This window comes from Dendrobates tinctorius, unplaced genomic scaffold (genome assembly GCF_039654945.1).
Source record: "Dendrobates tinctorius isolate UK_male_01 unplaced genomic scaffold, ASM3965494v1 ptg000245l, whole genome shotgun sequence".
NCBI lineage: Eukaryota > Metazoa > Chordata > Amphibia > Anura > Dendrobatidae > Dendrobates > Dendrobates tinctorius.
In genome coordinates, this window is record NW_027361912.1 from 5,537,494 (window position 1) to 5,609,582 (window position 72,089).

Sequence of the window (72,089 nt, forward strand, 5' to 3'; positions counted from 1 at the left end):
TGTCCATTCCATACTTAGTCATTTTTTCAATAAGGATTGTATGAGATACTTTGTCAAATGCTTTGCTGAAGTCAAGATATACTATATCTACAGCATTTCCATAATCCACCCAATCAGTGATTCCGTCATAGAAGGAAATTAAGTTAGTCTGACATGACTTATTAGTTACAAACCCATGCTGACTCTGTTTAATCACTTCATTCTTATCCAGGTACTGACATACATGTTGTTTAATAATTTGTTCAAAGATCTTTCCTGGTATACAGTGGGGCAAAAAAGTATTTAGTCAGTCAGCAATAGTGCAAGTTCCACCACTTAAAAAGATGAGAGGCGTCTAATTTACATCATAGGTAGACCTCAACTATGGGAGACAAACTGAGAAAAAAAAATCCAGAAAATCACATTGTCTGTTTTTTTTTCATTTTATTTGCATATTATGGTGGAAAATAAGTATTTGGTCAGAAACAAAATTTCATCTCAATACTTTGTGATATATCCTTTGTTGGCAATGACAGAGGTCAAACGTTTTCTGTAAGTCTTCACAAGGTTGCCACACACTGTTGTTGGTATGTTGGCCCATTCCTCCATGCAGATCTCCTCTAGAGCAGTGATGTTTTTGGCTTTTCGCTTGGCAACACGGACTTTCAACTCCCTCCAAAGGTTTTCTATAGGGTTGAGATCTGGAGACTGGCTAGGCCACTTCAGGACCTTGAAATGCTTCTTACGAAGCCATTCCTTCGTTGCCCTGGCGGTGTGCTTTGGATCATTGACCCAGCCACGTTTCATCTTCAATGCCCTTGCTGATGGAAGGAGGTTTGCACTCAAAATCTCACGATACATGGCCCCATTCATTCTTTCATGTACCCGGATCAGTCGTCCTGGCCCCTTTGCAGAGAAACAGCCCCAAAGCATGATGTTTCCACCACCATGCTTTACAGTAGGTATGGTGTTTGATGGATGCAACTCAGTATTCTTTTTCCTCCAAACACGACAAGTTGTGTTTCTACCAAACAGTTCCAGTTTGGTTTCATCAGACCATAGGACATTCTCCCAAAACTCCTCTGGATCATCCAAATGCTCTCTAGCAAACTTCAGATGGGCCCGGACATGTACAGGCTTAAGCAGTGAGACACGTCTGGCACTGCAGGATCTGAGTCCATGGTGGCGTAGTGTGTTACTTATGGTAGGCCTTGTTACATTGGTCCCAGCTCTCTGCAGTTCATTCACTAGGTCCCCCCGCGTGGTTCTGGGATTTTTGCTCACCGTTCTTGTGATCATTCTGACCCCACGGGGTGGGATTTTGCGTGGAGCACCAGATCGAGGGAGATTATCAGTGGTCTTGTATGTCTTCCATTTTCTAATTATTGCTCCCACAGTTGATTTCTTCACTCCAAGCTGGTTGGCTATTGCAGATTCAGTCTTCCCAGCCTGGTGCAGGGCTACAATTTTGTTTCTGGTGTCCTTTGACAGCTCTTTGGTCTTCACCATAGTGGAGTTTGGAGTCAGACTGTTTGAGGGTGTGCACAGGTGTCTTTTTATACTGATAACAAGTTTAAACAGGTGCCATTACTACAGGTAATGAGTGGAGGAAAGAGGAGACTCTTAAAGAAGAAGTTACAGGTCTGTGAGAGCCAGAAATCTTGATTGCTTGTTTCTGACCAAATACTTATTTTCCACCATAATATGCAAATAAAATGAAAAAAAAACAGACAATGTGATTTTCTGGATTTTTTTTTTCTCAGTTTGTCTCCCATAGTTGAGGTCTACCTATGATGTAAATTACAGACGCCTCTCATCTTTTTAAGTGGTGGAACTTGCACTATTGCTGACTGACTAAATACTTTTTTGCCCCACTGTAGAAGTCAGACTCACCGGCCTATAGTTGCCTGGGTCCACCTTCTTCCCCTTTTTGAAGATAGGAACAACATTTGCTCTTCTCCAGTCTTCTGGGACTTCTCCTGTTCTCCAAGAACTTTCAAAGATTATGGAGAGGGGTTCAAAAATTTCTTCTGCTATCTCCTTCAGTACTCTGGTGTGTAATTCATCTGGACCTGGAGACTTGAATTCATTTAGGCTAGCTAAGTGTTTCCTCACTATCTTTCTGTTTATAGATATCCTGGATTCTTCTATTCCCTTAATAGGACAGTGAAGAACAGTTGATGTTACATTTCCTTTCTGAGAGACAACAGATGCACAATAGGTGCGCGCTCGTGTCCTAATAGCATTTCCTGAGGGCCTGCTGACAGCACGCCAGGAGATGGGGAGGGAGCAGGACGCCGGGAAGCAGAGAGAGCACGAGACCCCAGACAGGAGGGTCACTGCTGCCCAGGGACAGCGTGAAGGGCAGGAGGTGAGTGACCAGGACGGGGTGCAGCGGCTGTCCGGGGAGCAGAGCCAGCACGGGGACCGGGTGTAACAAACAGACAATAACTATCAAACATAAAGAAGACTGTGGAGGAGACATGAAGGTAGGCAAAGGAGGGGATATTATAACAAGAAGGAGCCCAGGATGAGGGATATTATAATAGGAAGGGTCTAGGATGACAGACATTATTACAGGATGAGAGCCACGATTAGGGAAATTTTTACAGGAAACAGCCAGAATGAGGGATATTATAACAACAAGGGGCCTGGGATGACAGACATTATTACACTATGGGGCCACGATGAGGGAGATTATTACAGGAAATAGAAAGGACTGGGGATATTATTACATGGGGACGAACACATGTCATTATAGGACATAGAATGATACAAGGGCCCATACATCTGACCAACATGTAGGTGGGGGCCAAGGTCCATAGTTTGCATTGGGGCACATCAGACTCTAATTGCGTCACTGAAAAGAGCTCCCATGAAAAAAAGATATTTGGGGCTGATTCATTGAGACTGGTGTTTTGTACATCAATCTTTATACAGGGTACGCTGGAGTAAGATGCCACTTTAATAAATTTGGTGCAACTTTCAGCCACCAGAATATATGTGTTGTATTTCGTGGACTTTTGTATATTTACATCATAATTTACACTGCTTTCTCAGTGTAAATTATTGATGCCCCTTTAAATTTGTGTCACATGATGAAACATTGTGCACCCATTTTGATGCATTTGGCACAAATCCTGATAAGACAATAAAAATGTGCAATTAATGAATCAGGAGTCCCTTGTCTCTTCATTATGGTTGGCATATACAGGTGCATGTTACGGATCTGCAACACAGGACTAGGTAGAAGGGGGAAAACTGACCCTGCTCCATGACTAGGCTGATACCCTACGATGGAGTGGGCGACCCATTCCTAGCGAATAGACCCACCGACGATCCTATCTCAAGCGAAGACCTATAGATAGGCGGAAGGGGGTCCCTGAAAGATCTAAGGACTGGGCACAAAAGCGGGTGACCTCATAGTAGATAGCACAGAGAAGGCTGCAGAAACCAACGGAATACAGAAACAAAGACTAGCAGAACCAGAGGTCCCAGCATTGCACAAATTACACACACAGAAGGCAAAGCAAAACACCAAGTCAGAACTCAAGCGGATTAACACTGTTGTCCAGCAAGGACTGGGAGGCAGGTGCTGGGTAATAAAGAGTGATACAATCACCTGACCCAAGACAAACCCAGCACCAGAGGAAAAAGACCAGCAGCCAGAACACTACAAGAAAATGGCGGAAAGTCACAAACAGAACAGATTCTAACAGTGCATCTGACAAAATTAGAATATCATAAAAAGATAATTTATTCCAGTTCTTCAATACAAAAAGTGAAACTCATATATAGAGTCATTACAGAGTGATCTATTTCAGGTGTTTATTTCTGTTAATGTTGATGATTATGGCTTACAGCCAATGAAAACCCAAAAGTCATTATCTCAGTAAATTAGAATACTTTATAACACCAGCTTGAAAAGTTATTTTAAAATCTGAAATGTTGGCCTAGTGAAATGTATGTTCAGTAAATGCACTCAATACTTGGTCGGGGTTCCTTTTGCATCAATTACTGCATCAATGCGGCGTGGCATGGAGGCGATCATCCTGTGGCACTGCTGAGGGGTTATGGAAGCCCAGGATGCTTTGATAGCAGCCTTCAGCTCGTCTGCATTGTGGGGTCTGGTGTCTCTCATCTTCCTCTTGACAATACACCATAGATTCTCTTTGGGGTTAAGGTCAGGTGAGTTTGCTGCCAATCAAGCACAGTGATACTATTGTTTGTAAACCAGGTATTGGTACTTTTGGCAGTGCGGACAGGTGCCAAGTCCTGCTGGAGAATGACATTTCCATCTCCAAAAAGCTGTCGGCAGAGGGAAGCATGAAGTGCTCTAAATGTCCTGGTAGACGGCTGTGCTGACTTTGGTCTTGATAAAACACAGTGGACCTACACCAGCAGATAACATGGCTCCCCAAACCATCACTGATTGTGGAAACTTCACACTAGACATCCAGCAGCTTGGATTGTGGCCTCTCCACTCTTCCTCCAGACTCTGGGACCTTGATTTCCAAATGAAATGCAAAATTTACTTTCATCTGAAAACGACACCTTGTACCACTGACAACAGTCCAGTTTTTTTTCTCCTTGGCCCAGGTAAGACGCTTCTGGTGTTGTCTATTGGTCATGAGTGGCTGACACAAGGAATGCGACACTTGTAGCCCATGTCCTGGATACATCTGTGTGTGGTGGCTCCAGCAGCAGTCCACTCCTTGTGAATCTCCCCCAAATTTTTGAATGGCCTTTCCTTAACAATCCTGTGGTTATCCCGGTTGCTTGTGCACCTTTTTCTACCACACTTTTTCCTTCCACTCAACTTTCCATTATCCTTGAATACAGCACTGTGTGAACAGCCGGCTTCTTTAGCAATGACCTTTTGTGGCTTACCCTCCCTGTTGAGTGTGTCAATGACTGTCTTCTGGACATCTGTCAGGTCAGCAGTCTTCCCCATGATTGTGGAGCTACTGAAACAGACTACGGGACCTTTTTAAACGTTCAGGAAGCCTTTGCAGGTGTTTTTTGTTAATTATTCTAATTTACCGTACTGAGATAATAACTTTTGGGTTGTCATTGGCTGTAAGCCATAATCATCAACATTATCACAAATAAACACATGAAATAGATCACTCTGTGTGTAATGACTCTATATAATATATGAGTTTCACTTTTTGTATTGAAGAACTGAAATAAATTAATTCTTTGATGATATTCTAATTTTGTGAGAAGCACCTGTATATTAACAAAATAAAACCCAGTACCATTTTAACCTATGAGACTAGGCACCAATAAAGTGCCGAATAGTCACATATGAAAAACTACTCCAAAGCATAGCTATAGGAAAACTACAGAGTATGATGGTTAAAATCAAATGCTAATTTTTATTAGTGGACAAAGTAGACAACATTTATAAAAATATACAAACAAGACAAATAAAACAATCAGAAAGTCATCTCCAACTACAGTATATGATGTTCACACACCAGGGAGACAAGGTAGAGTAATTGACCATGAAGAGTTTTTAAGTGTACTAGCCAGTGAAACGTCACACAATAAATATCTGATTAGGTAATTGTAACCAATGTTGAAAAAAACATATATAGTGCGACATCACAACAAGTCAGGATAAGTATACATAATATCAGGACATCTTACCCTGTAATTGGAGAGGACACAGTGTTCAAAAATCTGATGATTCCATCCCCAACGTGCGTTTCACGTAGATATTGTCCCTGCTTTCTCAAGGGTAGGAATAAAAAAGTGGTGCACAAAAGGACCTTTTGTAGCTATGGGACAGATCACATGTTACTGTCCATCGCCCAATGATGCTGCTCTTGTGGCGTGTACGCGTCATGCCAATTGGCATCACGGAAGAACCGCATAGTCATCAGCTCTCAACCGCGTGTGCACGGGGAGTGTGACTAGGTCAAAGCTTCCGTCAAGCGCGGCATACATAAAGATGCCAAGCATCACAGAGCGAACGTGCGCCGCAGCACCAGGTGGGGCTGAAAATACATTATATGTGCCCTAATGGGGAATAAGAGCAAAGTACCGGTATGAATGTGTTAGGCGTCAGGTTTCTGTCACAGCACAGCAGGAATCCCAAGCCTTGCATTCAGCGGTCTCCCATTCCTCTCCAGCCACAGAGGAGGTTGCTCAGCAGACTTGTCGATCCTGGCGCTCTTCTCAGACCAGCACTGTGAGTTTGGTTGCTGTTGCCACCTCTGGTCCAGCTATAGCAACGCATGCTGGTCAGCAGCGAGCTACTCCAGGGACTAAGTCCTCCTTTCGGTCTACTGAGCATGCCCGTGGGACGATCTCTCATTTTAGATCGGAGGTCACATGCTCAGGTCCTTCTCCAGCTCGGATTGGACCATCAGAAAGGTTCTGAAAGGACGCTGCTATAAAAGGGTCGCATGGCCACTCGGCCATGCGCTAAGATAGACTTTTGTTGAGACTTGTGTGAGTGATGATGGATGCATGGAACTGGTGACTGACTCATTAAATAACTCCTCCCTTTGATACGTATGTGTTAAGGTTAGTTTAGCTAGAGTCAGCACCTCGTGGTGGCAAAGCATGTGCGACAGTGCTCCAGTCAAAACACAAAGGTTAGCGCCATAGTCCCGCCATATCTCCCGTACCTCTGGGCGGTACAAGTCTATCCGCTGCACCCCGTGACAGCTAACAGGGCACAGCATTCTCCTAGCGTCACTCTCTAGCGCCGCTGCAGCGGCTCCGTGCAAAAGTGGGTCTAGAAGGACTATGACTCCGTGCCTTTGGGCATAGTTCTGTGACCACATCACTTGCGCTCATATCTTATTAGTGCGACCCTGTGAAGTAACAAGGTTCGCCTCGTACACTCCGGGTGAGGTAACCCGAGTGTGCTATTTTCCGCCTTTAACTAGCAGCAGGTTACCTCTCTGCACGGTGGACCCTGGGCTGCGAACGCACCTCTTACCATCATAATTATTTGGTGCGTTCCGCTAGCCCTTAACATTATCTTACCGCCAGGGTCTGGCTAAGTAATGGCGGACGAACAGCAACTGCTGCAGCACATCTGGCAGCTGGTGGCAGGTTGGCGGCTCTCAAGCGTTCAGCCTCAGCTGTGGATGTTACTGCGGTTGCTGTTCAGGCAGCCACGGAGGCTGTTTCCCATATGACCAGTGCCATCTCTGCTCCGACTTTGTCCCGCCTCCCGCTGCCCGAAAAGTTCTCGGGTGGTAGTGCTTCATGTAGGGGTTTCGTCAGCCAGTGCACTATACAGCTAGAGCTGCTGGCGGCACGATTCACCTCAGAGCGGGCTAAGGTGGGATTTATCATCTCCCTCCTGTCGGGCAGGGCTCTGGAGTGGGCCACTCCGCTGTGGGAGCGCGATGACCCTGTGCTACAGAGTGCCTCTCAGTTCCTGGTCACTCTGAAGCAAGTCTTTTTGGGGCCTCGGGTCACACATGACACTGTGCTCCAGCTCCTGGCTTTAACACAGGGTTCGTCCTTGGTCAGCCAATATGCCATTCACTTCCGGACTCTGGTCTCAGAGCTGGACTGGCCTGATAAGGTCCTCATTCCCATCTTCTGGAGAGGCCTGGCTGATCATGTCAAGGACGCCCTGGCCACTAGGGAGGTTCCCGCAACGCTGGAGGAGCTCATTACTGTCTCCACCTGCATCAATATTCGTTTTACCGAGCGAGGGTTGGAGCCGGCCCAGTCAAGCCAGAGGTTTAGATTGGCACCAACCTTCGCTAAACCTCCGGAACTCCCGGATCAGGTGTCTGAGCTCCCAGAACCCATGGAGGTGTTTCGCAAGGGTTCCAAGCCCCAGTCCACGCGAGCATCACTAGTCTGTTCCCTCTGTCGGCAGCCTGGTCACCATGCCAACAGGTGCCCACAGCAGTCGGGACGCTCGTGTCTAGTGGCCGTCAGAGGGGGTCTATTAGACACAGCGACTTTCTCATCCAAGTTGTCCTTTAAGGGGACACTTGAGTTCGGCTCTTCCACTCTGGAGCTGCAGGTTTGCGTGGATTCCGGAGCAGAGGGCAATTTTATGTCCTCCGCCTTCGCCCAACGGCACGCAATCCCCTTGGTCTTGCTACCTCAGCCAGTCAATATCAGAGTGGTGAATGGAGTGACACTACCCTCCCAGATTATCCACCAGACTGCTCCACTGAGTCTCTCCCTGTCTCCATCCCATCAGGAGACGATATCCCTCCTTGTTATGCCTGAGGGCATCAATCAGGTCCTCCTAGGGGTCCCCTGGTTGCGTGTTCACTCTCCTCATATAGAGTGGTCCTCGGGAAAAATTCTCAGTTGGAGTAAGTCCTGTCAGGGTAGATGTCAAAGGGACTGCGTACAGGTCACAATCACAGAGGTTCCTGCATATCTTTCCTCGCTCCCCAAGCACTATCACCAAGAAAGCAGCGGAGACTCTTCCACCGCACCGTCCCTATGACTGTCCTATTGACCTCTTGCCTGGTGCTGAGCCTCCTCGGGGTTTAGTCTATCCCCTATCTCTACCAGAGACAAAGGCCATGACTCAATACATCAGGGAGAATCTGGTAAGGGGATTCATTAGGAAGTCAGTGTAACCAGCGGGGGCGGGATTCTTCTTTGTCCAAAAGAGGAATGGAGAATTATGTCCCTGCATTGAGTACAGGAGTCTGAACGCCATCACCGTTAAGAATAAGTATCCTCTACCCCTGATATCAGAACTGTTTGATAGATTACGAGGAGCGAGGGTTTTTTACAAGCTGGATCTGCGGGGGGCCTATAACCTGATACGCATCCGTGAGGGGGACGAATGGAAGACGGCCTTTAACACCAGGGATGGCCATTACGAGTATCTAGTCATGCCCTTTGGGCTCTGTAATGCTCGTGCCGTTTTCCAGGACCTTGTGAATGATATCTTTCGAGATATGCTCTCTATCTCGGTGGTTGTCTATCTGGATGATATTCTCATCTTCTCTCCAGATATGCACTCCCACCGGAGAGAGGTTTGCAAGGTCTTCGACTGCTTACGGGCAAATTCCCTCTATGCCAAGTTGGAGAAGTGCCTGTTTGAGCAGGAGTCCTTGCCTTTCCTGGGCTATATCATCACTGCCCAGGGTTTGGCTATGGATCCTACCAAGCTGCAGGCCGTAATGGACTGGCAGGAACCCCACTGTCTCAAAGCGGTGCAGCGCTTTCTGGGGTTCATAAACTACTATCGCCAGTTCATTCCCCACTTCTCCACCTTGGTAGCTCCCTTGGTTGCACTCACCAAAAGGGAGCTAACCCCGAGTTATGGTCGGAACAGGTTTCCAAGGCCTTTTCCTCTATTTAGTCCCACTTTGCTAGCGCTCCCATTCTACATCATCCCGATGTAGATAAACCTTTCATCTTGGAGGTAGATGCCTCTTCCGTCGGTGCCGGAGCGGTCCTCTTCCAGAAGGACGCTCAGGGTCGGAAGCACCCCTGCTTCTTCTTCTCTAAAACTTTTTCACTGGTGGAGAGGAACTATTCCATCGGGGACAGGGAGTTACTAGCGATGAAATTGGCCTTCTCGGAGTGGAGACATCTCCTGGAGGGGGCTCGGTTCCCTTTCCAGGTGTTCACCGACCATAAAAACTTGGTGTATCTCCAAACCGCCCAGCGGTTAAATTCTCGCCAAGCCCGATGGTCTCTCTTCTCCCGGTTCCACTTCACGCTACATTTCCTTTCCGGTGAGAAGAATGTCCGGGTCCATGCACTCTCTCGCTACGTGGTGTCAGCGGAGGAGGAGCCTCGGTTAATTGTACCATCTGAGAGCCTGAGGACAGTGGCTCCCGTCGCCCTTGAGTCTGTACCCCCGGGCAAGACTTTTGTCCCTACCCGTTTGCGTCCGGAGGTCCTCTCTTGGGCTCACGCGTCCAGGGTGGGTGGACACTTTGGTACTAAGCGGACAGTTGAGCTTTTGGCGAGGACGTACTGGTGGCTGCATATGGCCCGTAACATGAGAGACTATATTCAGGCGTGCGTCCCCTGCGCCAAGAATAAGTCTTTCCGACAACGACCCACTGGGTTACTTTACCCCTTACCGTTGGCAGACAGGCCCTGGGAGATGGTTGGCATGGACTTTGTGGTGGGTCTACCCAAGTCCAGTGGCAGCACAGTTATTTGGGTCGTCACCGACCATTTTTCTAAAATGGTGGACTTGGTGCCTCTCTCTTGGCTACCTTCCGCACGGGGCCTGGCAGTGTTGTTCATTAAACATGTTTTCCGGTTACACTGCATGCCAGACAAGATTGTCAGTGACCAAGGTCCCCAGTTTTCATCTCGGTTCTGGAGAGAGCTCTGTGGCTTGCTCAGTATTGTGCTGAATCTCTCCTGGGCCTATTATCCTGAGACGAACGGGTTGGTAGAGAGGGCCAACCAGACCCTGGTCACATATCTCCGACATTTTGTCTCAGCCAAGCAGGATGACTGGGCATCCTTGTTGCCGTGGGCAGAGTTTGCTTTGAACAACGCTGTGGCCGATTCCACCGGCCAGACCCCATTCCTCCTTAACTACAACATCCTCGTGTCCCTGTCCCCATGCCCGTGTCATCCACCGACTCTAGGGTGGCAGACTGGGCGGTGGAGGCACGTGATATTTGGGACCGCACCCAGGATGCTATTCGGGCCTCTAAGGAAAGAATGAGGGTCTCAATGGACGCACACCAACGTGTTAGGCGTCGGGTTCCTGCAGCTGCACAGTGGGAATCCAGAGCCTTGCATCCAGCGGTCTCCCATTCTCCACCGACCACTCAGGAGCCTGCACAGCAATCTCGGCGTCCCAGATGCTCTGCTCAGACCAGCTGTGTAGGGCTGGTTGTTGCTGCCAACTCTGGGTCAGCAATAGCAGCGCAAGCTGCCCTGCAGCAAGCCACTCCAGAGGCTAAGCCATCTTGTCGCGCTACTGGGCATGCTCACGAGACGATCTCCCATTGGAGATCGGGAGTCACGTGCTCAGGTCCTTCTCCTGATCTGATTGGTCCATCTCAGAGATCTGGAGGGTCCCGGAAGCACACGGCTATAAAAGGCGCGCATGGCCGCTACTGTGTGAATGGTGATGGATGTATGGACTGCAAATGACTAATTAAGATTCCCCTCCCTTTGATATTACGAGTGCGTTTAGGGATCTAGTTATTGAGTTAGCGCCAGTCAGTGGCAAGTTACTGGCCACACGGCACATCCTCCACAGTGCTAGCGTCTGACAGTGCGCCCCCTCTTGGGCACTGTCGCTTTGCGGCTGAGTCAGTCGCCACGCTGCTGTGCAGCACTAGTTGGCGTCCACGGTAGCGATGCCGCACGCACGGTAGGTCTAGACGGACACTGCCCTGAGTCTTGGGCTTAGTCCACTTTGCTGAGTCCTGTGAGGTCAACAGGCTCGGCATTTGTGTTCATGCCCTAGGCGACTCTGTGAATCAGAGTACGCCCAGCGCACATCGGGTGACGTATAACCCTCCTGCGTTGTACCGTCACATAGCTCATCTGCCATTGTTTAGCAGCGGTTTTAACACCTACTGCACGGTGGACCCCGGGCGGCGAGCGCACTTTCTATTATTTAATATTTGACAAGATATAGAATAAACGGGCACCAACCACAATGTCAATTTAGGTGGGATCACCTAGTGCATATAAATGGATTGACATGAAGACACATGAAGAAAAGAAAGTATATGCACACAAATAGGGATCACCATAAAGATATGATAATCAAAAAGTATCAATTTTATTAATGGACACAACAGACACTTTGTTTAAAAACAATTAAAAAGTCTGAACAACCAGACACTGATAACAAAACAAAGACAATGGGTCATTTTGATAAATAGTTAAATACTATGGGTCCCAAGGCCAACCATTCAGTATAATTCCAGGTATCTGCTAGTTACCATAACCTAGGGTCTATCAAATCAATTGTAATGACAATCATGACCTTGGATCAAAAATACCATATTATCAATAACTACTATGGTTACATAGAGATTCTACGTATGCCATGAATAGAAAATTGAATGCTTATCATGTTGCCAACACAAATAAACATACATTAACAAATCCCTTTCCCTAGCATGATATCACCTGGTTTCTGAGGATGAACAAGCTACCGGGTAGGTTACATGGGACCCCCAAACCCACGCGTATCGACACAGTGATGTGTCTTTCTCAAGGTGAGTGTAATGTTCTGTTGAAATCCTTTATATATACCTATCCAATTAGTAATCACTCTTACCAGCTGAGTTTCAAAGTGGGAAAAAAAGGTGGATCAGTTCTGAGTTTAATGAGGCAGCGTCCTGCTCCCATCAGTGCGCAGGCGCCTGTATTAACTGGCGGAAGTACCATGGAGTTGCCCTTACTAAGCATCTATTTCCACTGTGCACGCGCCCAAATGTTTTGCCAGAAGTTCAGTACTTCCTCCTCTACTCAGTACTGAATCAGTAAAGGTGCACAAGCACAATGATCTCCAATACACAGGCGCCTGCAGCGGCAAAAAAAAAAAAAAATTATCCTCAAGCAGCATGCGAGCGCCCAGGAAGGATCCTTCCCCTCAAGGAGACCTCAGGCCGATGAAAAATGTGACTTTATCTGTGCACTCAATGTCACGGCGCCCATATTTAATAGCACAATCGTCCTTGCTAAAAGCACCATAAGAATATAGGGAAGATCATGTATCACATCAGTACATCCAAGCACAGGCACCAAAACTTAATGCGCTAAAAGCGCTACCATAAGGTGACGCATAGTGTGAATAAGGCCACAATTTGATGTGTCAAAAAGTGGTCTAGACGCTGGCACAACATGACAGTAATAATAAGCTTTATCTGTGCACTCAATATCACGGCGCCCAGATTTAATAGTACAATCGTCCTTGCTGGAAGCACCATAGGGATATAGGAAAGATCATGCATCACATCAGTACATTCAAGCACAGGCACCAAAGCTTAATGCGCTAAAAGCGCTACCATAAGATGACGCATAGTGTGAATACAGCCACAATTTAATGTGTCAAAAAGTGGTCTAGACACTGGCACAACATAACAGTAAAAATATATCTGTTCACTCAATATAACGACACCCAGATTTAATAGCCCTTGCTATTATTTAATATTTAGTGCGTTCCGCCGTCCCTGCTCCAACCTTCTCCCCTGGCGACTTAGTGTAGCTCTCCGCCCGTAACAGCAAACTGCGAGTCGAGTCCACTAAGTTTGCTCTTTGCTATATTGGTCCCTTTAAGGTCCTCAAACATATCAGCTCTGTGGTCTATCGTCTGGCCCTTCCACCACACTTGGCTATCACTGACACCTTCCACGTGTCCCTCCTTAAGCCTGTCCACATGTCCCAATTCTCCGAGTCATCTTCCGGGACATCAGACCTGTCCTCGGACGAGTTTGAGGTTAATGCCATCGTGGAATGCAGGGTGGTACGTGGAAAAAAGTTTTATTTGGTGCACTGGAAGGGTCATGGTCCAGAGGCTCGGACCTGGGAGCCAGTGGAGAACATCCGCGCTCCACTCCTCATTGCGGTATGTGAGCATAGCGAGGCTCAGAGGGGAGGGGGCCCTAGGAGGGGGGGTAATGTTAGCCCCCAATGTAACCAGAAAGAGAAGAAAAACGAGTTATATTATACTCACCCAGGGGCGGTCCGGATCCAGTTCGGGTCCGGAGGGTGTCGCGGTCCGTTCCGGCGCCTCCCATCTTCAAGAGATGACGTCCTCTTCTTTGCTTCCCGTTGCGGCTCCGGCGCAGGCGCACTGCTCTGCCCTGTTGAGTGTTGAGTACTGCCATACGCAGGCGCTGGTCCTCTCTCGTCCCTGTCTACAGACTCTCCTAACTCCTCCCCAAGCCAGAATGTTCCAAGGAAGCTCCCCTGAAATCAGTTGTTAGAGCTTCCCCTTCTGCTCTGGAGTAGGAAAAGTGTTGCACGCTGTGTGTTACCTGACAAGGGGTCTCCTCTTTGTTTCCAGGCATGGCATCACCCCCTGTGAAGGAAGCAACACCACTGTGGCAACCAGACTCCTGGGGTGCCACAAAAGTAATTCCCCCCAGGAAAACCCTCCCCTGGCAACAGTGGTGACAGTCCCGATAGTTCCGGCCTTAAAGGGCACCGAAAACCGCTGACTCTGTCTCGGCTCATCTTCTTACACGAGCATTGAACACCTTGTACTTCGGTGTCTTGTTAAGTGGTGGTTGGGTTTCACCCTTCCTTACCTTGGCCGTGTCTCTTAGCACATTGTTGTACTTCTGTGTCTTGTTCATTTGTGGTTGGATTTCAGCCTTCCTTACCAAATCAGTAATTGAGGCCCTAGGCAGCACTGGTGTGTACCACTAGACTGCCAATACTTATTTCATTCACTTCCCTAAGCCATTATCCCCCTCACTAACAGTAATCACTACAGATATTATTACATGGAGCGAAACTTGTCTGCCGAGATCAATCCCCAAAAATCTGCAGTAAAACCTGAATGTGCAACCTTGGGCTTTGCCATGTTTTTTTTATGTGTTAGACTTTTGCTGAGGCACCTAAAAGACTAGATGCGCCCCTGGGGGAATTTAGCCGAATTGTGAATGCAGCTCTCTAGGTAATGGGGAAAGCAAGGTGAAATGTGGCCATTTATAAACAGGATAACAGATATACAATACCAGTTCACATATTTGACATGCAATATATAAGAGGAAGTACTTGACATTCAGAGATATGATCACTTAACTCAGAGGTAGACTAACAAGGATATATTTAGTATGCATCCATAGTGCACACATTACAGGGCAGAGGACACAGTTCACTTTTTAAACTAAATTACCGTATATACTCGAGTATAAGGCAACCCGAGTATAAGCCGAGGCACCTAATTTTGCCACAGAAAAATGGGTAAGCTTATTGATTCGAGTAAGAGCCGGGTAAGCATTGTCCCCTAATCCATGTCCTGGTACACAAGGCTCCCCCCGTAGCTGTCCTGGTACGCGTGGCTCCCCCCGTAGCTGTCCTGGTATGCGTGGCTCCCCCCGTAGCTGTCCTGGTATGCATGCCTCCCCACGTAGCTGTCCTGGTATGCGTGGCTCCCCCTGTAGCTGTCCTGATATGCGTGGCTCCCCATTCGCTGTCCTGGTATGCGTGGCTCCCCATTCGCTGTTCTGGTATGTGTGGCTCCCTCGTTGCTGTCCTGATATGCGTGGCTCCCCCCCTCCCATCCTTGTATGCATGCTTCCTTTTACAAAAAAACCCCCAAAACAACATACTCACCCTCCTCCAGCGTGCCCTCGCAGCATCTTGTTGGTCCCGGGGCCCTCGCAGCATCTCGTTGGTCCCGGAGCCCTCGCAGCATCTCGTTGGTGCCGGCTTCCAGCAGCACTTCATGTGCTGAGTGATCACGTGGCACCGCTCATTAAGGTAATGAATATTTCCTCCGCACCTATTGGAGTGGAGACGAGTGCATATTCATTACCTTAATGAGTGGGGCCATGTGATCACTCAGCACATGAAGTAATGCTGGAAGCCAGCACCAACGAGATGCTGCAAGGGCACGCTGGAGGGAGGGGGAGTAGGATGTCTTCTGGAAGCCGGCGACTGCGGCTGCAGCTGTCTCTGTGCGCGCTATAAGAGAAATGGATATTCATTTCTTTTTAGCAGCGGCACAGGCCTTAGCCACAGCCGCCGGTTCCTGCCTCCTGTCACCCGCTGCTCCGCCGCTCGCCTTCCCCGCCGGCTTTCTGGGACAATTGACTCGTTTATAAGCTAAGGGGGGGGGTTTTAAGCACAAAAAAGTGCTGATATGCTCGGCTTATACATGAGTATATACGGTAATACAAATTAGAAGAAATGTTTTTTTTTTCTAGCGCCACCCTTTGTCTATGTTTTAAGTATGGTGTCACGGGGTCCTTCTCTGGTATCACACAATCAACAGAGCAAGCGAAGAGGGAACAATTCCAAGACCTTTATTCAGGCAAAAATATGAAAAGGTCCATATTCAGTCCACCACACAAAGGATAAGATAGTCCAGAATAAGAATTCAGTCCAGTAACAGGATAAAATGTCCAGGGAAACGAGATTCCAAAACTAGCACCAGAGGATAAAATGGGTCCTTCTCTCTCTGAAGTGCTGTCTGAACACGATCCTGTGCACTCCGGAACTGACTTGCCCAGCTCCTGTTCTCCCCCGACCCCCTTCCTTGTCCAGGGAAAGTCAAACAAGTTGAGGCGGTTTCCAGGCCCCCAGAGGAGAACAAAGGGCCTTAGGGATTAATGCACTACAGGGGGTCATCATGAGACAGATACAGTGAGGCTGTAGACTTACAATGTAATAAGAAAAACACTATGAAAATAACTGGAATTGTTAAAAATAGGAATATACAAAAAATGACATCCACATAGCATATCACACCATCACAACCTCTCCCCCCCATAATAAGTGAGCATGCCATGAGGTCTACACAGACCTCTGGCCTGCTCACTTTAGTCCACATTGCTCAGTTATTTATAATTCCTTGTACAGTGGCAGGGGTGGGTCGGCCTGGGGAGCCTATTGTTCTTCTTGTCGAGACAGTCCATCGGCGTTCTGGTGTTGGCTTCCCCGCTTGTATTGGATGGAGAAGCTGTAGGGTTGTAAGGACAAGCTCCACCGCAGCAATCTTCCATTGTCCCCTGATACGCGATTCAGCCATGTGGGGGGTTGTAGTCTGTAACAATCGTAAAGTCTCTGCCATACAAGTATGGCTGCAGTTTGTTTAGCGCCCATACGATGGCAAGGCACTCCTTTTCAATAGTGGCATAGGCAACTTCCCGATCCAGTAGTTTCCGACTGGCAAAAGCAACAGGATGTTCTCCGGCGGCGTTCACTTGGCTAAGTACTGCCCCAATCCCAAAGGTGGATGCATCTGTCTGCACGAGGAACCTGCGCTTATAATCCGGGGCAGCCAAGACAGGAGCAGTGACGAGGGCAGTCTTTAACGCTGAAAAGGCATCCTCGCATGCCGTTGTCCACGTCACATTCCTAGGCATGTTCTTGCGGGTCAGGTCGGTTAGGGGCTTGGCCAAGGTGCTGAAGTTAGAAACAAATTTGCGATAGTATCCAGCAGTTCCTAAAAATGCAAGTACCTGCTTTTTAGTATGGGGTCTACACCAGTTGCTAATGGCTTCCACCTTGGCAGGCTCAGGCCTTAGTGTCCCACCCCCTACTCTATGCCCGAAGTACTGCACCTCAGCCATCCCTATTTGGCACTTATCAGGGCGAATGGTCAGTCCTGCAGTAAGGATACAGTCCAGCACTATGCCCAAGTGTTTAAGATGTTCCTCCCAGGTTGTGCTAAAAATGGTGATGTCGTCTAAGTATGCACAGGCAAAGTCGTGACATTGTTGTAACAGTCGATCCACCAGTCTCTGGAACGTAGCGGGGGCAGTTTTCATCCCAAAGGGCATTCCCAGGAACTCATAAAGCCCAAATGGAGTAATGAAGGCTGAGCGCTCCCGAGCGTCCTCCGTTAGGAGTATCTGCCAGTACCCCTTGCTCAAGTCTAATGTGGTCACAAATTGGGCACTGGCCAGACCATCCAATAGATCATCAATCCTGGGCATGGGATAAGCATCAGTCTTGGTGGCATCATTTAGTCGTCTGTAATCAACGCAGAATCGTGTTGTACCATCCTTCTTGGGGACCAGGACGACAGGAGAGGCCCAAGAACTGTGAGATGACTGAATAGCTCCCAGTTGTTTCATCTCCTCCAGTTCGTTCTTTATCATGCCTTGAACAGCCTCTGGAACCCGGTAGGCAGCCTGCTGGATGGGGCGTTGTCCGGGGGTTTCCACATGGTGGCTGGTGAGAGTAGTCTTCCCCGGCTTTGAGGAGAAAGCAGCAGCCCTCTGCCCTAGTTCGGCGACAATATCGTCCTTTTGTATATCTGATAAATGGGAGCCCAGGGGCACTTGTTCCAGTGATCCTCCCGCTTGGGCAACCTGGAGGAGATCTGGGAGATACTCGTCGTCGGCGGTATCACTAAGTTGGTGGCAGACAGCTAGAACAGGCAGAGATCGGTCGTGGTAGTCTTTCAGCATGTTAATGTGGACGGTTTTCTGTCGTCGACCACTAGAGTCCAGGGCAATAACATAGTTAGTGTCATTAATTTTCTTGACAACCTGATAAGGGCCTTCCCACACTGCTTGAAGCTTGTTGGCAGGGGAAGCAGTAATCATGACTCATGAGCACTTGCTGTCCTTCCATAAATTCCCGGTTCCTGGCATTACGGTCATACCAGGTTTTTTGTCTGGACTGGGCCATTCGCTGATGTTCTTTAGCGAAGATAGCTAGCTGGGCGAGACGGTCTTTGAGCTCTAGAACATAGGGAATGATGGGCATTCCAGTATCTGAGATGTCTCCCTCCAAATGTTCTTTCAGAAGAGTGAGAGGCCCACGGACCTTCCGGCTAAACAGTAGTTCGAAGGGAGAGAACCCTGTGGACTCTTGGGGAACCTCCCGATAGGCGAAGAGGAGATGTGGCAGGTACTTTTCCCAGTCTTTCTCAACGTCAACAAAAGCCCTCAGCATATTTTTTAGGGTTCCATTAAAGCGTTCACATAGTCCGTTGGTCTGCGGGTGGTATGGGGTGGTGCGAATGGCTCGAACACCACAGGTATACAATAGGGACTGGACCAGATCTGACATGAACTGAGTGCCTTGATCCGACAATATTTCACTAGGAAACCCTACCCCGGTAAAGATGGTAACAAGGGCCTCGGCTACCTTTACTGCTGTAATACTGGACAGGGCCACAGCTTCAGGATACCTAGTGGCATAGTCCACCACGGTCAGGATATATCTTTTCCCTGACCTGCTGGGGTGGGCCAGAGGACCTATGATGTCGACGGCTACACGTTGAAATGGTTCCTCAATTATGGGCAGGGATTGCAGGGGTACCTTATGACGAGCTCCTGGATGCCGCATTCGCTGGCACACATCGCAGGTGCGGCAATAATGGGCTACAGACTGCGAGACGCCCGGCCAGTAAAAACTTTGGGTGAGTCTCTTTTCAGTCCTTTTTCTCCCTTGATGCCCAGCCAAGGGGATGTCATGGGCCAGTTGAAGTAGCTGTGCCCTGTACTTCTGAGGGACAATGAGTTGCCTGGTCGTTGCGTCAGGGCTGCCCTGGTCACTGCCCTTTGTTACATGATAATACAGTCCGTTTTCTCGAGTGAAGCCATCCCCATTATCTCCCAAGTGCCCAGTTTCTGCCTTTCGCCTAAGGGCTGCTAAGGTAGTGTCACCCTCTATTTCTCTCCTAAACTCCTCTCTGTCCCAAGACTCTCCCAATGTAGTAGCAGCGAAAGTATTGCTTACCGACTCTGATGCGGTTCGTGGTGGTTGCTCCCCGGTGGGGTCCGGATGACATAGTACTTGAAGGGCCTGTAGTCGGGTGACTGCTCCCAGAAATTGGCACTGTAACTCCCCAATGTCGTTCCCAAGGAGGATATCTGCAGGAAGTCCTCCCATAACTCCAATCCAACACAGTTTTTCTCCACAACCATAATCCAAACGCACAGAAGCTCACTGTATATATTTGCGGGCACCCCCCGCCAGGACAATGGGAATTCCCGGACCCTGGTAAATTGCCTCAGGTCGAACCACACGGGGGTCAGCGATAGGCAAGAATGCCCCCATGTCTCTAAATCCTGACACTTTGTATCCATCAATAAAGACATCCTACAAGTGGTGTTGCCGTTGCTCTGAGTAGCTAAAGGACAGAGGCCGGAGTCCGTACACTCCAGGAGGGGTATCTATGGTGCCGTGGTCGGTGGTCCACTCTGGTGGGGGTGGTGGTAGCTCTTCCTCAGGTGTGGTGGAGTGTACAAGATGCACTGGACAAGGTGGGGCTGTGTGGGGCTCCCTCCGAATCCTGGAGGGACAGCCAGACTGCAAATGTCCAGGTTGCCCACACCCATAACACCTCCTATCTGTGATACCCCCAGGTCGTGGTCGGAACTGTTGGGGACTAGGATTGTGAGGCGTGATTGTCATCAGCTTGCGACTAGGTGGAAGGGCAGATATAATTGGAGGGGGATGGGGCGCGGGAGCAGGCCGTGGTTCATTGTCCAGAAGCCTCCTCCATTGCGGCCGGATAGTAAGGCCTTCATCGGCCAGGGCTGCAGCTCTATCCACGGTACACGGCGTGCGCTCCTGGACGCATTCCCGTACCTCTGCAGGGCACTTGGCAACAAATTGTTCTATAAGGAACGCCTGTATAACATCTTCCACAGTAAAGGCGTTTTCTGCTTCCATCCATCTCCGACATGCCTCGGACATCTTATGTACATACAGTACATCCTAAACGATCCCCCCGTGGTGCATGGGAGGTCTCGGAACTTGGCCCTATATGAGTCTGGGGTGATAGCATGGTAATCCAGGATAGTCCGCTTTACAATGTTATAATCCCCATTCCGCAGTGCATCAATGGTTCTGTAAGCCTCCGCCATGCTTCCGTTCAGGAGCCCCACTAACAAACGCATCCAGCTAGAGTGGGGCACCTCCATCACAGCACACTGCTGCTCAAAGTCCTTGAAGAACCCCTCCACATCTCCGGAAGCCTCATCAAATGGCTTAAACTCTGTCCGGGTGATCCGTACAGGCTCCCGGATTGTTGGGGTTACACTCCACATTGCGTTACTCCCTTTTTCAAGCTCCATTGCTTCCTGTCTCCGCTGTGCCCGGTGGGCAGCCTCCTCCTTGTACTCCTGAGAGACGCCGGGGCCCAGAACCGCCATCTCCTTCTTCGTACCACACCAACCACTGGCTTTTCTGGAAGGGGATCCCTGTCTCCAGTGCTCGTCCTTCAGACATCTGGGAGGAGGTGGCCGGGCTAACGCCCACCAGTAGATTGATTAAGGCCTCTTTAGTCAGTCCCTGGTAGTTCAGGCCCAGGTCTCTGGCTCTCTCCTGTAAACTGCATACAGTCCAATTTCTGCACTCACTCTGTGGGTGGTTCTCCATTGGGTTACGCTCTGTTGATCTCACTGTTGCCACCAGTTGTCACGGGGTCCTTCTCTGGTATCACACAATCAACAGAGCAAGCGAAGAGTGAACAATTCCAAGACCTTTATTCAGGCAAAAATATGAAAACGTCCATATTCAGTCCACCACACAAAGGATAAGATAGTCCAGAATAAGAATGCAGTCCAGTAAGAGGTTAAAATGTCCAGGGAAACGAGATTCCAAAACTCTAGCACCAGAGGATAAAATGGGTCCTTCTCTCTCTGAAGTGCTGTCTGAACACGATCCTGTCCACTCCGGAACTGACTTGCCCAGCTCCTTTTCTCCCCCCGACCCCCTTCCTTGTCCAGGGAAAGTCAAACAAGTTGCGGCGGTTTCCAGCCCCGCAGAGGAGAACAAAGGGCCTTAGGGATTAATGCACTACAGGGGGTCATCAAGAGACAGATACAGTGAGGCTGTAGACTTACAATGTAATAAGAAAAACACTATGAAAATAATTGGAATTGTTAAAAATAGGAATATACAAAAAATGACATCCACATAGCATATCACACCATCACACATGGTATTACAGGTCAACCCCATTCACACACAACTAATGTAGTCTTGTTTTTTCTTAAAGCAGCCAAATGTTGGCTTACCAGAGGTAATAATGCATTCAATATGACAATAAATTGATTACAGTGGGTCCTGCTCATAGCAAACAGCTGACCTTGCCAGAGAAAGCCTGTGGTTTACTGCTGTTCCCGCCAGACAATGTTGCCCGGGAGTTGAGGGACCAGTGCTAAAAACCCCTCCACCTGTCCTCTCTGTTTCAATAGTATCTGCATCACCAGGTTGCAGATACCTGGTGATTTTACGGACTGTGCGTGTCATCATATTATGTGAGAGAGAGGGGATGGGCAGTGGGGGAAATCATACTATGAGTGGGAACTTTAGGGGCCATCATAGCAGGTGGGGTTAGTCATAATGTGTGAGGGTTTGAGGGGGCCATCATGCCATGTTGAAGGTTTTTGGGGCATCATACTGGTATCACACTTTGTGGTGGGGGACATCATACTGTATGTGTGTAGGGGATTGTGAGGGCATCATACTGTGTGAGAGGCTGTGGGGGCATTATAATATGTGAGGGATCTGTAGGCACATTATACTGTGTGGGTGGCAGTGGGGATACTAAGTTATGTGGAGGGCATTATAGGTGGCTGTGGTGGTATAATTCTGTGTTTGGAAGTATCATATATCATACTGTGTGCGGGGATCTAAGAGGTGATTTCCGTTTATTGGAGGGGGCTGTTGGGGCATCATACTGTGTGTTGGGGAGCTGTTTGATCAGTCATATTGTATGGGGAAGGAAGCTGTGGGGCCATAATACTTTATGGTGTGGGCACTGGGGGCAAGCATGTGTGTTTGGGGAGGTTGTGTTATAATACTGTGTGCGGGCATCATCCTGTGCTGTGGGCTGTGTGGGCATGACATGATGCTGTATGGGGAGCACTGTAGGCAGGCTCGGACTGACCCATAGGGGAGCTGGTGAATTCCCCGGTAGGCCCCTGTGCAGATCTGGGCCCCCATCCCTACTGTGTGGGCAGTACTTAGCATAATTCACTCGATTCCCTCTGTACAGAAAAAAATAGCAGCATCTCATCATTCAAACTACCCAGTTTATAATAATACTAGCTGAAGAGCCCGGCGTTGCCTGGGCATAGTAACCAACTGTGGTTAGTTATAACAAATTATAATGATTATATTGCACAAAAAACCATTTCACCTCATATATTCAACACTACAGATTTGCAACGCAAATTAACTAAACGATTACCCAAGTATCCTCTCCTGTGTGATACTTTCTGCTGAGCTGTGTATCTAATCCTATCGTGTGTTACTGACTGCTCAGCCATGTATCTAATCCTATAATCCTATCCTGTGTGATACTGACTGCTGAGCCGTGTATCTAATCCTATCCTGTGTGATACTGGGCTCCCCCCTGCAGTCTGTGTCAGAGGGTGGTCTGTGTTGGCACGGTAATAAATTGTGTTATTTCCAGCTTTACAGAAGGATGATAACACCATAGAAATGATAAGAATAATAGGCCTCAGTTACCACAGCTGTCTACTTTTATGTGGTGAGGTTGGTGTAATGTGTGGTGAAATGTGTGCTGAGGGTGGTATATGTGTTGGAGCACGTGGTAGTGTGTGGCGCATTTTGTGTGTGTGCTCATATCCCCGTGTGGGGTGAGTATCCCATGTCAGGGCCCCACCTTAGCAACTGTACGGTATATACTCTTTGGCGCCATCGCTCTCATTCTTTAAGTCCCCCTTGTTCACATCTGGCAGCTGTCAATTTGCCTCCAACACTTTTCCTTCCACTTTTTCCCTCAGTATGTAACATAGTAACATAGTAACATAGTTATTAAGGTTGAAGGGAGACTTTAAGTCCATCTAGTTCAACCCATATCCTATCCTAACTTGCCCTAACATGTTGATCCAGAGGAAGGCAAAAAAACCCCATGTGGCAACAGTAAGCTTCACATTGGGGAAAAAAATTCCTTCCCGACTCCACATACGGCAATCAGACTAGCTCCCTGGATCAACGCAATATTAAGGAGACTAGTGTATATACCCTGTAATATTATACTTTTCAAGAAAGGCATCCAGTCCCTTCTTAAATTTTAGTAGTGAATCACTCATTACAACATCATATGGCAGAGAGTTCCATAGTCTCACTGCTCTTACAGTAAAGAATCCGCGTCTGTGAGTATGCTTAAACCTCCTTTCCTCCAGACGTAGAGGATGCCCCCTTGTCCCCGTCACAGGTCTAAGAGTAAAAAGATCATTAGAAAGGTCTTTGTATTGTCCCCACATATATTTATACATTGTAATAAGATCACCCCTAAGCCTTCGATTCTCCAAACGAAATAACCCCAAGTGTAATAATCTGTCTTGGTATTGCAGACCCCCTAGTTCCCTAATAACCTTGGTCGCTCTTCTCTGCACCCGCTCCAGTTCAGCTATGTCTTTCTTATACACCGGAGACCAGAACTGTACACAGTATTCTAAGTGTGGTCGCACTAGTGACTTATATAGAGGTAAAATTATGTTCTCCTCATGAGCATCTATGCCTCTTTTAATGCATCCCATTATTTTATTTGCCTTTGCAGCAGCTGCTTGACTCTGGCCACTAAATGTGAGTTTGTCGTCCACCCATACACCCAGGTCTTTTTCAGTGACTGTTTTGCCCAGTGTTTTACAATTAAGCACATAATTATACAACTTGTTCGTTCTACCCAAGTGCATGACCTTACATTTATCCCCATTAAAGCTCATTTGCCATTTATCAGCCCAAGCTTCTAGTTTACATAAATCCTCCTGTAATATAAAATTGTCCTCCTCTGTATTAATTACCCTGCAGAGTTTAGTGTCATCTGCAAATATTGAAATTCTACTCTCTATGCCCCCTACAAGGTCATTAATAAATATGTTAAAAAGAAGCGGGCCCAAAACTGACCCCTGTGGTACCCCACTGCTAACCGTGACCCAGTCCGAGTGTGCTCCATTAATAACCACCCTTTGTTTCCTATCCCTGAGCCAGCTCTTAACCCACCTACACATATTTTCCCCTATCCCCATTGTTCTCATTTTATGTATCAACCTTTTGTGTGGCACCGTATCAAAAGCTTTTGAAAAGTCCATGTACACCACGTCCACTGCATTCCCTTGGTCCAGTCCGGAACTTACCTCTTCATAAAAGCTTATCAGATTAGTCTGACAGGAACGGTCCCTTGTAAACCCATGTTGATATTGGGTCATAAGTTTATTCTTCTCCAGATACTCCAGTATAGTATCTCTTAGAAAACCCTCCAGGATTTTACCCACAGTTGAGGTTAAACTTACTGGCCTATAATTTCCAAGTTCAGTTTTTGTCCGCTTTTTGAATATTGGCACCACATTTGCTATACGCCAGTCCTGTGGTACAGACCCTGTTATTATGGAATCTTTAAAGATTAAAAATAGTGGTCTATCTATGACTGTGCTTAATTCCTGCAGTACTCGGGGGTGTATCCCATCCGGGCCCGGGGATTTGTCAATTTTAGTGATTTGTAGACGCCGCCGTACTTCCTGCTGGGTTAAGCAGGTGACATTTAATGGAGATTTTTTATCCCTGATCATGTTATCCGTCATGGGATTTTCTTGTGTAAATACTGTCGAAAAAAAGTCATTTATCATATTGGCTTTTTCCTCATCCTCATCCACCATTTCACCCAGACTATTTTTAAGGGGGCCAACACTATCATTTTTTAGCTTCTTACTATTTATGTAGTTAAAGAATATTTTGGGATTATTTTTACTTTCTCTGGCAATGAGTCTCTCTGTCTCAATCTTTGCTGTCTTGATTTGCTTTTTACAGAATTTATTTAATCTTCTGTATTTATTTAATGCCTCATCACTACCTACTTGCTTTAATTCTCTAAATGCTTTATTTTTATCTCTTATTGCGCCCCTTACAGCTCTATTTAGCCATAGTGGTTTCCTCCTATTTGTCGCATGTTTATTCCCATACGGTATATATTGTGCACAGGTCCTATTCAGGATGCTAATAAACGTCTCCCATTTTCTTTGTGTATTTTTATGTCTCAGGATATCGTCCCAGTTAATTGCACCAAGATCATCTCTCATCCGTTGGAAATTTGCCTTCCTGAAGTTTAGTGTCCTTGTAACCCCTCTACTACACATCTTATTAAAGGATACATGAAAACTTATTAATTTGTGATCACTATTACCCAAGTGACCCTCAACCCTTACATTTGATATGCGGTCTGGCCTGTTGGTTAATATTAGGTCTAGCAGTGCCCCCCCTCTTGTTGGGTCCTGAACCAGTTGTGAAAGGTAATTGTCTCTCATAGTTGTCAGAAACCTATTACCTTTGCTGGAACTGCAGGTTTCGGTTCCCCAATGTATTTCAGGGTAGTTGAAGTCCCCCATAATAATGACTTCTCCTTGAGTCGCTGCTTCATCTATTTGCTTTATGAGGATATTCTCTGTAGCTTCCATTATTTTTGGAGACTTATAACAAACCCCTATCAGTAATTTATTATTTTTCCCCCTCCCCTTATCTCTACCCACAGGGACTCTACATTTTCATTAGATTCATATATATTATCACGCAGGATGGGTTTTAAGGATGATTTTACATATAAACACACGCCTCCCCCTCACTTATTTGTACGGTCATTTCTGAACAGACTATAGCCCTGTAAATTAACCGCCCAGTCATGGCTCTCATCCAGCCATGTCTCAGATATCCCCACCATGGCAGAATTATGTTCCAACAACATTAACTCCAATTCCTCCATCTTGTTGGCGAGGCTTCTGGCATTAGTATACATGCACTTTATGTATCTCTCTGTACCTCTATTCTTTCTTAAATTATTAACTGTTCTAACCCCACCCCCCATGCCACCCCCACCCCCAATGTCATTATTTGTGCCCAGGTCTCTAGATGTAGATAGGGGCAAAATTGTTTGGTGAATTGGAACGCGCGGGGTTAATATTTCACCTCACAACATAGCCTATGACGCTCTCGGGGTCCAGATGTGTGACTGTTCCAAATTTTGTGGCTGTAGCTGCGACGGTGCAGATGCCAAACCCAGACATACACACACACACATTGAGCTTTATATATTAGATGGAGATAAAGGTAAATTTGTGAATGAGAATAGTGTAATATTTTTATGCAGGTGAAAAGTAGGCCCCCCTTCAAAGTGAACGTTACTGGTGGGCCCTTGGCACCCCAATCCGACACTGACTGTAGGGCCATGATCCTGTGTGGGCGAGGGACTGTGCGACATCGTTCTGTGTTGTTGATCACTGAAAGGGGGCCCATACTGTATGTATGGAGAACTGTAGTGCTATCATGTGGTGCAGTGGGGGCATCATATAGTGTGGAGGACTGTGTTGGGGCCAGCGTCGGACTGGCCCACCGGGGAACCGGTGGATTCTCCGGTGGGCCCTGGCATCTGGTGGGCCCTGGCACCTGCTGGCATACAGGGCCAGCAGTTGCCTAGGGCCCCCGCTGCTCCAGGGGCCCCCAGCCAGTGGTGTGTCGCACACCATGCAGCTGCTATGGGGGCCCCTGCCAGCGGAGCAGCAGCGGGTGTCAGGAGGCAGGAGCCCCTGTCCCCGCTGCTAAAGAGAAGCAGTGAATATCATTTCAGGTCTCCACCCCCAGAGGCCCCGCCCCCAGCCCAGTAAGCCGCTCTGCAGACTACAGCTGTAAATCAGGGCCGGCGCCGCCCTCAGTCCTCTCTGCTCCTGGCTCACAGCCAGTGCGCGATGACGTCACTACATCGCGCACCCGCTGTGTGTCTGGCAGAGGGGGCAGCTCCTGACACTGAAGCCGGCTGCCGGGATCAGCGTGGGAGCGAGGAGGAGAGGTGAGTATCGTGGTTTGTTTGTTTTTTATATCTATCTCGCTCTCTCTATCTGTTTCTCTCTATCTATCTATCTATCTATCTATCTCTATATATCTCTCATATCTATCTATCTTTCTATCTATCTCTATCTATTATCTATATCTATCTATCTCTACATCTATCTCTATCCATTATCTATATCTATCTATTTCTATATCTATCTCTATCTATCGCTCTATGTTTATATCTATCTTTCTATCTCTACATCTATCTCTATATCTATCTATCTCTATACATATCTCTATATCTAGATATTATCTCTATATCTATCTCTATATCTATCTTTCTATAGCTATCTGTCTCTATATCTATCTATCTATCTCTATATATATTATCTCTATATCTATTATCTCTATATATCTCTATATCTATTTTTATTTATAGCCATCTATCTATATATATTTATCTCTATATCTACCTATATATGTCTATATTATTATTATTATTATTATTATTATTATTATTATTATTATTATTATATCTGTATATCTCTATCTATTATCTATCTCTATCTATATATCTATCTATCTCTATATCTTTCTATCTATAGCTATCTATCTCTATATCTATCTATCTATCCATTATCTATTTTCTATCTGTCTCTATATCTATCTACCTATCGATCTATCTATCTATCTATCTATCTATATTTCTTTCTATATCTATCTTTATATCTATCTCTATCTATCTCTATCTCTATGAATCTTTCTATCTATATCTATCCATTATCTACTTTCTATCCATTATCTACTATCTATCTCTATATCTATCTATTTCTACATCTATCTTTCTATCTATATCTATCTAACTCTATATCTATATATCTATATAGCATTATACCCTATGAGGGGGGCAGCATTATACCCTATGAGGGGGCAGCATTATACCCTATGAGGGGGCAGCATTATACCCTATGAGGGGGGCAGTATTATACCCTATGAGGGGGCAGCATTATACCCTATGAGGGGGCAGCATTATACCCTATGAGGGGGGCAGTATTATACCCTATGAGGAGGCAGCATTATTCCCTATGAGGAGGCAGCATTATACCCTATGAGGAGGCAGCATTATTCCCTATGAGGAGGCAGCATTATACCCTATGAGGAGGCAGCATTATACCCTATGAGGGGGCAGCATTATACCCTATGAGGGGGCAGCATTATACCCTATGAGGGGGGCAGCATTATACCCTATGAGGGGGGCTGCATTATACCCTATGAGGAGGCAGCATTATACCCTATGAGGAGAGCAGCATTATACCCTATGAGGAGGCAGCATTATACCCTATGAGGAGGGCAGCATTATTCCCTATGAGGGGGTGCATTATTCCCTATGAGGGGGGCAGTATTATACCCTATGAGGGGGTGCATTATTCCCTATGAGGGGGTGCATTATACCCTATGAGGGGGGCAGTATTATACCCTATGAGGGGGGCAGTATTATACCCTATGAGGGGGGCAGTATTATACCCTATGAGGGGGTGCATTATACCCTATGAGGGGGGCAGTATTATACCCTATGAGGGGGGCAGTATTATATTCTATGAGATGGCTGCATTATATTCTATTAGATGGCTTCATTATACTATGTGAGGGGGCTGCTTTATATTATATGAGGGGGCTACCCCAACTCCTGCTACATAATTAAGACATGTACAACCTTATATTATACCCGGATATTAGCGTGTTTTACCGCATAATTGGTGGTCTGGTTTTTAACTCTATGCAGCTACGTAGTGGGCCCCAAGAATGATTTTCTCTGGTGGGCCCAAGGTGTTCCAGTCCGACGCTGGTTGGGGCTGTAGGGGTATCCATAAGTGGGAGGATCATATTGTGCGACAGTGTGGGGAGGGCGGTAGGGCTTCATAGTGTGTGATAGTGTCATGATGTCAGGGTAATTTTGGGGACAATATATTGTTTGGGAACCATCGTATGGGTATCATACTGTGTGGGGAGCATAATTTGCTGGTGGCCCTGTGGGATCACCATACTGTGTGTGGGGGTTACTGTGAGGGTGAATTTTGTGGTGGAATTTAATGTGCGTGTACCATACAATGTGGGGGGTAATTTTTTGGGGCATTATTTTCTATGGGAGCCATGAAAGGGGTATCACAGTGGGTGCGAACATTAAGGGGTTTCAGTAGGGGCCCAATTTCTGTGCACGTGACACAATATATGTTCCTCTCCCTATGTTTAAAAGTAGGGAGGTATGCTCTTCTGTGACTGCGCCTATGTTTCGGGATTCCATCTTCTCCCCTTTTTTTGTGGGGTGATTGGACAGGGGGCTTAATTAGGACTTTTGCTGCACGGTTCCATGATTTCTATGTTTGCCTGTGCTGGAAGAAAATGTAGAAATACATTGTAGCCATTTATAAGTATTGGCCATCTATGTAATAGAAAGTCAGCTCAAGCCTGTCAGAATGGGAAATACTCCTATGTTCAGGTTCATAGTGGGGGTGTCACAGGTTTACCGTGACAGAGAAGAGACTGAACACGGCAGCATCTGATTTCTTTTACTCCTGCACTGATTAGAAGCACTTCACCTTCTTATTAAACGGTATAGATTTATTTTGGCAGTGCAGGGGTTAATCTGCTCTGTTGAGAGCTCCTGGCGCTAAGGCTCTCAGCTGTGCACTGTCAGCCACTCCTATCTCTTACATAAACTGGGTCCTGGCTAACAAACATTGTCAGAACTAGTTTATGGTGCATGGCTGAAGGTTGTCGTTGGTTTTTGTAGAAAGCGGTTGGTGGGTTTATCTGTGACTGCTGCTAGGTTTTAAGTGTGTGATAATTCCCTTTCTTCTCCTACATTGGTTTAATCTCATCCTCCACTCCCTGGTGCACTCTTCTGTTATATGTTTGAGTATATTTGTATGTTTGGTATTTTTCATTACCCCTGTTCGTATTACCTTGTTAGTCTGGTTAGTGTATTACGGTACACTACTATTCCCCTCTTCACTGGGTGGGGGAAGGGTACAGACTAAGGGCAGATCCAGGAGCTAAAGTAAGGTACGTGGCCTCAGCATCTTCACTATCAGAAGTAATCCCAGGAGCAGGGAGAGCTAGGGCTTTCCATAGTGTTAGGGTCAGGGAAGGAGCCCTTGGTCCTGGGACACCCGACAACCGAGTCATGACAGGGGTTTCCTGGAAAGGGGACCTTTATGATGCTCTAACAGGCCATATGGACAAAGGCTGTCTTCATTAAAGGGGATATCTGTCTTGATATGTCATCCACAACTGTTCAATACTGCGCAGTGCAATGTTTCCCTAACTCCCATTTACTCATAGGAATGGGGGGTTTCAACTATTTTGGCACATCAGAGGCTCTGCAAATGCTACATGGCGTCCGCTATTTAGTCCAGCCAATTTTGTGTTCCAAAAGTCAATTGGCGCTCCTTCCCTTCTGAGCCCTGCTGTGCACCCAAACAGTAGTTTTCCACTACATATGGGGGTATAGGTGCACTTGGGAAAATTTGCACAACAAATTGTATGGTGCAATTTCTCCTGCTATTTGGGGCTAATGCAACATTTTTGTGGGGAAAATGTATTTTCCAAAATGGGGTCACTTGTGGACAGGTATCCACTGTTTACGCACATCAGGGGTTCTCCAAATGTGACATCCGTCATCTACTCTAGCTAATTTTGCATTTCAAAAGTCAAATGGCGCTCCTTCCCTTCCGAGCCCTGCCGTGCGCCCAAACAGGTTTTCGCTCACATGTTGGATATCCGCATAATCCGGAGAAATTGCACAAACATTTTGGGGTCCATTCTCTCCTGTCACTCTTGTGAAAATAGAAAAAATTGGGGCTAAAGTAAAATTTTTGTGAAAAAAGCAAAATGTTAATTTTTTCTTTCCACATTGCATTAAATCCTGTGAAGCAACTGAAAGGTTAGTAAACTTCTTGAATGTGGTTTTGAGGCCTTTGAGGAGTGCAGTTTTTAGAATATTGTCACTTTTCGGTATTTTCTGTCAAATAGGACCCTCAAAGTCACTTCAAATGTGAGGTAGTCCATAAGGAAATGGTTTTGCAAATTTTTTTGGAAAAATGAGAATCGCTGGTCAACTTATAACCCTTATAATTTCCTAATGAAAAAAGATTCAAAAATTGTGCTAATGTAAAGTAGACATGTGAGAAATGTTATTTATTAATTATTTTGTGTGACATAACTCTCTGGTTTAAGGGCATGAAAAGCTTGAAAATTTCAAAATTTTCAAACTTTTTCACCAAATTTCCGATATTTTTACAAATAAATGCAAGTCATATTGAACACATTTTACCATAGCATGAAGAACACTATGTCATGAAAAAACATTCTCAGAATCGGTGGAATCCCTTGAAGCATTTCAGAGTTATTACCTCATAAAGTGACACTTGTCAGAATTGTAAAAATTGGTCTGGTCAGAAGGTGAAAACAGCCTTGGGGGATGATGGGGTTAAAGGGGTTTGCCACTGTGATGATGTCACTGTGATGTCACAGTACAGGGCTAATAAACACAGTGATGTCACAGTACAGAGATAATAAACAAAGTGATATCACAGTACAGGGATTATAAACACAGTGATGTCACAGTACAGGGATCATAAACAGTAATGTCAGTACAAGGATAATAAACACAGTGATGTCACAGTACAGAGAGAATAAACAAAGTGATATCACAGTACAGGGATAATAAACACAGTGGTGTCACAGTACAGGAATAATAAACACAGTGATGTCACAGTACAGGGATAATAAACACAGTAATGTCACAGTACAAATATAAAAAACTTAGTGACATCACAGTACAGGGATAATAAACACAGTGATGTCACAATACAGCGATAATAAATACAGTGGTGTCACAGTACAGGGATAATAAACACAGAGATGTCACAATATAAAAAAGACAGTGATGTTACCGTACAGGGATAATAAACAGTGATGTCACAGTACAAAGATAAACACAGTGATGTCACAGTACAGGGATAATAAACACGGTAATGTCACAGTACAAATATAAAAAACTTAGTGACATCACAGTACAGGGATAATAAACACAGTGATGTCACAATACAGCGATAATAAATACAGTGGTGTCACAGTACAGGGATAATAAACACAGAGATGTCACAATATAAAAAAGACAGTGATGTTACAGTACAGGGATAATAAACAGTGATGTCACAGTACAAAGATAAACACAGTGATGTCACAGTACAGGGATAATAAACAGTGATGTCACAGTACAAAGATAAACACAGTGATGTTACAGTACAGGGATAATAAACAGTGATATCACAGTACGAAGATAATAAACAGTGATGTCACAGTACTGAGATAATAAATTCAGTGATGTCACAGTACAGGGATAATAAATACAGTGATGTCACAGTACAGAGATAATAAACACAGTGATGTCACAGTACAGGGATAATAAATACAGTGATGTCACAGTACAGAGATAATAAACACAGTGATGTTACAGTACAAAGATAAACAGCGATGCTACAGTGCAGGATAATAAACAGTGATTTCACAGTACAAGATAATGTTCATAGTGATGTCATAGTATAGAGAAAATACAATGATGTCACAATACAGAGAAAATAAATGTAATATCATGGTACTAATATAATAAATGCAGTGATGTCACAGTACAGAGATAATAAACACAGTGATGTCACAGTACAGGGATAATAAACATAGTGATGTCACAATACAGGGATAATAAAGACAGTGATGTCATAGTACAGGGATAATAAACAGTGATGTCACAGTACAAAGATAAACACAGTGATGTCACAGTACAGGGATAATAAACAGTGATGTCACAGTACAAAGATAAACACAGTGATGTTACAGTACAGGGATAATAAACAGTGATATCACAGTACAAGATAATGTTCATAGTGATGTCATAGTATAGAGAAAATACAATGATGTCACAATACAGAGAAAATAAATGTAATATGGTACTAATATAATAAATGCAGTGATGTCACAGTACAGAGATAATAAACACAGTGATGTCACAGTACAGGGATAATAAACATAGTGATGTCACAATACAGGGATAATAAAGACAGTGATGTCACAGTACAGGGATAATAAACAGTGATGTCACAGTACAAAGATAAACACAGTGATGTCACAGTACAGGGATAATAACCAGTAATGTCACAGTACAGGGATAATAAACACAGTGATGTCACAGTACAGGGATAATAACCAGTAATGTCACAGTACAGGGATAATAAACAATGATGTCACCGTAGAAAAATAATAAACACAGTGATGTCACAGTACTGAGATAGTAAATTCAGTGATGTCACAGTACAGGGATAATAAACACAGTGATGTCACAGTACAGAGATAATAAACACAGTGATGTCACAGTACAGGAATAATAAACACAGTGATGTCACAGTACAGAGAAAATAAACACAATGATGTCACATTACAAAGCTAAACAGCGATGCTACAGTGCAGGATAATAAACAGTGATTTCACAGTACAAGATAATGTTCATAGTGATGTCATAGTATAGAGAAAATACAATGATGTCACAATACAGAGAAAATAAATGTAATATCATGGTACTAATATAATAAACGCAGTGATGTCACAGTACAGAGATAATCAACACAGTGATGTCGGTACGCTGTGACGGTGGGCTTCTTACAGTCTGACCAGAATGTTAAACAGTACATACATAGACATAGATGTCACAGTACAGGGAACATAAACACAGTGATGTAACATGGCGCTGGTTTTGTTGATTCTTCGGTGGTCAAAATACCTTTTCTCACCTCTTCCTATGTTCTGGTAAGGTGCCTGTGCGAGATAAGGCCCTTTTACATTTAGCGATGCACCAGCGATCCAACCAGCGATCCGACCCGGTCAGGATCGCTGGTGCATCGCTAAATGATCGCTAGTGAGCTTTCATACAGAAAGATCTCACAGCGATGCAGCAGCGACGCAGCGCACGATACTTACCATTCACACACAGCGATCCTGCGTCCTCCCGCCCGCCTCCACGCGTCGCTGGACGTCACAGCAGGAAGTCTCAGCAGGAAGCAGACGACGAGAAATGGAGCCGGACATTCTCGCGCGATCAGCGATGGACAGCGGGGGAGCCGGTCGCTGGTAAGTATCACACATAGCGATATCACTAGCAATGTCGCTATAACGTCACAAAACCAGTGACGTTTTAGCGATATTGCTAGCGATATTGCTTAGTGTAAAACCCCCTATAGTCGTGGGAAAGCTGCTGCTTCTGCACACTCTGCCACCCGGCAGGAAAATCGTGTCCCAGTCCCTGTGTACTGCTGTGTGTGGGTGCATCACACTTTTGTCCCATAGGCCTTCATTGGCTCAAGGCTTTCATCTTCCAAAACCTTTCTAACACATAATCCATGTGAAACTGAATACATTAAAACTGTCAAACTTTTACTTGGCAGTTTATGGTCATTACAATGAAGCATGTGGGACAGGGCACAATAGGTTACAGTCTTTCCCACAGATACCTGACATAACTTCAGCCCTAGTAGTTGGTATGGGTAGAGCATCCCTCTTGCTAACTCCTCTAGCACTAGGAATTCTTCTCCACCACAAGTAGTGAACCCAGATTCCATTACCTTCCGGCTCTGAGAGTCTGAGTCCATCTTTCTTTGCAGCTCAGCAGACTTAGTGTTCCCAAAGTCCTCAACGTCCATCTCAAGGTCCCCAGGCCGACAGATGGATTCACTTGGAAGGGTTCTATGGCTACTGCCTCGAGTAACAGGCTCATGTTGGCCCTAGCAGCCTACTGTCTATGATCACTGTTATCACTTCACCACACTTCTCTAAGCGAACTTGGCACTAACTCTCAGTTCCCCCTCACCAATCTGGGCTGGCCATTATAGTTAACCCTGTCTAGGCTAAACTACAGTACCAGTGGGTTTTGTCTTCAGATAACATACAATACTATCAAATACATTTAACCACTTGTGGTGTTACAGAGTAGATCCTTGCCACCACTCTTACATGCTCACCCACCCCTACCAACCAACCCACTTGCCCAAATAATGACAGACATATTAAATTTGGATAATATAATATTGGCCACAGCAGCCTTTATTATAATAAATACAAAATATTTGGAAAAACTGTTTAATAAAGCGTGGTAAGGTCCTTGAACTTACACAATCTAGTGATCCAAAAACAGCCATAAACTAAAGTCTCATTTTTTCCTAGTATCTAGAAGCAGTATTGCTATTCAGATTTCATATATTTCACATAGACGTGCTTTAGCACTACTGAGGAATGGGAGGAATAGGGCTAAACAACAGCACATGTGAAAAAAACTTGGGTATACTAATAGATCACAGACTGAATATGAGTCAACAGTGTGATGCAGCAGCAAAAAAGGCAAATGCAATTCTAGGATGTATTAACAGAAGCATACAGTCTAGATCACGTGAAGTCATTATTGCCCTATACTCCTCTTTGGTAAGACCTCATCTGGAATACTGTGTCCAGTTTTGGGCACCACATTTTAAAAAAGACATCTGTGGCGCCCCTGAGGGTTCAGTCGCCACAGAGGTACTGCACCTCCTCCTGAGGTGTGGTACCCCACCATCCAGGTAAGGTGGAGACTCCTGACCACACTCCAACACCTGCATCCCACACAACATAGTAGTGCAGCAAAGCACCCTTTGGTGGCTCCCTGCTTGGAACACGAAGCGTGCTGGGAGGCGGGTGGAGTTAGTTGGCACCAAAAGAACGGGAAGAATTTAGGATTGAGTCAGTCTGACAGAGTCAGAGGAAGAGTGAAGATCCCCTGAGTGGGATGGATGAAGGAAGTGCTGCAGCCGACCTCAGTGACCTGGGTCCGCTGGCACAGGAAAGGGACATTGATGGAAAGCCTAAAGGTCCCGTCACACCTAGCGACGCTATAACGATCCCGACAGCGATACGACACGACAGGGATCGTTGCCGCATCGCTATGTGGTCGCTATTGAGATGTCAGACAGTCCAATCTACCCAACGACGGAGCAACGATCTAGCGTGTCATAGCGACCTTTGTAACGATGTCGGTGGTCGTTGGGACCCTGTCACATTGCATGTTCCATTAACGATTCACATCTCGATGAGGGATGTACTGTGTGACGCTGTATTTACACAGGCGTGGATTGCGCTCCCTTTCTCACGCCCTCTCTGCTCTGAATGGTGGACGCTACCGCGTCCTGGTTGGCCGTGTATTTAAAAGAAGGTGACTTACTAGCGCTCCATTTCATTCAAAAAATACCTACCATTAACTGGCTAGAGAAGCAACGAAGATGGAAAAGCAGATGATCCAAAATGGAGTCGCAGCCGTTGGACAAAAACAGGATCTCAACTTGGACACACCCGGGTCAGGAACAAAGAACTGAAGCGCTACTTTGTTAGCTTCTTTTAAAAGAAAGCCCGCCAATCAGGACGCTGTAGTGACCACCAATCGGAGCCGAGGTAGGCATGGAAACGGGAACGCTAATCCCCGCCTTGTCTTGCTTCTGAGTCACTAACGAGGTCATTAGGCTAGGTGTCAAACGTGACGATACAAGCGACTCAGCGGGACATGAGCGACCAAAGAAATGTCCAGACATTTCGGGCATGATCAGAGATACCCGGCAGGGGGGCTGGTCGCTGGTCACTGTCACACACAGCGATCTCGCTGGTAAGATCGCTATAACGTCACAGTTCTAGTGACTCAGCAGCGATCTCGCTAGCGATCTCGATTAGTGTGACAGGGCCTTAACTCTCTCCATAAGAAAGAAGGATTAGTACAGAACGTAAGGAGAGGAGGACTAAGGATTAGGGTTAGAGTAGAACCCTTCTCAAGTTCACAGCAAAAGGCCGGGGTCCGGTCCCCGAGGTTGTATGGATACTAATGGTCCTGCAGCAGACACTGGAGGAATAGAAGTTGTCACCACTTTATTCCCACACAAGACTTGGGGGCACAGCAGCAACGAGAGTGAGCCGTGACTTAGTAGGAAGGAGTCCCCGAAGCAGGCTACAGCTGTCTGCCGTACAAGTAGAGTTCATAGGAACATCTGACAGGAGGAACTCCAGTGTAGCTCAGTACTGAGAGTACTTCACCATAGGCGCAAAAGGGAAACGTTCAGAAAAGGCACTTATGTTGGGGGAGTGTTGGAACGGAGTACTTCATCTTGCCTGGGGGTTGGCTGAGCTCCTGACCTGGAGGACACAGCATGGATGCGGGCACCTGTATGCACAACAGACTGTGAGTAAAGCTTTGGAACTACATGCCCTGGTGTCCTCCGCTTATTCCTGCGCCAATCCACTCAGCACTGCTACAGCTATATGCTTAACACCACTCCGCTCTCCTCTCCTCACGATCTCTCGAACTACACTGCCCTGGGACTACAGCCCTACCTGTGGAGGGCTACACCATCATTGCTGCACCACACCATCAGTCCCAGAGGATCTGTCTGCAGCGTCGGCTTAACACCTTCATTGACGAACACCACAGGTGGCATCACGAAACATTCACTAATAAACTTTAAGCATCATCCGCACACTCAACATTTTCTCCCTTTTACAATGGACGCCCAGGGCCACGGACCGGGTCACAGCTACCATGACAACTCCCATTGAAATCCACCGGGCCCGGCTCCGAGTACCCCGCCGCCCTGGGTGAGGGCGATCCACATCAACAAACTCTCATGGTCCAGTCCGGAGTTCATCTTCTGCTGTCTTCACTCCGGACTGGTCATGCGGGGGTTAATCTCCTCAGCCTCGTTCTGGAGCTAGCTGGGCTATTTCAGTCTCTCACAGCCTGCTGACCAGTGTTAGTGATAGCTCAAGCTTCCAGTTTAAAGCCTCTGACCCTTGTACCTTGGTGATCCTCCTGCCTTTGACTGATATTCACGTGTATGACCCGGACTGATCTCTAAGGCCGGGTCACACTGGCGAGGAATACGGACGAGTGAGAGGCGTTAAAAGCACGCATTAGACATGGACAAATGATTCTCTATGGGGTACCTCGCACCAGCCGTATATTTCTCATCCGTATTCTATGGTCCGTGCCAATCGCAGCATGCTGTGATTGTCAGCATACTACGGCCGTAGTACGCCAATGCAAGTCTATGTCTGCGCAAATAATACGGATTACACATGGACCACACGTGTGACCTGCGAGAAATACGCAGGTCTTTTGGCTGCTGCCAGGAAATAGCCCAATCCATCATCAGGAAGCTGATACATGCAAATCACCTCAAATAGCGCTCCAGACATCCAGGAAGTCAGCCTCCACGGAGTACAGCAGCGTCAAGGCAACATTTTTTCTGAATGTGGAAATGCTAATTGTCCTGGTGCAGGAGCGGCCAGAACTATGGGACCAACGTGATGCTCATTATGCCAACCGGGCAAGAAAGGAGGCGTCATGGAGGCGCATATGTAGGCAGATGTTCCATGACTTTGGTGATCGGCCACGTGAGGAGCAGCAGAAACTGAGTAAGTACAAGGTAAAAAATTAGTAAAATTACCGCACAACAAAAAATGAATATAGAATCAGCACCCCCCCTTCCTGTGCTTGTACTTTTTTCCTCATGAGGCCGTTAGATTTTGATGTGACACGTGGTTTGACACTGCCATAATTTGGGCCAGGCCACAAGCTCCTCATCCTCCTAGCCAAACAAGTTATTAAGTGTAGTTGCTTGATACATCAACTAATGTGACCCTGTGTATCTGGCGTGTATGCCCCAATTAGATATGCCACCATGGGTAGAAAGCACACCCCAGAAGGCCGCATGCCTAGACTACTGGTAGCAAATGTGACCAATCAAATATGTGAATTTGACAATATTTCCTGTCACATTGCAGTGGAAGATGTGATGAGACGCTGGTGAAGCATCCGGGACCAATACCGCCGGGAACGTCAGCAGCGGTCCAGGAGTGGGGATGCGGGCTACGTCAAGAGAAAGTACATATACTATGACCGCCTTTCCTTCCTCGCCCCAATTCTGGATCTCAGACCGTAAGTAGATACCTCACACCACATTACACAGATACTTTACAGGGCCAAAAATAGGTATTTATTTTTGGCTGCTATTTCATAACAGAACTCAGTCCAACCTTACGGACAGAGGAACTGGCTCCGAAACCGACCCCATCATCGATCCTGTGTCTGCAGGGGAAGAGGTGGCTGGCCCATCTTCTCCCCCTACTAGGAGCATGGCTGAAGATTCTAGTCAGGAAGTGCCATTGCCTGCGCCCCAAAGCCCACCAGCAGGACCATCTGGTGCTGCTGCAGCATCAGCAAGAGCAGAGGAGTAGGGCAACATCAGCAGCAGTCCAACTGGCCACATCCGGGGCTCCCCACAGCCTGCTGGCACATCCCGGCGAGGAAGAAGCCGAAGGCGGCAAATACCTGCCGCTGATACCAGCACTAATGTGGACACTGGGGTCCTAAATTATTTATCCAGAGTAAATAGTGATGATGGGGAGGAGGCATACTCACGCAGCCTGGCCCTTTATCTCCGTGCCCTTTCCCGTGAGGTGAGGCTCCGTATTCGAGGATGTTTTCAGATCCTGCTTGATGCATGCACATACCCCAATACCCCCTACAAATTATTTGAATATATTGAGAGGTGGCAGCTTTCCCCAAGAAATCTCATGCGCCTTAGGCACCCCCCACAAATGCATGCTCAAGCAGGATCTGAGGATCCTCAAATACGTGGGCCTACATCTCACCCCCTTCCTCCCACTACCCAACCTTCAATACAGCAGCCACAAATGTCTGCCTCTAGCCAACCCCACCAATATGGCCACTTGTTCCCACCCAGTGTTGGAGGCTGGTTCCAACCTGGTTGGGGACGATATGGCTATCTTGGTGGGTATGAGACACGTGCCTACCACAGCCAACAAGATGCCCCTCCCCAATATTACTCTGGCCAGTACCCCCAACATTCCCAGGAGGCAGGACACTACCCACATCATGGGCATCAGTATGGCCTTACACAGGGCGATGTTGGGCATTGTAGCCGGCAGCAACCACAGGCTGCTCTTCCGCCTTCTCCTTCCCCAACGTATGAGAATTTATAATTCTCTGTCCACAATCAGTCTGATGCCAGGAGATGTCCAGTGCGGTTTCACTGGTGCAACAAATACCAATCCAAAGAAAAAACAGGTGGTCTCCATCACCAAAGTTTGTGAAAAAAGATAACACTCACATTTTTTCAGAATGTTTTCCAATCATATTAATAATCCACCATGACAGGCAAGGCTACCTCACGCCTTTCAGACAGATATTACATGTCTGTACAAAAGAGAATATTTAACCATGCTATACTGGTCAAGTGAAAGGATGAAAATACACTACTCACTTGTTTAAAGACATAGAGAGAGCGTGATGTTATTAAGGCTGGTCGCCTTGATTTGTTACTATACATAGCTGGCAAAAAAGTGACTACTTCACTAAGGCCAGCACGCCTTTCCTAGGCATTAGCAAGTGAGTAGTATATTGTCATCCTTTCACTTTACAGTATAGCGCGGTGAAATATTCTCTTTTGTACAGACATGTAATATCTGTCTGAAAGGCGTAAGGTAGCTGTGATGGTGTGATATGTTATGTGGATGTCATTTTTTGTATATTCCTATTTTTAACAATTCCAGTTATTTTCATAGTGTTTTTCTTATTACATTGTAAGTCTACAGCCTCACTGTATCTGTCTCTTGATGACCCCCTGTAGTGCATTAATCCCTGAGGCCTTTTGTTCTCCTCTGGGAGGCAACTTGTTGGACTACCCCTGGACAAGGAAGGGGGTGGGGGGAAGAACGGCAGCTGGACAGGTCAGTTCCGGTATAGACATGATGGTGAAAAGGCTGCATTTCAGAGAGAAGGATCCATTTTTATCCTCTGAATGCTAGAGTTGTGGAATCTCGTTTCCCTGGACATTTTATCCTGATACTGGACTGCATTCTTATTCTGGACTATCTATCTTTTGTGGGGTGGACTGACTATGGACCTTTTCGTATTTTTGCCTCAATAAAGGTCTTGGAATTGTTCACTCTTCGCTTGCTCTGTTGATTGTGTGATGCCAGAGAAGGACCCCGTGACAACTGGTGGCAGCGGTGGGATCAACAGAGCATAACCCAATGGAGAACCACCCACAGAGTGAGTACAGAAATTGGACTGTAGGCAGTTTACAGGAGAGAGCCAGAGACCTTGGCCTGAACTACCAGGGACTGACTAAAGAGGCCTTAATCGATCTACTGGTGGGCGCTAGCCTGGCCACCTCCTCCCAGATGTGTGAAGGACAAGCACTGGAGACCGGGATCCCCATCCAGAAAAGCCAGTGGTTGGTGTGGTATGAAGAAGAGATGGCGGTTCTGGGCCCCGGTGTCTCTCAGGAGTACAAGGAGGAGGCTGCCCGCCGGGCACAGCGGAGACAGGAAGCAATGGAGCTTGAAAAAGGGAGTAACGCAATGTGGAGTGTAACCCCAACAAACCGGGAGCCTGTACGGATCACCCGGACAGAGTTTAAGCCATTTGATGAGGCTTCTGGAGATGTGGAGGGGTTCTTCAAAGACTTTGAGCAGCAGTGTGCTGTGATGGAGGTGCCCCACTCTAGCTGGATGCGTTTGTTAGTGGGGCTCCTGAACGGAAGCTTGGCGGAGGCTTACCGAACCATTGATGCACTGCGGAATGGGGATTATAACATTGTAAAGCGGACTATCCTGGAGTACCATGCTATCACCCCAGACTCATATAGGGCCAAGTTCCGAGACCTCCCATGCACCACGGGGGGATCGTTTAGGATGTATGCACATAAGATGTCCGAGGCATGTCGGAGATGGCTGGAAGCAGAAAACACCTTTACTGTGGAAGATATTATACAGGCGTTCCTTATAGAACAATTTCTTGCCAAGTGCCTTGCAGAGGTACGGGAATGGGTCCGGGAGCGCACGCCGTGTACCGTGGATAGAGCTGCAGCCCTGGCCGATGAAGGCCTTACTATCCGGCCGCAATGGAGGAGGCTTCTGGACAATGAACCACGGCCTGCTCCCGCGCCCCGTCCCCCTCCAATTATATCTGCCCTTCCACCTAGTCGCAAGCCGATGACAATCACGGCTCACAATCCTAGGCCCCAACAGTTCCGACCACGACCTGGGGGTATCACAGAGAGGAGGTGTTATGAGTGTGGGCAACCTGGACATTTGCAGTCTGGCTGCCCCTCCACGATTCGGAGGGAGCCCCACGCAGCCCCACCTCGTCCAGTGCATCTTGTACATTCCACCGCACCTGAGGAAGAGCTACCACCACCCCCACCAGGGTGGACCACCGACCATGGCACCATAGATACCCCTCCTGGAGTGTACGGACTCCGGCCTCTGTCCTTTAGCTACTCAGAGCAACGGCAACGCCACCTGCAGGATGTCTTTATTGATGGATACAAAGTGTCAGGATTTAGAGACACGGGGGCATTCTTTACTATCGCTGACCCCCGTGTGGTCCGACCCGAGGCAATTTACCAGGGTCCGGGAATTCCCATTGTCCTGGCGGGCGGTGCCCGCAAATATATACAGCGAGCTTCTGTGCGTTTGGATTATGGTTGTGGAGAAAAACTGTGTTGGATTGGAGTTATGGGAGGACTTCCTGCAGATATCCTCCTTGGGAACGACATTGGGGAGTTACAGTGCCAATTTGTGGGAGCAGTCACCGGCCCTTCAAGCACTACGTCATCCGGACCCCACCGGGGAGCAACCACCACGAACCGCATCAGAGTCGGTAAGCAATACTTTCGCTGCTACTACATTGGGAGAGTCTTGGGACAGAGAGGAGTTTAGGAGAGAAATAGAGGGTGACACTACCTTAGCAGCCCTTAGGCGAAAGGCAGAAACTGGGCACATGGGAGATAATGGGGATGGCTTCACTCGAGAAAACGGACTGTATTATCGTGTAACAAAGGGCAGTGACCAGGGCAACCCTGACGCAACGACCAGGCAACTCATTGTCCCTCAGAAGTGCAGGGCACAGCTACTTCAACTGGCCCATGACATCCCCTTGGCTGGGCATCAAGGGAGAAAAAGGACTGAAAAGAGACCCACCCAAAGTTTTTACTGGCCGGGCGTCTCGCAGTCTGTAGCCCATTATTGCCGCACCTGTGATGTGTGCCAGCGAATGCGGCATCCAGGAGCTCGACATAAGGTACCCCTGCAATCCCTGCCCATAATTGAGGAACCATTTCAACGTGTAGCCGTCGACATCATAGGTCCTCTGGCCCACCCCAGCAGGTCGGGGAAAAAATATATCCTGACCGTGGTGGACTATGCCACTAGGTATCCTGAAGCTGTGGCCCTGTCCAGTATTACAGCAGTAAAGGTAGCCGAGGCCCTTGTTACCATCTTTACCCGGGTAGGGTTTCCTAGTGAAATATTGTCAGATCAAGGCACTCAGTTCATGTCAGATCTGGTCCAGTCCCTATGGCATACCTGTGGTGTTCGAGCCATTCGCACCACCCCATACCACCCGCAGACCAACGGACTATGTGAACGCTTTAATGGAACCCTAAAAAATATGCTGAGGGCTTTTGTTGACGTTGAAAAAGACTGGGAAAAGTACCTGCCACATCTCCTCTTCGCCTATCGGGAGGTTCCCCAAGAGTCCACAGGGTTCTCTCCCTTCGAACTACTGTTTAGCCGGAAGGTCCGTGGGCCTCTCACTCTTCTGAAAGAACATTTGGAGGGAGACATCTCAGATACCGGAATGCCCATCGTTCCCTATGTTCTAGAGCTCAGAGACCGTCTCGCCCAGCTAGCTACCTTCGCTAAAGAACATCAGCAAATGGCCCAGTCCAGACAAAAAACCTGGTATGACCGTAATGCCAGGAACCGGGAATTTATGGAAGGACAGCAAGTGCTCATGATTACTGCTTCCCCTGCCAACAAGCTTCAAGCAGTGTGGGAAGGCCCTTACCAGGTTGTCAAGAAAATTAATGACACTAACTATGTTATTGCCCTGGACTCTAGTGGTCGACGACAGAAAACTGTCCACATTAAAATGCTGAAAGACTACCACGACCGATCTCTGCCTGTTCTAGCTGTCTGCCACCCCCCTAGTGATACCGCCGACGACGAGTATCTCCCAGATCTCCAGGTTGCCCAAGCGGGAGGATCACTGGAACAAGTGCCCCTGGGCTCCCATTTATCGGATATACAAAAGGACGATATTGTCGCCGTACTAAGGCCGAGGGCTGCTGCTTTCTCTTCAAAGCCGGGGAAGACTACTCTCACCAGTCACCATGTGGAAACCCCCGGACAACGCCCCATTCAGCAGGCTGCCTACTGGGTTCCAGAGGCTGTTCAACGCATGATAAAGAACGAACTGGAGGAGATGAAACAACTGGGAGTTATTCAGCCATCTCACAGTTCTTGGGCCTCTCCTGTTGTCCTGGTCCCCAAGAAGGATGGTACAACACGATTCTGTGTTGATTACAGACGACTAAATGATGCCACCAAGAGTGATGCTTATCCCATGCCCAGGATTGATGATCTATTGGATCGTCTGGCCAGTGCCCAATTTGTGACCACGTTAGACTTGAGCAAGGGGTACTGGCAGATACCCCTAACGGAGGACGCTCGGGAGCGCTCAGCCTTCATTACTCCATTTGGGCTTTATGAGTTCCTGGGAATGCCCTTTGGGATGAAAACTGCCCCCGCTACTTTCCAGAGACTGGTGGATCGACTGTTACAACAATGTCACGACTTTGCCTGTGCTTACTTAGACGACATCGCCATTTTTAGCACAACCTTGGTGGAACATCTTAAACACTTGGGCATAGTGCTGGACTGTATCCTTACTGCAGGACTGACCATTAGCCCTGATAAGTGCCAAATAGGGATGGCTGAGGTGCAGTACCTCGGGCATAGAGTAGGGGGTGGGACACAAAGGCCTGAGCCTGCCAAGGTGGAAGCCATTAGCAACTGGTGTAGACCCCAGACTAAAAAGAAGGTACTTGCGTTTTTAGGAACTGCTGGTTACTATCGCAAATTTGTTTCTAACTTCAGCACCTTGGCCAAGCCCCTAACCGGCCTGACCCGCAAGAACATGCCTAGGAATGTGACGTGGACGACGGCATGCGAGGATGCCTTTTCAGTGTTAAAGACTGCCCTCGTCACTGCTCCTGTCTTGGCTGCCCCGGATTATAAACGCAGGTTCCTCGTGCAGACAGATGCATCCACCTTTGGGATTGGGGCAGTACTTAGCCAAGTGAACGCCGCCGGAGAAGAACATCCTGTTGCTTTTGCCAGTCGGAAACTACTGGATCGGGAAGTTGCCTATGCCACTATTGAAAAGGAGTGCCTTGCCATCGTATGGGCGCTAAAAAAATTGTAGCCCTACTTGTATGGCAGAGACTTCACAATTGTTACAGACCACAACCCCCTCACATGGCTGAACCGCGTATCAGGGGACAATGGAAGATTGCTGCGGTGGAGCTTGTCCTTACAACCCTACAGCTTCTCCATCCAATACAAGCGGGGAAGCCAACACCAGAACGCCGATGGACTGTGTCGACAAGAAGAACCATAGGCTCCCCAGGCCGACCTACCCCTGCCACTGTACAAGGAACCATAAATAACTGAGCAATGTGGACTAAAGTGAGCAGGCCAGAGGTCTGTGTAGACCTCATGGCGTGCTCACTTATTATGGGGGGAGAGGTTGTGATGGTGTGATATGTTATGTGGATGTCATTTTTTGTATATTCCTATTTTTAACAATTCCAGTTATTTTCATAGTGTTTTTCTTATTACATTGTAAGTCTACAGCCTCACTGTATCTGTCTCTTGATGACCCCCTGTAGTTCATTAATCCCTAAGGCTACTTTCACACATCAGGTTTTCGGCGTCAGGCGCGATCCGGCGTCGTGCCGGAATGCCGGATCCGGCAAATGTTTTGTAAAACCTGATGTGCCGGATCCGGTTTTCTGCCGGATCCGTCTTGTTCTTGCCAGACAAAACCGGATCCGTCTCATCCGGTTCATCCGTTTTTCTATCCGTTTTTCGACGGATTACGCCGGATCCGGTTTTTAAAATTGACCCTTGTGGCCCCTCAAGGCAGAGTACACTGGCAGGATGACAGAGTGTGAAAGATTTGAGCCCTAACCAAACTTGTGTACCTTCTGGACCAACAGTATATACCTTTGCCAACCAAAGTTGGCTATCTTGTCATGGTCTACTATTTTTAGCTTTAGGCCACAGGTGTGTACCTGGTTGTGTTTTATGCAAAGTATTTCACCTTTTAACAAAAGTTGTGTACATTGTTAGGAAATCACCAACAATAAACACAACTTTTTAGGTGAAATACTTTGCTTCAAACACAACCAGGAACACAACTGTGGCAAAAAGCTAAAATTTACCCACAGTTATATACCTGGTTTTGAATACCTTTTTACCTTTGAAATACCCTGTATTTAACCTTTTTTTTAAACATAGTTCGCCGCAGAAAGAAAAGACAGACAACCATTGTGAAACGATAATTTAACTTTTATTTAAAATTTTTTTTTTTTTGTAAAATGTTTTTAAAGTGCAAAAAACTTTTTTAATAAAGGTTTTAAACCCAATGGGCATTTTTATTAAAAAACACACATTACAAATCTGTGTAGTGTGGGGTGGAAATACTGCTGGAGGGGCTGCGGGACACTTCGACACTGGGTGTGTGGAGAGAGGACTGGGATCGTGGTGGGGAAGGAACAGTTAGAGGTGAAGGTGTGGAAAAAGCTACAGAATGGGTGGACATGTTGGAGGCAGAAGAGGTGGTGGGCGGTGGAGTGGAGGGTTGGGCAGGGACTGTAGGAGCAGATGATGTTGATGGAAAGTTGTATGGGGAAGGAGTTTGGTACGGGGAAGGAGTTTGGTACGGGGCAGGTTGCTGGAAGTGGGGAGATGTCTGGTACTGGGGAGGTTGCTGGTACTGGTGAGGTTGCTGGTATGTAATAGGAGGGGGAGGATGGAAAGTGGCTGGAGGGGGTGCAGATGTAATAGGAGGGGGAGGATGGAAAGTGGCTGGAGGGGGTGCAGATGTAATAGGAGGGGGAGGATTGAAAGTGGCTGGAGGGGGTGCAGATGTAATAGGAGGGGGAGGATGGAAAGTGGCTGGAGGGGGTGCAGGTGGAGGAACTACTGTGGTGGGAGGAGGAGGTTGGGAGGTAACGTGCTGGAGAGCACCGTGGCATGAATGCATTACATGCATCTGCTGGGTAGGAGATAGCGTTTCCATGCGCTCCACAACAGACCTGAAAAAGGTGTGGTTTGGCGAAGATCTTGCTTCTGAATGCATGGTTTGCAGAAGTGTCTTCACCTCCAGAATGCTGGAGTTGATCTGCTGAAAGCCTGCGGAGATTTGCTCTGACAAGACTTTTAGACAGTTCTGGAAAGATGCATTCAGATGCAAGAACTCTTGCGCATAACTCTTTTCCTGACCCCTCTGCCGCTGCCGCCCAGTACCCGCAGGTGTACTAGAGGTGGCAGGGGCAGAAGGGTGGGGTAAAGGGAAAGCGATCTCCTCACCAGCAGCTTCATGTAATGTAGGTGGCCACGATGCTCCTGTGCTGGTGGATGGGACAGATGGGTCGAATGTGTGGGAAGGCTGGGAAGGTGCAGATGTACCGGGGCGGTCGAAGTGTCCCTCGGTGCCGGTCTCCTCAGGGATCGCCTCAGAAGGGTCCAATCGTGCAGGCTCCCGAGTGCTGCTCACCGTGCTGTGGAATAAAGAGAAAAAAAAACAAAATACTGACATGGTATGGCCCTGGCTGAAAAAAAAAAGTTACATCTAACATTTTTTTTCACATGTGGTGTGTAATATTTACCTTCTGGTGAGCATTGTTTCCCGGAGGAACGACAGGGCTTGTGCGTACTTGTACTTGCTCCTGCGTCCTCCAGATCCACTCGGGGCCCGCATCTCTTTATTGAACTCCTTCTTGAAACGATCCCTCACAGACCGCCACCGATTCACAATTCTGTTCCCTGAAACGAGAAAGGAGTGGTTAGTATACAACATCAGTGTTTCACAAACTCCAGTCCTCATGGTCCCCAGGGGTCATGTTTTCAGGATTTCCATAGTAAATAGAAATCCTGAACACATGATCCGTGGGGACCACGAGGACTGGAGTTCGGGAAACACTGGTTTACATCAAGCAACCGGTACTGTATATACTTACGCTCTTTAATCTGGGCCCGAACATCGAGGTCCTCCCAGCGGCCCACAAGGAGCGAACAGATTTCCTCCCAGAGTCGTCGGGTAACGATAAGGTCAGCATGGCGGCGGTCAGCCATATTCCAGAGCGGCTCCCTTTCTCTGACGAGATCGATGAGGTGGTCCACATCGAGTCCTCCATCCTCACCGTCAGAGTCGGGAGCACGCTGTGAAGGCTGTTAAAGAAAAAGACAAAAATAACATTAGCCTCCACAAAAGAAATGAAATAAAAAGTGCAAAAAAACAAAGCAAAAATATTTATACTTACACGCTGGTGACCGCCGCGTTGCTGTCGCCGACGACCCTGGGAGGCACTGCGAGGACCTCTTGGCCGAGCACCAGATTGGGAAGACTAGAGAAGAAAACAAAAAATGTTATGTCTTTGGATGTAGGCATTTGTTTGCTGTGTGTGGTCTGCAGAACATTGTTTTCTATGTGTTGTGTGTAGTGTGATGTTGTGTTTCTGCGTTTGATGCAAAAAACTTACCAATTGTGAGCCCACTCCAAGTGTCTGTCCACCCCTTCCTTCTTCTTCTGGGAGCTCCTCTTCATCTTGTGATTCCTGTTTTGAAATAAAAGGCAATGAATAGACATATATTACAGAGATGATGGATTTTGGAAATAAAAACTTACCGTCAAACGCTGACGATGCGAGGGAGGGCTCCCAGAAGAAGATGTGCTGTCCTGTTGATGGCCAGACTCCATGGCTGTGGGTATTGCTGCTGCTGTTGCTGCTGCCAGTGATGCCATTTCTGCTGCTGCTGCTGCTGCTGCATCTCTTTGGCGGCTGTTGAATAAAGAGAAACAAAGGGCCAATGAATATCTTGATATTCCATGGCCCTAGTTTGGAGGAATGGGGGATTTGATAATTACCGTCTCTCATCTGCTGCTGGACTCCCCTCCTCAGCATGTTCCATTTGCTGCTCCATTTGGGGTGGTGCTGATGGTGCTGCTGCTGCAGATGTCTGCTGCCTTCTCCTGCTCCTGGTTCTTGGCTTGGGTGGCATGTTGGGTGTGGCTGAGGGTCCCATTGTCTTGCTTTTATATATCTCCTGTGGGCAGAGCTACTGAGCATGCTCAGACCAAAAAACCGGATCCGGCCGCCGGATCCGGCTTTCGCTGGATCCGGCGCATTGCGGCGCTCATAGGCTTTCATTGTGTGAAAAAGCCGGACGCGCCGGATCCGGCGTGTCCGGCTTTTTCGCCGGAGACAAAAAACGTTACAGTAGCCGTTTTTTCCAGACGCCGGATCGCGACACATTGCCGGATCCGGCGAAAACCGGATGAAACGCATGGCCATCCGGCGCGATCCGGCGCAAATGCAAGTCAATGGGGGGGAAACCGGATCCGCTTTCTGTCAAAAGCGCCGGATCGCGCCTGACGGCGAAAACCTGATGTGTGAAAGAGGCCTAAGGCCTTTTGTTCTCCTCTGGGAGGCAACTTGTTGGACTACCCCTGGACAAGGAAGGGGGTGGGGGGAAGAACGGCAGCTGGACAGGTCAGTTCAGGTATAGACATGATGGTGAAAAGGCTGCATTTCAGAGAGAAGGATCCATTTTTATCCTCTGAATGCTAGAGTTGTGGAATCTCGTTTCCCTGGACATTTTATCCTGATACTGGACTGCATTCTTATTCTGGACTATCTTATCCTTTGTGTGGTGGACTGAATATGGACCTTTTCGTATTTTTGCCTGAATAAAGGTCTTGGAATTGTTCACTCTTCGCTTGCTCTGTTGATTGTGTGATACCAGAGAAGGACCCCGTGACAGTAGCCTTACCTGTCATGGTGGATTATTAATATGATTGGCAAACATTCAGAAGAAATGTGAGTGTTATCTTTTAGCAATAATTTTGGTGCTGGAGACCACCTCTTTTTTCCTTTGGATTGAAAATTTCTCATGTAGCAATGTTGTTATTGCATAATGTTATTTTGTGTTCTGTTTGAAAATGTTACTTTTCAAAAAAGTTTTCTTATGCAAAAAGGGCAATTTGGCCCATTGCCACAGTTTTCATATGGCAATAATATGTTTGCCTTTAAAAAAACAAACAAAAAAAGGCAAAAGTAAAAATTTGTCTACTACAGTTTACGTATCTGTGTGATTTCTCAAAAACAGTGTCAGCATACTAACATACGCTTAGCAATGCAATGAAACAGTCATAGAATCCGAAGGGGTATAAATATATATATTTAGACAGACATAAAACCAAAAATTATAACATAGACACAGCATGCTCTTGCCAAGACGTTTCCCCCTCAGGTGAGATAAAGTAATTAGTGAAAATATCACGCACTTTGATCCCAGAGAGCGGTCTACGTTGAGGGTAGATAGGTGGTCTCGCCCTACGCACATTGTCCGGCCTACGCACAACACCATCAGAGGAGGAACAATCATGTATCCTGGTGAAGTTATGAAGAACCACACAGGCTTTAACAACTTCATTAACATTTTGTTCACTCAGCTGAATGGCAGACTGGAGTACCCGCCATTTGGCACAAAGAATGCCAAAGGAACACTCCACCAGTCGCCGAGCACGTGATAGGCGCAAGTTAAAAATTCTGCGCCTGTGGTCAAGGTTGCGCCGGGGATATGGCCTCATGACATTGCGCGTTAACTGAAACGCCTCATCTGCCACAAGGACATAAGGGACAGATTCTTGAGTGGAGCCTGGTAGCTGGCGTGGTGGTGGTAGATCCAACTGGTTGGTGCGTAGCCGCCGAGCCATTATGGAAGTATTGAAGACTCTAGAGTCTCCCGTCCTTCCATAGGCCCCAATGTCAACAATTATAAACTTGTATTGAGGGTCTGCCAGAGCCAACAATACAACAGAAAAGTATTGTTTATTATTGAAGAATTGGGAGCCAGAGTTCGGCGGCTTACGCACCCGGATATGTTTTCCATCAAGGGCCCCAATACAATTAGGAAACTGGCAGTCCTCCTCAAAGTCCCTTGATATCCTCAACCAGTCTTCCATCCTGGCCTCGGGCATGACGACTTGATGGAGTCTTGTCCAGATTTCTATACATGTCGACCTGACTATGCCAGAAATGGTAGATCTTCCAATGAGAAACTCATGGTGGAGGGCGGCATAAGAGCGGCCAGTGGACAGGAAGCTGAAGAACAACAGAAAAGGAACATTTTAGAATGCAGAAAGTCCAAAAAAACCAGGTACATACATACCAAACTTGGTAGGAATTGAGATAGACTAACACACACACATATTTGGTTGCACAATGACTAAGTGATATTCAGTACATATTACACATAACATTCTGTTCTGTAAGTTTAAACATATGTGGACTAAGATGAGGGCATTAAACTTAGTCCAATAAGCCAAAAATACATACTTTGGGCAACACATTATGAACATAGAGAATGTGGTTGTGTAGTACATACCGTAATGTGAGTAGAAGTCGATCCTCTGCAGATATAGCTTTGCGCATCCTTGTGTCCTGAAAGGTTATCCCAGGGCGCACTGTCTCCAAGAGTCGATCAAATGTTGCAAGGCTCATGCGACAGCATAGGTAAAATTTACAGGATGCTCCCGCAGAGAAGAATAGAGGCTGTTGTGAGTTCATTTTCCCCTTCACCGTCGATGTCTGATGAACTCTTCTGGTGAAGGAAGATAGTGAGGCTGATTACCAAACACCTGATCTGGTAGATGATGACTGGGTAACAGGAACTTCTGACTGGATATAAGGCAGCCGACGCCCTTCTGAGTCGCTGGTGATTTCTCTGCTGGATTCTTGGAGACCAGTCTGACTCCTGCTTCCCAAAGATAAGTTTTTGCTCTGCTTTTGAACTTATTAGTTTTGTTTTGTTTTCCTTGTTTTTTGGAGTTCAGTCATCCCCGGTTGGGGGTGTGCTGAGTTCCATTTTTGTCTCTGATCAGTTTTTCTCTTTGCTCTGTCTTCAGAATTTACCTGAGTGCTGATATAGTCTTTTTGAAGTCCTAGCGACTTCAGGGCCTGTTTTTCCTATCAGACGGTTGGGACATTTTTTGGTAGGGTTTTTTACGGATTGCAGACAGCAGCTTTTCTATCCTGTCCTTTTTATTTAGCTTGGGCCCCATCGTTTGCTCAGCCTATCTTTCTATCTGTGTTAGTGTTTTCATCTTGCTTCACCCGTCATTATATGTTGGGGGCTGCCTATTGCTTTGGGGTCTGCTCTGGGGCAGTTTAGATTTCCCCTTTCTTTAGGCCTATTTAGTTCTCCGGCTGTGATCGAGGGGTCTAGGGCATCGTAGGAACCCCCCACGGCTACTGTTAGTTGTTGTGGATAGGATCAGGAGTCTGCAATCCGATAGCTGCCAACCTCTCCGGTTTTCTGGACTTAGCTTGTATTTTTGTTTTTTCCTCCTTCGGTGACTCATTCATAACAAGAGGCGGTGAAAATGACCTCTTGTGAGTCGTTGCCTCAAAAGTGGATGTACCCACATGCGTCTCCTCCTCCGCGGATCCACTATCACTGGGTATGGTTGGCCAAAGCGGCGTGACAAAAGCCAGTTGAAGAGAACCTGCTCAGTTGTGTTGAAAGTCAGACTGTTTGCCATGTTGCACATACAACACCAACACACCTAGTGAAGGCAAGGTCACAAATGGACAGAATGGAGGCTGCCACCTGTTCCTGAGGCAATAAATAGGGTGCAGGCTAATGATTTAAATAGTTAGCAGGCCTCAAAACCGTTAAATGTCCATTTTGCAAGGCTGCAAGAAAATCTCAGCATACGGATGGCATATGGATTACATACGGATGCTGACATGCGCAAAATACGCGACCGCACCTTGCTTACGGATGACATATGGAGCACTATTTAGGGGTCATTCATCCGTATTACGCCTGTAAACTACGGACTGTATTTTGCGTCGGTTAGTGTGACCCCGGCCTAACCCCGTCTCTTGGTATTCGTCTCTGCTGTTACGTTCCCTCTCTGGCATCTGACCCCCCGGCTTGTACCCCGACCACGTATTTCATCTCACGTTTTGGACCCCGTGCTCATGTTCTAGCTTTCTGACTCTCGGCTTGGTATTTTGACTACGTGTATTGCTGCTCCTTCTGGTACGTCTGCTCCTGCTAGTTTCTGACTCGGTTCGTCTGAGGGTATGTGCACACGCTGCGGATTGGGGTGCGGATTTGGCCTCGCGGATTTTGTAAAATCCGCAGGTAAATCTGCAGGTCAAAAGACCTGCGGTTTACCTGCGGATTGCTCTGCGGTTTTGCCCTGTGGTTTTTCATCTCCACAATGGAGGAGATGGCAAACCGCAGCGGAATCCGCAGAAAGAATTGACATGTCAATTCTTTCTGCGGTTTAGAAGCCGCAGGAAAACCGCACGGAAAAATCCGCACGGTCTGCACTGTGGTTTTTAATATCCATAGGATATTATGGTACTGTACACCGCAGCAAAAACTGCTGCGGATCGGCAGCGGCCAAATCCGCTGCGGAACCGCAGCAGAATCCGCAGCGTGTGCACACACCCTGACTATTCTCTCTTGTTACCTGTGGTACCTGTGCTGTTGCTCAGGGTTGCTGCTCTTAATGTGTAACCTCTCTTCCCTCACCAACTCCCCCTGGTGGAGGTTTCACTACATTTTCATTAACCATGTTTTTTCTGATTTTATTGGACACTTTATAGTTGTTTATCTTGACGATATACTCATATATTCTTCTGATAGACAAAGTCATATGGGTCATCTTCATGCGGTTCTCCAGAGGCTCAGGGAGAACTCACTCTTTCCCAAATTGGAGAAATGTTCATTTTTTACTCAAGTATTGTCCTTTCTAGGGGTCATCCTGTCCGCTGAGGGGTTTCGTATGGACCCCAGGAAGGTACAGGCCATTGTGGATTGGGTGCAACCCAGAGATCTCAAGGGTCTTCAGCGATTTCTGGCTTTCGTCAATTATTATAGAAAATTCATCAAGGGGTTCTCTCAAGTGGTCAAACCCCTCACTGATCTCACCCAAAAGGGAGCGGATCTCAAAAACTGGTCAGCTCCAGCTGTGGCGGCGTTTTCTTTGTTAAAAGAACGTTTCATGACTGCTCCGGTACTGGTTCAACCTGACTTGTCTAAACCGTTCATCATAGAAGTGGATGCCTCTGAGGTGGGAGTGGGGGCTGTGTTGTCCCAGGGGCCCACCACATTAACTAACTTAAGACCCTGTGCCTTCTTTTCTAAAAAATTTTCCTCTGCTGAAAGAAATTATTATGTGGGTAACCGAGAGTTGTTGGCCATTAAATTGGCTTTTGAAGAATGGAGGCATTTTTTGGAGGGGGCTGTCCATCGTATCACTGTCATTACAGATCACAAGAACCTGTCTTACATCGAATCAGCCAAACGTCTGACTCCGAGACAGACAAGGTGGTCACTTTTTTTTTCCCGATTTCAGTTTTCCATCACTTTCAGACCAGGTTCCAAGAATGTGAAGGCGGATGCCTTGTCTCGCAGCCTAGATCCGGTATCGCCTCCTGAGCCTCCTTCCTGCACTCTTCAGCGCGGGGTGGTGGTGGCTGTGGTGTCCCCGAGATTGGAGCAGGAGATTCGTGAGGCCCAATCTCTTGTTCCTCCATCCATACCTGAAAATAAACTCTTTGTGCCTGTGCAGTATCAGATAAGGATGCTTCGGGAGTTCCACGACTCAGCTCTGAGTGGGCATCCTGGAATCTCGGCCACTGGTAAAGCCATCACTAGGCTGTTCTGGTGGCCCTCGTTGACTTCTGATGTCACTGGTTTTGTGTCCTCCTGTGAAATTTGTGCCCGCGCTAAAGCCTCCCACAACTGGCCGGCCGGGGAATTGGTGCCACTGCCAATTCCGGATAGACCGTGGACTCACCTGTCCATGGATTTCATCACCGATCTCCCACCCTCTAATAGCAAAACCGTGATCTGGGTAGTTGTGGATAGGTTCAGTAAACAAGCACATTTTGTACCCTTATCGGGCCTTCCTAATGCTGAGACTCTATCTAAGCTATTCATTGAGTATGTGATCCGGTTGCATGGTGTGCCTGTCAGTGTGGTGTCTGATAGAGGGGTGCAATTCGTGGCAAAATTCTGGAGAGCTTTTTGTAAAAGGCTGGGCATCAGTCTTACCTTTTCATCGGCCTACCATCCTGAGACCAATGGTCAGACTGGAAGGACCAATCAGTCTTTGGAGCAGATCCTGCGGTGTCTTGTCACATCCAGACAGGATGATTGGTGCTCTGTGATACCTATAGCGGAATTCGCCTTCAATAATCGTGTCAATTAGTCTACTGGTACTTCTCCTTTCTTCTGCAACTATGGGTTTCACCGTCATTTTGGTGAGTTCTCCAGACTAGATTCGGAGTGTCCAGGGGCTGATTCAGCCTTTTTGCGGTTGGAGGAGGTTTGGAGGGAGGTTCAGAGAAACATTGGGGAGGCTCAGGGCGAATATAAATTTTATGCGGATAAACAACGCTCGGTGGGGCCGGCTTATGGGGGATAAGGTATGGTTATCCACCAAAAATATAAGGCTGAGAATTCCCTCTGCTAAGTTGGGTCCCAAGTTTATTGGTCCGTACGAGATTTTAAAGGTGTATAATCCTGTGGCCTTTCGCCTGCGCTTGCTTCCATCATTACGGATTCCTAATGTGTTCCCTAAGGCGCTTCTGAAGCCGTTGGTGCCTTCCTCTGATGAGTCTCCCTCGTACCCACCGCCTGTTATGGTAGATGGTCAGACCAAGTACGAGGTGGAACAGGTGGTGGATTCTCGCATGCTCCGTTGTTCACTTCAGTACTTGGTCCATTGGAAAGGATACGGTCCTGAGGATCGGTCATGGGTGCCGGTGCGTTCGGTCCATGCGGATCGGTTGGTCCGGGCCTTTCACGTTCATCATCCAGGGAAGCCTGGGGGTCCAGTGGCCCCCATCGAGAGGGGGGTACTGTCATTGTCCAGTCCGGAGTTTATCTTCTGCTGTCTTCACTCCGGACTGGTCATGTGGGGGTTAATCTCCTCAGCCTCGTTCTGGAGCTAGCTGGGCTATTTCAGTCTCTCACAGCCTGCTGACCAGTGTTAGTGATAGCTCAAGCTTCCAGTTTAGAGCCTCTGACCCTTGTACCTTGGTGATCCTCCTGCCTTTGACTGATATTCACGTGTATGACCCGGACTGATCTCTGACCCCGTCTTTTGGTATTCGTCTCTGCTGTTACGTTCCCTCTCTGGCATCTGACTCCCCGGCTTGTACCCCGACCACGTATTTCATCTCACGTTTTGGACCCCGTGCTCATGTTCTGGCTTTCTGACTCTCGGCTTGGTATTTTGACTACGTGTATTGCTGCTCCTTCTGGTACGTCTGCTCCTGCTAGTTTCTGACTCGGTTCGTCTGACTATTCTCTCTCGTTACCTGTGACACCTGTGCTGTTGCTCAGGGTTGCTGCTCTTAGTGTGTAACCTCTCTTCCCTCACCAGCTCCCCCTGGTGGAGGTTTCACTACACAAACTAGAGCAAGTTCAGAAAAGAGCGACCAGAATGGTGACCGGTCTGCAAACCCTGTCTTATGAGGAAAGGTTGCAGGATTTGGGAATGCTTAGCTTGCAGAAGAGAAGACTGAGAGGAGACTTAATAGCTGTCTACAAATATCTAAAGGGCTGTCACATTGTAGAAGGATCACCTTTATTCTCATTTGCGCAAGGAAAGACTAGAATCAATGGGATGAAACTGAATGGGAGGAGACAGATTAGACATTAGAAAAAACTTTTTTACAGTTAGAGTGATCAAAGAGTGGAACAGGCTGCCACGAGAGGTGGTGAGTTCTCCTTCAATAGAAGTCTTCAAACAGAGGTTGGACAGACATCTGTCTGGGATGAGTTAGCGAATCCTGCTTTGAGCAGGGGGTTGGACCAGATGGCCCAGGAGGTCCCTTCTAACTCTACGATTCTATGATTCTATGAGTGCATCTTTTGTTTATTGTATATGGAGGTAGATGCTCCTACTTGGCACCTGTTCACATTAGTTTGGAAATGCCAGTCAGTCTTTTTGTCATTGTATGTTAGCTTACTGACCGACACTCCGCCCTTCTGCATGTGGTGGATTTTAATTGCAGCAGTGTCCTACCTACCCATAAAATCAGACATGGAAGAGAGGTTTTCACATCTACCCAGGAATTCAGACTTCAGTCTTAGGGGTCATACCCATCTGCAAGAAAAAAAACGGTCCAATTTCCGGACCGAAAAAACAGATGAGTGTCAGGCGATTTCTGTGCGATTTTTAAACGGAACATCCATATGACATGTGTATGCAATCCGTATGCAATGCGATTGTAACATGAGCTTTTACATATATATATGTAAATATATACAGCTCTGGCAAAAATTAAGAGACCACTGCACAGTTTTATAAAAATCAGCCTTTCTACATGTCTGACAGCCATTCCATTCCAGTGTCAGTTGAATTCCATCCAGGGTACACCTCATTCTACTTAATGTGCTTCTGATTAGGTGATCAACTGAACCAAATCTTATTTAACAAAGGAAAGTATAAAAAACCCTGCTGCTGTGTTCGAGAGGAAAAGAAGGGCTCAATTCTGGCTTTACTAGCAGAGGGATACAGTGAGCAACATGTTACCTCCATCCTTAAAATTTCTAAGACGGCAGTCCACTACAACAAGGTCAAGCAGCAGACATTGGTTACAACAAAGCTACAGACCAGCAGAGGGCAAAAACGACTCTCCACTGACCGGGATGACAGTCATCTTATTTGAATATCATTCAGCAATCACAGGATGACATCAAGTGACCTACAAAAGAAATGACAGCTGGGGTGAAATGCATGGTAAGAACAGTTCATGACAGGCTCCTAGAGGCAGGGCTCAAGTCATGTAAAGCTAGAAAAAAGCCTTTCATCAATGAGAGGCAAAGGAGAGCCAGGCTGAAGTTCGCCAAAGACCATAAGGATTGGACCATAGAGGACTGGAGTAAGGTAATCTCTGATTAGTCTAATTTTCAGCTATTCCCAACACCTGGTCTTCTAATGGTTAGACAGAGACCTGGAGAGACGTACAAGCCACAGTGTCTTGCACCCACTGTGAAATTTGGTGGAGGATCGGTGATGATCTGTGGATGCTTCAGCAAGGCTGGAATTGGGCAGGTTAATCTTTGAGAAGGACGTATGAATCAAGACGCATACAATGTACAAGGTTATCCTGGAAAAACAGTTGATTCCTTCTGCTCAGGCAATGTTCCCCAACTCTGAGGACTGGTTTTTCCAGCAGAACAATGCGCCATGCCACACAGCTAGGTCAATCAATGAGTGGATGAAAGACCACCACATCAAATTCCTGTCATGGCCAGCCCAATCTCCAAACCTGAACCTCATTGACAACCTCTGGAATGTAATCAAGAGGAAGATGGATAGTCACAAGCCATCAAACAAAGAACTGCTTAAATTTTTGTACCAGGAGTGACATAAGGTCACCCAAAAGCAGTGTGAAAGACTGGTGGAAAGCATGCCAAGACGCATGAAAGCTGTTATTAAAAATCATGGTTATTCCACGAAATATTGATTTCTGAAGTCTTCCTGAATTAAAACGTTAGTATTGTTTCTAAATGATTCTGAACTTGTTTTCTTAGTGTAACGATAATATAAAAATATCATGTATGACTTTTCTGGAACATTCCAGAATCTTCCATTCTCTACACTCTCTAGGATGATTCATAGCAGCACAGAGCCAAGCGACCCCCCTCTCCCCCTCTTGTCACACATTGCAGCCTTGAGCCTGCAGCTTCACACTCGCTCACTGTAACACGACACTAGCTCTTTCCTGTCTCCCCCTTACTGCAAGGAATATTAATTAGCCAGGACAGAATTTTTCTTTGTCTGAGCCCATGTGTGTGGATATAAGTGAGGGAAATATTAAAGAGGCTGTATCTCGGACCCAATCAGTGACAGAAATATGAAAATTACTTTTCTGCGACGGGCGCCGACTCAGCTTCCTAGCCCATGTTTTTCACAGTCCCAGCACCCACAGAACCAGAGAAATGGATTTCTCCTGAATGGTGTGGAATAACTAGTTTGAGTTTGGTTTTGGATGAATGCCAGTGACAGGCTGGAAAAGATGATACTATGTGCGCTTCTATACGAGGTACCCTCTGTGAGTTATTGTTATCCACGCAAAGAGAAAAGGTCGCACTCATCGAGATGGAAGTTTCACTGATTTATTGACATATCATGAACATGTCAAGTCGGGGGAGTGACATAAAGAGTGCAAGAAAGGCTGACAACGGCCGTTTCGCGCTGCTCGAGCGCTTCAACGGACCCGTTGAAGCGCTCGAGCAGCGCGAAACGGTCGTTGTCAGCCTTTCTTGCACTCTTTATGTCACTCCCCCGACTTGACATGTTCATGATATGTCAATAAATCAGTGAAACTTCCATCTCGATGAGTGCGACCTTTTCTCTTTGCGTGGATTCCCAGGATTGACTGTTTCCAGGTCTGGCACCCGAGATTCCCAGCTGCTGGGCTTCTGTATGCCGCACATCATTTGAAGTCACACGGTAACAGCGGTGCCGTCCGCTTTTTATCTTGAGTTTTGTGAGTTATTGTTATGATAAGTTTTTCAGCCACATTGTGACTGCAAGAGCAGGGGGTAGGACCATCACCAGCCAGCCCCTTTGGTGAGGTCACAAGCCCAGACTTATAAGTCTGCAACTGAGCCCCCCAGTCAGAGTGCTGCCTGGGAGCTATTGCTACAAAACCTCATCCATGAACTATGATGTATGGCTCCACCCCCAGCATGGTTCTGCCTGAAATGATCTAAGCAATATATAAGTTTGTTTTCTGCTTTTAAAACCCTTTTATTTGTAGTTGCAGTGTACATACTATTATTGCCTCATTTCGTAAAACCTTTTTATCTTCTGTAAACACTGCCCATCTTTTGGGAATAAACTATAAAATGTATTAGTTCAGTCTCTTCGCTCTGCGACAAATTCACGTGCCTATAAGTTAATTACGCTACTGATTTGGGTTTGCTTTGAACCCCTCTATTAATTTTAAATATTAATCAAAGTAATCTGAATCTGGTGGCAGTGAAGTGTGTTCTGGCTAGGTGGGTAGTGCTGGCAGTGACTGAGTGAGTTTTATAAGCTGATTGGGTGGCTGCGGCCAAAGCCTTTATAACTCCCTCACTGCAAGCAGGCCTAACAGCCATTGCACAGCAAGCAGCCCGTCCGGCGACTAATTATCCTAGGTGTAGTTCCCTGACTGACCTGAGGATAAGGGGGGTGCCGGAGAGCTGCAAGTTCCAAAGTGAAACTGGAAAGTGGGATATCCATAAATCCCGACAGCTTGTAACATATTGTGGCAGTGGTGGGATAACTAAAATAAACCCCCCTGCGGTAAAGTGGTAGGACAAGACTAGCTTGCTGTTTTTATCATCTGGTGCCAGCCGTGGGATAACTAAGATAAGCCCCCCTGTGCCTGTGATAGCCGTGTGTGGCCCCGTCCGTGACACTTAGCATTATTTGAGGTCTGCCAGCACTGTATTTTTTGTTATTTTGACCATTTCTCATTTTCTGAGAATAAATACAAAATTTAGTAAAGAGAAAACTCAGACAAAATGAAAATTTTGCAGTGGACTCTTTTTTATTTTTTGCCAGAGCTGTATAGTGTGTGTGCAAAATTCTGGACATATATTTAATTAATAAATGATTATTTCACTGAAAAAAATGGCGTGGGGTCCCCCTATAATTTATAGCCAGCAATAGCTATGCAGACAGCTGGGAGCTGATATTTATAGCCTAGGAAGGGGCCATGGATCCTGCCCCCCGGCTACAAACACCAGCTCTCAGCCACCCCAGAAAAGGCACATCTGTAAGATGCGCCAATTCTGGCACATAGCCTTGCTCATCCCACTGCTCTGTAGTGGCTGTAGCTGTGGCATATGGGGTAATAGTTGGGGTGTTGATGTCACTTTTGTGACATCAAGCCTCAAGGTTAGTAATGAAGATGCGTCTTATAAGATGCCCCCATTACTAACCCCATATAGTCAAGTAGTAAATAAAACACATACAACCATTAAAAAATCCTTTATTTGAAATAAACACACAGACTCCTTAAGGGTGAGTGCACACAGTGCGGATTGTGCTGCGGATTTTTCCACGTGGATTTGCAGGTAAATCCGCAGGTAAAATGATCTGCATTTTATCTGCAGATTTGCCTGCGGTTTGCCCCTGCGTTTTGACACCTGTACAATGGAGCAGGTGTCAAACCGCTGCGGAATCCGAAGAAAGAATTGACATGATGCGGATTTAAAAACCGCAGCAAATCCGCGCAGAAAAATTCACAGCATGTGCACTGTGGTTTTTAAATTCCATTCATTAACATTTTACTGTACATTGCTTGCGGATCCGCAGCAGAACCCGCACTGTGTGCACACACCCTTATTATTCTTAATTAAACCATACTTACAACCTCTGCTAATTCCCCGAAGCCCTTGTTCTCCTGTAATAAACATAAAATAATAAACCAACAATATACCATACCTGTCCGTCGTTCTGTCCCACACAGTAAGCCATATCTGAGGAATATACAATTTGCAACCAGGACGGTGCCAAGATGCGAACGTCCGGCCTGCAAACTACTGGTGAATGAATGAGATGCTGCCAGCGCAGCCTCTGTGACTAGCGGTGATGTCACTGAGTCTATGCTCCCTCACAGCTTCAACTGAGATGAACTCTTGAGCATGCGAAAATGCCAGTTGATTTTCCCATGCTCCAGACTTCAGCGTGGGTCAGGCTGTGTGGGAACGCAGAATCAGTGACATCACTGCTATTCACTGAAGCTGTTCTCACAGCTGGGCTGAACTGCTGTGACCTCAGAACCGTGGGAAAATGGCATGGATGAGGTCACAGCAGTTCAGGCTGGCTGCGAGAACAGCTTCAGTGAATATCGGTGATGTCACTGATGCTGTGCTCCCTCACTGTCTGACTGAGTGCAGACTCTGACCGTCCTGGTTGCAAGCTGTATATTCTCCAGATATGGATTACTGTGTGGGACAGAACGATGGACAGGTATGGTTCATTGCTGGTTCATTATTTTATGTTTATTACGGGAGAACAAGGGCTTCTGGGAATTAGCAGAGGTTGTAAGTATGGTTTAATTAAGAACAATAAAAGAGTCTGTGTGTTTATTTCAAATAAAGGATTTTTTAATAGGTGTCTGTGTTTTATTTACTATTTGACTATATGGGGTTAGTAACAGGGGCGTCTAATTGATGCACCTTTATTACTAACCTCGGGGGTTGATGACACAAAGGTGAAATCAACACCCCAACTATTACCCAAAATGCCACTGCTACAGGGCAGTGGGATGAGCAAGGCTATGTGCCAGAATTGGCGCATCTTACAGATGCGCATTTTCTGGGGCAGCTGAGAGCTGATGTTTGTAGCCAGAGGGGCGGGGGCAGGATCCATGGCCCCTTCCTAGGCTATAAATATCAGCTCTCAGCTCTCTGCATCGCTATTGCTGGCTATAAATTATAGGGGGACCCCACACAATTTTTTTCCTTGAAATAATACTTTATTAATTAAATACATGTCCAGAATTTTGCACACACACTATACTAATTGTATTTGTCACTGACATCTATATATATATATATATAAATATATATATATATATATATATATATATATATATATATATATATATATTCTATGTGTATATACACACGTGGTCAAAATTGTTGGTACCCCTCATTTAATGACAGAAAAACCCACAATGGTCACAGACATAACTTGAATCTGACAAAAGTAATAAACAAATGAAAGTCAGACATTGCTTTTCAGCCATGCTTCCACAGAATTTTCAAAAAAATAAAACTCATGAAATAGGCCTGGACAGTAATGATGGTACCCCTGTAATTAATGTTACAAAAGGGACATGTTAGATGAAGGTGTGTCCACTAATTAGCATCCCAGGTGTCTACAATCTTGGAATCAGTGAGTGGCCTGTATAGAGGGCTACAGATACTCACTGTGCTGTTTGGTGACATGGTGTGTATCACACTCAACATGGACCAGAGGAAGCGAAGGAAAGAGTTGTCTCAGTGCACTCGTCCGTATTTCTCGCAAGTGAGTATGACCCTTAGAGAGGTATTCACATTAGACACGTTAGGACCCATCAGTTTAGAGACCACCATGTCGTTGGTTGATGGGCATGCATGAATTGGCCACATTATGCGCTAAGCTTCTCATTTTTTCTTAGTATCCAGAAGCAGTATTGCTATTCATATTTCCAATATTTCACATAGACGTGCTTTAGCACTACAGAGTGCAACTTTTTTGTTTATTTAATACACACAGTGATGTTGCAGTACAGGGATAATGCATACAGTAATGTCACAGAACAGAAATAATACACAGTGATGTCACAGTACAGAGATTTTACAAACAGTGATGTCACAGTACAGGGAAAATAAACTCAGTGATGTCACAGTACAGAGAAAATACACACAGTGATGTCACAGTACAGATATAATAAACACAGTGATGCCACAGTACAGAGAAAATACACACAGTGATGTCACAGTACAGATATAATAAACACAGTGATGTCATAGTACAGAGAAAATACACACAGTGATGTCACAGTACAGATATAATAAACACAGTGATGCCACAGTACAGAGAAAATACACACAGTGATGTCACAGTACAGATATAATAAACACAGTGATGCCACAGTACAGAGAAAATACACACAGTGATGTCACAGTACAGATATAATAAACACAGTGATGTCATAGTACAGAGAAAATACACACAGTGATGTCACAGTACAGATATAATAAACACAGTGATGCCACAGTACAGAGAAAATACACACAGTGATGTCACAGTACAGATATAATAAACACAGTGATGCCACAGTACAGAGAAAATACACACAGTGATGTCACAGTACAGATATAATAAACACAGTGATGTCACAGTACAGAGAAAATACACACAGTGATGTCACAGTATTGGAATAATAAACACAGTGATGTCACAGTACAGAGAAAATACACACAGTGATGTCACAGTACAGGGATTTTACAAACAGTGATGTCACAGTACAGGGAAAATAAACTAAGTGATGTCACAGTACAGGAATAATAAACATAGCGATGTCACAGTACAGGGATAATAAACTCAGTGATGTCACAGTACAGGGATAATAAACTCAGTGATGTCACAGTACAGGGATAATAAACTCAGTGATGTCACAGTACAGAGAAAATACACACAGTGATGTCACAGTACAGAGAAAATACACATAGTGATGTCACAGTACATTTATAATGAACATAGTGATGTCATTCAGGAGCCGCTATACAAAGGTGTATTCATCTCTATGTGTGCTGAAAACTCATGCACTATCTTAGATGCTTCAGTCAACGTAAAAAAAATGATATTGGGGAACGTGGGATCCTTCACTGTGATTGATGCTGGTGCAAATGTGTGAAGTGCAGATGTGAGCTCAGGATAGGGGATGGAAGGGCCATCCTGGAATGGAATGGGGGCATTTGTGGCCCCTATGGAGCAGCTGCGCCGGGTCCAGTTTGGAGGATCTTAGAGCATCTGCAGCCAGCACTCTGGGAGACATTGTGGAAGGTGCTGATGGGCATTAAACAAGTGTTGAGTCTGATGCTCAGAATTGTAGACACACACGTGAAAAAGTAAATTTAAAGCCTAGATATCATTGATTTATTATTTTATATTTCTCCCTATATATCAAAATGTATTGCAACCTTATCAACTTTTCCCTTGTCAAGACTGAAGGTCCAGGCTGCCCCCTGCTGGCCTGCAGGCGCTCTAACACCTTGGACCACTGCATGCTCAAAAAGTTTGGGAAAGTCTTAGGCTGAGTGCAGACGTACTTTTTGGCCCTGCGGATTTTTCCGCACAGAATTGAAGAAATCCGCAGGTCAAATGTCCTGCATTTTTCCTGCGGATTTCTACCATTTTTAATGCGGTTTTCTTGCGTTTTTTGTGCGGTTTTCCCCCTGCGGATTTGGAGACTGGGGAGGTGGAAAACCGCACAAAAGAAGCAACATGCTGCAGATTTGGTACCGCAGGAAAACCGCGCGGAAAAACCGCAGCGCCTGCATAGCGTTTTTTTTTTCCATTGATTTAAATGCTACTGTACATCACAATACGGATATGCAACGTTTCTGTGTGGTAAAATCCGCTGCGGATCCGCTGGATATCTGCATCGTGTGCACACGGCCTTACATTTACTAGAGAACTGATATGTTTATTCTGCTGTTGGTCATGATAATAGCCTCAAAGGATCGATCAATACAAATGCTGCATCGTTATGTTTGTTGGGGGTCAATAGGGAACAATCAAAGGTGTTTTCCAGGCATAGAATATTGATACCGCTCCTTAAGTCATCAATGTCGGATCGAGGGGGACCGAAACTCAGTTTATAGCCAGATGTACACAGGGAACAGAATTAGCATAGCACAGCGCCACACACCATGTAGTGGCCGTTCCCAGGTACTGCAGCTCAGTTCCTATTGAAGTGATTGGGTCCTCAGTACACAGGGTATGTGAGCCTATTAAAGTAACTTTATGGCCACTTGTAAAGGCTTCTGCTGTGGCCCTAATCCTTAGGGCCCATGTTTGTGGGTAGGGTTAAACGTTGACTTTTGCAGTAAACGACTATCCCCATTATGAACACGATAATACCGGAGAGCACACGTGTGTCCTTAATGGATCAGGGCTTAAGGGTTTATTTAATGAGGAAACGGAAGAGCGGAGAGCAAACACCCTGATATTTACTGACTGCAGACCGCACCGCTCACCAGGAACTTCACCTGCTGCTGTCCAGGACGTAAAGGGTTATATGTTCTCAGAAAACGACCGATCGCTCACATCAAGCTATTATGTTCAATTTAAATGCGTTTTTTCAAAAAATGTTGATCATTTCCATAATGATTTTAATTTTCCACATCATTATCCAGATTAAAAAGAAACTCATGAAATCTTCTCATTTGACCTGCAGTTACTGACACACACTCCCTGCTCTGCACAGACAACTTTTCAGCAGTCTTATTTTCATCAAAGGGGGATTACAGTGACAGGTGACACCTCTGTATACAACTGAAAACACAGAATCCACCATTCACAATAGGTGATGTCGCAGCTGACCACCTCCTTCTCTTGTACAATGATAGCTTCTACAGTCCGGCGCCTCCCATCTTCATGCGATGCCATCCTCTTCTTCCCTTCCTGTCGTAGCTCCTGCGCAGGCGCACTGCTCTGCCCTGTTGATGGTGGACCAGAATACTGCAGTGTGCAGGCACCGGACCTCTCTGATCTTTCCCAGCGCCTGCGCACTGCAGAACTCTGCTCTGCCCTCAACAGGGCAGAGAAGTGCGCCTGCGCAGGAGCCACGACAGGAAGGAAAGAAGAGGACGGCATCGTATGAAGATGGGAGGCGCCAGACCGGATGGCGACACCCATCCGACCGGAACGGACCACCCCCCGGGTGAGTGTAATCTAACTTGTTTTTCTTCTCTTTCAGGTTACATTGGGGGCTTATCTACAGCATTACTGAATTCTGTAGATATGCCCCTGATGTTGATGCCAGCAGCTCATATTCGAAAAAAGGGGTGACAGATTCCCTTTAACGTTAGGATAGGTCATTAGAGTTTGTTCAGTGGATGGTAAAAGGAATCAAACACTGATTGTTCCCCCAGAGACAAGCAGTGTCGCCGCTTATCCCTCTTACCTTTGGACAATATACCTGAATGCTTGATCAGTAGAGGTGAGAGAATCAATTCCATGCTAATCAAATTCATGTCAATGCCTATGAAATTTGGCCCCCAAAAATGCCAGGAAGGACTATCATAGCCTATATAAAAGCCAAGGTAGGGAATGCAGCAGCACAAATGAGGCCAGTCCTGTTTGTTGTACTGCAGTCCATAAGACCATAGCATGGTGAGTGGGACGACTAGTCTGGGTAAACAGACATCACATCGACTAGTCTTACAATAATTAGCATATTGCAAATGAATTTGATAATTTTTTCCCATACACTGAAATTAAATATACAGGACTGCTGGAGTCAGTGACTTTGTACTCTGTCACAACTCTTTACAGTATTGGTGTCTTGAGAACACCGATTCTGTTAACAATGTAGCAAACAAGATGGCCCCCGACCAGACAGGCCCTTCTGGCATTTGCCAGAATTGCCAGATGGCCAGTCCGGCCCTGGCCTGTGGTGACAGTTTTCTCACGTACCGGAGACACTGACACACGTAGACCCATTGAAATGAATGGGTTTATGTACATGTCAGCGTGTTTTCACGGACCGTGTACAAAACACGCTGATATGTCCGTTTTCGAGCGACAGCACGGATCGCGCGGACCCATACAAGTCAATGGGTCCGTGTAAACACGTACCGCACACGGATGGCTTCCATGTGCCATCCGTGTGCGTTTTAAAAGTCATAGGGTTAACTTTGAAACAAATTGTGTCAATATACGGACACATGGACAGCACACGGATCACACACAGATGGGACACACGGATGTGACAAATTTACACACGGACACGGATATCTCCGGTACCGTTTTTTCCGGTACTGGAAATAACAGGACGTGTGAAACCGGCCTAAGAAGTGGAGTCATCAGGGCAGATCGCCCTATAATCCAGCCCTGTCATTGACTATAGTTAGTTTCAAAGACATACTGATATTGTAGATTGTGAGCCCCAATTGGGACAGTGTGAATAGTGTCTGTAAAGCGCTGTGGAATCAATGGAGCTATATAAGTGAGTAAAATGAATATATATATAAATAATGTGTATACCCTCATATTTCATAAACTGGCAAGAAATAAAAAATAGAATAAAAAAGCCTTGTTTTTGAAATAATTCATTGTTTGTCCTCTAGAGGGAGCCACGATCCCTATGAATCTCTGTAGGTTGGCGTTTGCGGGGTGTATTTTTTTTATCCTATCTCCATCATTCACCACCAGTTTTTTATTCGTTTTGAGAGTCAATGCATATAAAAAAATAAAATAAAGTCACTTTATTAACACAATTCTGCTGGCTCCGGAGCTGAACTCTCAGAGTTTTTGGTGAATACTGAATGTTTTTTGCAGACCTTGCAGGATGGGAATTCCGGGAAGTGTAAAAATGTACAGAATATTCTTAAAGAGAAAAAAAATTAAAATGTCAGAATTGCTGTTTTATTTTATCAGTCTCGGAAATGGCGACACAAGGAAAAAAAAAATAATTAAAAAAAATGAATTTTTTCCATCCCTTACATAGAAAAAAAAATTGAAGCAAGTTTGGTATCGACTGATCCGGAGACTCAACTTTCAAGATCATTACCGCGTAATGAATGCCATAGAAACAAAACCCCAAAACAATGGCGGAATTCTATGTTTTTTCACCATTTTATCCCACTTGGAATTTTTTCCCCTTTTTTTTTAGCACTTGAATCGTGTCATTGATAACTACGGCTTGTCCGATAAAAAAAAAACAAGTTCTTATACTCGTATGTCTCGGTCGATGTAAAAATAAATCCTTTAAATTATATTGTCATGATACTGACATATTCATATTCAGCCTAAAATGTACAGTGGGGCAAAAAAGTATTTAGTCAGTCAGCAATAGTGCAAGTTCCACCACTTAAAAAGATGAGAGGCGTCTGTAATTTACATCATAGGTAGACCTCAACTATGGGAGACAAACTGAGAAAAAAAAATCCAGAAAATCACATTGTCTGTTTTTTTTTCATTTTATTTGCATATTATGGTGGAAAATAAGTATTTGGTCAGAAACAAAATTTAATCTCAATACTTTGTGATATATCCTTTGTTGGCAATGACAGAGGTCAAACGTTTTCTGTAAGTCTTCACAAGGTTGCCACACACTGTTGTTGGTATGTTGGCCCATTCCTCCATGCAGATCTCCTCTAGAGCAGTGATGTTTTTGGCTTTTCGCTTGGCAACACGGACTTTCAACTCCCTCCAAAGGTTTTCTATAGGGTTGAGATCTGGAGACTGGCTAGGCCACTCCAGGACCTTGAAATGCTTCTTACGAATCCACTCCTTCGTTGCCCTGGCGGTGTGCTTTGGATCATTGTCATGTTGAAAGACCCAGCCACGTTTCATCTTCAATGCCCTTGCTGATGGAAGGAGGTTTGCACTCAAAATCTCACGATACATGGCCCCATTCATTCTTTCATGTACCCGGATCAGTCGTCCTGGCCCCTTTGCAGAGAAACAGCCCCAAAGCATGATGTTTCCACCACCATGCTTTACAGTAGGTATGGTGTTTGATGGATGCAACTCAGTATTCTTTTTCCTCCAAACACGACAAGTTGTGTTTCTACCAAACAGTTCCTGTTTGGTTTCATCAGACCATAGGACATTCTCCCAAAACTCCTCTGGATCATCCAAATGCTCTCTAGCAAACTTCAGACGGGCCCGGACATGTACAGGCTTAAGCAGTGGGACACGTCTGGCACTGCAGGATCTGAGTCCATGGTGGCGTAGTGTGTTACTTATGGTAGGCCTTGTTACATTGGTCCCAGCTCTCTGCAGTTCATTCACTAGGTCCCCCCGCGTGGTTCTGGGATTTTTGCTCATCGTTCTTGTGATCATTCTGACCCCACGGGGTGGGATTTTGCATGGAGCACCAGATTGAGGGAGATTATCAGTGGTCTTGTATGTCTTCCATTTTCTAATTATTGCTCCCACAGTTGATTTCTTCACTCCAAGCTGGTTGGCTATTGCAGATTCAGTCTTCCCAGCCTGGTGCAGGGCTACAATTTTGTTTCTGGTGTCCTTTGACAGCTCTTTGGTCTTCACCATAGTGGAGTTTGGAGTCAGACTGTTTGAGGGTGTGCACAGGTGTCTTTTTATACTGATAACAAGTTTAAACAGGTGCCATTACTACAGGTAATGAGTGGAGGAAAGAGGAGACTCTTAAAGAAGAAGTTACAGGTCTGTGAGAGCCAGAAATCTTGATTGCTTGTTTCTGACCAAATACTTATTTTCCACCATAATATGCAAATAAAATGAAAAAAAACAGACAATGTGATTTTCTGGATTTTTTTTTTCTCAGTTTGTCTCCCATAGTTGAGGTCTACCTATGATGTAAATTACAGACGCCTCTCATCTTTTTAAGTGGTGGAACTTGCACTATTGCTGACTGACTAAATTCTTTTTTGCCCCACTGTATCTCCATTTTATGGCAATTTACAGACTAACTATTACTGCAATAATACTGCCATACGTAGCTCAAATAATACTGTCATACACAGCCCAAGTAATACTAAAATAACACTGCCATGTACAGATCAAAAATTAATACAATAATACTGCCATATACAGTACAAATATTACCACAGTAATACTGTCATGTACAGCCTAAATAATGCCACAATAATACTACTACCATACCCAGCCCAAGTAATACTACAATAATACTGCCATATACAGATCAAATATTACCACAATAATACTGTCATGTGCAGCCTAAATAATGCGACAATAATACTACTACCATACCCAGCCCAAGTAATACCACAATAATACTGTCATGTGCAGCCTAAATAATGCGACAATAATACTACTACCATACCCAGCCCAAGTAATACCACAATAATACTGTCATGTACAGCCTAAATAATGCCACAATAATACTACTACCATACCCAGCCCAAGTAATACTACAATAATACTGCCATATACATCTCAAGTAATACTGCCATATACAGATCAAATATTAATACAATAATACTGCCATACACAGCCCAAATAATACTGTCATATACAGTCCAAATGTAACCACAATAATGGTGACATATACAGCCTAAATAATGCCACAATAATATTGCAATATGCAACCCAAGTAATGCTAGGGTAATACTGCTACATACCCAGATACAGCCTAATAATTACTACAGTACTGCCATATACAGCCTAAATAATACCACAATAGTACTGTCATTTACAGCCTAAATAATGCCACAACTGTACTGTCATATAGAGTCCAAATAGTACCATAATAATACTTGCAGCCTAAATAATACCACGAGAATTCTGAAAATATAGTTGCATAATACTGCTATATGTAGTCTTTAAAGTATCATAATACCATCACGTACAGCACATGTAATACCACCATAATATTGCTATGTACAGCCACAAAATGGCGCAATAATGCTCCATTACATAGCCTAAATAAGGCCACCATAATGCTGCAAATAATACCACAATATTACCCCCATATTCAGCACAAATAATACCACAATAATACTGTTATATTCAGCCCAAATACTGTCAGTATAATACTTCCACACACTGCCGAATAATACTAATATTAGGCTTTATTCAGCCCAGATATCACCATAATATTGCAAAATACAGCCCAGATGATACCGCATTAATGCTGCCATATCATGCTCAAATAATACCACAATAATACTGCCATATACAGCTTAAA